Here is a 52595-nt window from a genome sequence, read left to right on the forward strand (position 1 = left end):
TCAAGCTGAGTGATGTTATGTTTTGCATTCCAAAATGCGTATAAGAAATAAACTTGAGTCAACGTCCAAGTCTTGGTGCCTTTCTCCGTCATTCTGGTTCCCAGCGGGGCTGCAAAAAATATTCTGTCCACCTGCATCACGCAGTTTGGGCACTCCAGCATAGTCATGGTCTAGATCAGGGGTCCTCAAACTACGGCCCACGGGCCACATGCGGGTGCCGAGTACATTTATCCGGCCCGCCGGGGGTTTTTGCCCCGTTTTGTTTTTTTTTTTCACTTCAAAATAAGATATGTGCAGTGTGCCTAGGAATTTGTTCATAGTTTTCTTTTTGTTTTTAAATATAGCCCGGCCCTCAACGGGTCTGACGGACAGTGAACTGGCTCTGTTTAAAAAGTTTGTGGATCCCTGGTCTAGATTGTGTTACCCTGCACGGCCAGTGGGACATTGCAGATGCGATTCACGGGCTTGTGATGAGGCAAGTAAGCGATACTGTTCAGGTGGATGCACTAACCTATATTCTTCAGGTGGATCCAAGTTAATCAAGGGACCGTATCAAGGTGAGAGTGGGGCAAGCTGCTCAGGTACCAATCCTGGCCTTCCGAACTCCAGATCGCTAAGATCAAACGCCTGTACTGCCAAACGCAGAAACATGTGGTAAGTTCTGACAGCAGCCAGGGGATTCGAATACGCCTCCCTCCAAGAGACGTGTCTAGGGACCCTCCCCTTAACTCTTTGCAGGCCTGACAACGTTGCTCAGTTTGGTATGGTGAAAAGCAGGCTCTGTTCCTTCGGAACTACTGAGAGCCAAAGAGACCATGCTGCTTCCTCTTGTTCAGTAGGAGGGAATGGAAAAGACTTTGTGCCCCAATGAACAGTTTTACATTTGTATGGTGCCATGGGTGGGTGGGAGAGTGTGGTTGTGAGTGTGTGTGTGCGTGTTCGTGTGTGTGTGTGTTCGTGTGTGTGTGTGCGTGCGTGCGGGAGTGCGCGTGCACTTAGCAGAGGGGGCTGTGCTTCCTTCACTGTTGGCTGAAAGGTCATTTAATCTGACTAGTGACACTAAACTCTTCCTAGTGCACGAATCTCGTCCATGTATTTCTCTGGAGGACCGTTCAGAGGCCACTTCCTGCAGGTTCTGCACCCCAGTGAGACAAAGAGCTCAGCCAGTGGACCTTTTAACCATTGCTGGCTACACAGGTTATGGAGAAACATACGAAAGTCTGGTTTTCATTCGGCTTCCTATCTTTGCCATAACTTCTCATTATCATGCTCTGAAACACATCTATCCATATAGATATGTTTAGTGCGATATGAAACTTACACATTCTCTTTGGGGGGAAAATCCAACTACGGAAGTCACAGTGGAAAGCACAAACGCTCCCCGTCTCCAGTCCCATCTTCACAGGAAGCCATGATGGGACTTGTGTTTTCTCCCAGGTATTGTATCATCACGTGTATTTTCCAGGTTTTACAGAAGTGGGGTTGTGCTGTATATCTTGTACTACAAGCTTGCTTTCTTGAGCTTTGCACGCCGACATACAGACATTCACCACATTATTATCAGTGGCTGCCATTCCTACAGGCCTTGGAATGGATTCCTCACTATTCGTCCCTCTAAACCCCTCCTCCTAAGAGACCTTTAGGATGCGCCCAACCTGTAAGCAATTGACGGGCGTGATAGTCAGGCCCATGTCCCAGACCAACGACCGTGATCTGAGGAAGACAGGGCCACCACAGGCAACCACACGTCCATTGACAAACAAGTAGTTGAACAGAATCCTGATATGCCTACCTGCACAACAGGGAAACAGGGAAATCGCTCCAATGATTAGGCATTTTGAATACTGAACGCCATGAATGCAAAGGCACGCATATCATCCCAATGCGTTGTGCAAAACTTTTGGGGGGGTTGGCCGCTGAGCTGGGGGTGGGGACTATCGTGCACTTAGATGTCAGGAAATCATTGTGGAACATCCAAGGGGCCAAAACCCAGTCCAGATGTAGGGGCTGATCTGGAGCAAGGAGGGGGCTAGCCTGAGATCCACTCCCCTAGTTGACCCAGGTAGACCTGAGGATTGTCTCGCTACAAGCCCCCTGAAGGCTATGCCTCCTAAGGAAAGCCCTTCATGGCCCACAGTGTGTGCTTACCATTTTACAGACAACAACGCATTTACTTATTCTTCACAGTCTCCCCTACATAGAGTTCACACATCACACCTTTCGCCAGTTCCATCACACCCGCAAGGGTTTGGGCAGCCATCGCTAAGGTCAATTCCAGGAGGTCTCTTCTTCCTTGTACTCGGGGTGGCTGCTCTCTGTTTCCCGTCCACCTCCCCTGCCATGGCCCTTTGACACAAAGCCCAGTGGCTCCCTCTATAGGCTTGCCTACCCTGGGCGTCAGATACGGGAAATCACACACAATGTGAGCAAAACACAAACTGCGGGTCTACCGGGACAGCTTGAAACCCAGAGAAACCTCTATCAAACACAAAGCGGAAAAAAGAGTAAAACCTGGAACAACCATACACTGGGACAAGAAGGAGCTCAAACGCCAAGGAGTCCCATGTTGACTGACCCTAGCACAGCGGCAGTAATCGGCCCTACAACGATCTCTGATCAGCCGCCTTCCCCGGCCCTGATCTCTGATCAGCCGCAAAGGGCAACCGCCAGAGCTTTACTGCCCATGGCGGACCCAGCAAATGGGTTGGGGCTTTCACCGTGATTCATAGACTTTGGCAAACTGTGTGCTCAGATTGTGGGCTCTCATACCCTTTCCTCGTCTGCGTTTGATTTAACAAAAAGGACAATTTTGGTTCACAAAAATGAGGGTGCCTCTTCCGTGCGTACTTTGCTGGCATCTCAGTTAGATGGCTGCTTCCTTCGAGAAAAGATTTCAAAGCAGAACGGGTACCAACTTAAGATTGCAGGCCACTCGGTCTTCTGGTGGGGGACCGGGCAGCCTGATAAAGAGCCAGACCAGTACCAACGAACCACACACCATCAGTTCCACGTAAGGATAGCGCAGGTCACTTGGCCGCAGGGTGCCTCGGTACAGCTGGGATCAAGTGGTCAGGGGTCAAGGGAGCAGATGCTGCCTGCTGAGTGGTAGCCCTGTGGATATGGGGTGAGGCCCCCTGGAGAGGGCGCTGGCCCCGTCAGACGGAGGAGGCTAGCTGGTGGGAGGGGCAGCACGGGAGAAGGGGGCCGGAAATGGACCATTTTGGAAGCGCAGAAGTGCATGTCTGTTGGGGGGAAGGGGAGGGAGGGCTGATAGGCAGGTGGGGGGAGGAGACATTGAACACGCTCTTGGGATCCTTCAGTGGGGCGGGTCTTTAGTGGCAGGCAGCAGGAGGGCAGACGTGACCTAGGGCATCTGGGGGTATCCCAGGGACCCAGGCTCGTTGCCAAGAAGACGGGGACACGGAATCCTGGATGACCGAGGTGCACGGCATGCTCCAGAGGCTGCATCAGTGGGTCCCCAAATGGGAGCTCCACGGGTAGAATTGGACTCTACCCCAGACACACGTGTGGCCTGAGGACCAAAGCCAGACAACACAGCATGTCTGGGGTAGAAGAGGACAGCTATACCAAGAGCGGTGTACCGCTAGCTGGGGACACAAACAAGGTCTCCTTGCATCAAAGCCCTGTTTGCTGTACTCAGGTAGGAATTGGCCTGGCAGTCCTGTGCTATAGTTTGGTCGTGCTCATTTATAATAGGGTGCGTCGACAGTGGCGTTCACCCTCTTGAAGCTGTGTGTCATTTGTTTCTTTAGTTTCTGGTTAAAGAAACGCTGGCATGTGGAGACTACAGCAAAAGAAGTTATGACAGGGGTCTGGGGGAAGGGGGAAAAGGTGGGGTGGGGGAGCCCAAAGAGAGATGATGTTGACACACCCAGGAAGGATAAGTGTGTTTTGGAAAGCCTGTACACTTATGAAAGAAATTGCACATTTATGTGGGACAGGATTGAACTCTGGAATGATATGACCCCAAATGATTGTCTCCCAAATTAGGGGGAAAATATACATGTATATGTGGAAAGAAATGCAAAAATCCAGGAAAGATTTGGGGGCTCACACTAAATTCCAGCTACCACTTAAGAAAAATCAATTCTTCATGTATGGTGAGGAGAGAAACCTCCGCGCTTATCTATGAACACCCAGTCTGTGGAGAGCTATGGGGGATGGTAGGAGGCCGAAACTCATCTGTGGGGTATCTGCTCAGACTCAGTCACTGGAAGATCCACTCCAGCCACAGGCAAGGGTCTCCATCAGCTGTAAGATCGTGCAGACACCATTGAGATCGTGAATATATGCCATTGAGCTCCAACCTTGGCCAGTTGTCCATCCTGGAGACGCATCCTGAATCAGTTCTAGGTGCAAGTATCTCTTACTGGTTCCAAGACAGAAATTTCTTCTCTGGCTTTAGAATAGTGTGTGTGTGTGTGTGTGTGTGTGTGTGTGTGTGTGTGTGTGTGTGCGCGTGTGTGTGTTTGGTCGGGGGTGGGGCTCGTCTTATCCTTCCTACACGTTATTGGTATCTTTATCTGTGTACCATTCTATTTTTATCCTTACCACTTCATCATGATTTTGTGTTTTCTGGTTTTCTGGTGGGCCTCAAGCTGTGAGGCACAGGAGGAGTGGATGCAGAGTGAGAATAAATGAAACAAGGGGACACAGGGGGCATTCAGGGCTGGGGGTGAGTGACAGGGGGCGGCAAGGGGATTTCAGGAGTAACTACTGAAGATGGGAGTGGGTTGGGAGCAGTAGAAGAGATTCTAATTGCATAACTCATCTTAAAGGCGATTTAACCATTGGGGCTCGGGAGGGAGATGCTCTAAATTCTAGTGGAGGTGATTGTGCAATTCTCCTGGATATGATTTAAAAAGTGAACGCATGCATTATATGATATGTATCTTGCATGCCAATATAACAGTAGGGGAGGGGGGAAGGAAAGGATTTAGACGCCAGTTTCTAGGCTTCCTGCTCGCTGGGCACCATCTACCTACTTGCTTCAGCCCACGTTGCTATAGCACCCACATCTTCTGTGAACACTTTCTGGGAGCAGGTATCCAGCAGGGCCATGTCCTAAGGACTAATTGTTTTTAGATGAGGGCAGAGATGACACATGCCCCCAATCCACCCTTATCTCTGCGGTTTAAATGTGTCTCTGGCTTCCCTCAAAGACACCATTCCACATTTGTCGAAGAACCTTGCACACTCTCCCCGTGGGCCAACTGGTACTTCTAGCCATGCTACCATTCATTTGTTGGATGGCGTATGATTTAAGACACTGTCGTGGCAAAGACCATTTTATTACTCTTTTCCCAAGACACCTGGATCCGTCGACATTTGAGAGTCTCCTCTCTGCAGTTTTGAGGGGTAAAGCTTCAAACGTCATCGTAAGGTTGCCATGCGGCAGCAGTTGTCTTCCTCTGCCTTCACAAGAGGAAGGAAACATCAAACTTGCCATTAGCCCAAGGCCCACATATCTAAGCAGGCGTGTCTCCAAACAAGCAGTCACCTAAGAGAGAACTCTTCAGTTGATCCGAACAGGCAGGTCACCTCAGTCTACATAGAAAAGTAGACCATCATCAGTCACCGAATTGTTTGGTTTGGATTGTGTTAGTTCACAGTAGAGTGTATCTCAGAGGGGTTATGTCAGTGGAGGGCACCCTCTTCGATCTGTGTTGTATACTTTTCCGTTTTCCGGTGTGTGAGACCCAGTGCTGATGAAACTATGGGGCAAGTGGGTACGGTATGGGGGGGGGGGGTCGAGGGGGGAAGATGATGTCTTTGAATCCATGTAGGAAGAGAATGGTTAGAGGCCCATTGTGGGAGTGATGGCACAGTTCTACTTGAGGTGATTGAAATATGGAGTGATGTGTTATAGGGATCAAATCCCAACTTTAAAAAAAAGTGTTGACCACGAGGATGTTCCTCGGAGGATTATGTTGTGACCCAGCCAAACCGTGGTGGTTGCAATCACCTCATACAAAGGTGACGGTGACCACTGCGTAAAGATCACAGAAGAATCACTGCGTTTCAATCCGGTGCGGGTGAAGAATATCGATCGCTCCACAGACTGCCAAAAGAACAAACAAATCTTGCTCAGAAGGATACCCGATATGCAACTTAGGATCACAAGACTCCATGCCCCGTCCTACACAATCTGCTACAGGTGCGTTTAAGTTCGCTTAATGGGGTTCCTAGTCAGAGGCTTCTGGCGTGCTGCGTGCTTCAAAAGGACCGAGTCTAATGTCCCAGTGGTCTCTAGCCTGTAGCCTGGGTCACCAAGGGCTGGAACAAAACTAGGTCAAAATCGCCCAGTTAGGAGGATACTGGGAGTAGTCTCCCATTGGGGGTCCACGTAAATAATATTAAGTGGTTTTCCCCCAAGTGGTATACCCAGCCCTAGGGGTGTACCCACCGTCTCTAGGACCGACTTGCCCACCATCTCTGGACTTGAATTTCCATTAAGTTACGCTGCACAACCTTGTAGGAGTGTCTGCTAATCTGTGATGACCATTGAACAGTGGCATATATGGCAGGAACGGATTGGTCGTTTTCTTCTCCACACACCATGAGAGACTGACCCCACTTGAGGCGAGGCTCCCTCGGTCAAAGTGGTTGCTCAGCTGTACAAAGGATGGGGTCATGTCGATAATGAGCAGGAGGCAGGCACACCACCACAGTGCTTGGGAGACTGGATGAGGCAATTTTATGACCTCAGAACAGATGGCTGCCTTTGCCTTGGTTTTTTTATCCTTATTGTACTGGTCTGATACAGCATGTACCCTCTTGGCATTGGCGAACATCATCCAGTATAATGGTTTCCACATCCAACCGTGTCATGAGGTATTTCATCGCTGGTGTTTAGGGGTGCCTCGTATCGCACTGAGCGTATGTACCAGAGTGCATCCATTGTTCTACTGATGGGTACTTGGGCTGCTTCTAGCTTCTTGCTACTGCGAACTGTGCTGCAATGAACATGGGAGGAGCACATGTCTGCTTGTGTCGTGTCTTTTACTGCTTGGAGGAACAGACCCGGCAGAGAGATTGTGGGTTTCTCTGGTATTTCTGTTCACGGTTGCATTAGGTAGAACCCTTTCACTTTCCACCATGACTGCACATGCTTGCAAACCCAGCAGCAGTGGTTGAGAGTTCCAGTCTCTCCACGTCCTCACCAGCGTTCGTTCTTCTCCGTTTCTTGGAACTGGGCTATCATTGTGGGTGTAAGGTGATGTCTCAGTATTCTTTCAGGTTGCATCAGCTGAATGGCTAGTGATCGTGCGCATATTTTCATGGTATTTGTTAGCCATTGGAGTGCCATCTGAGGTGAACTGTCTGTTTGTGCCTTCTGCCCACTTTTAAGTGTATTACTATTATTATTAATTATTATTATTTTACTGAGGTGCTACAGGATTCTAGGTTTTAATATGTGGTCCCTTGGCCATTGCGTCAACTTCGCTAATGATCCTGTCAATAGAATGACCATTAGCCCTAGGAGGGTGATTGTGTATCTTTAAATATATATATATATATATATGATTCTCTATCTCACGAAAGGATGACGTTGTATCAAAGGGGCCCAGAAGTGTATAAACCATAGATACATGCCCGACCGTTGGCAATCGGGGAGTGATTGCTGAATGTACAGGGCCGCCTTGGGAGGTGTGAAAGAATATTCTGGACGAAGGTAGTGGTGAATTTCATGTTAGTGAATTTTACACCAATTAGCACAAAAGATCTCAGGGATTTTCTCAGTTTTCTGGAATTAGGCATCCAAAAATCCCTTCTGGGAAAAGTTTTCTTTTCTAGCTGTTGACTCGTGTAGATGCACTGAGATTGAAGGCGAGCTGGTAGGGACATGGGCTGCCAAAAGAACAAACACATCTGTCTTGGAAGACATATGAACCGAATGCTCCTAAGGGGCAAGGAGGTCGTGACTTGGTCTCTCAGACTTTGGACTTGTCAGGAGAGACCAATCTCTGGAGAAGGACATCATGGTTGGTAGAGGAGGGGCCTTGAGAAAGAGAAAGGTTTTCAACAAGGTGCATTGACACAGTGGCTGCAACATTGTGCTCAAACATAAGAGCAATGATGAGGATGGCTCAGGTCAGAACAGTGTTTCATTCTGTTGTACAATGGCTCACCGTAAGTTGGCGCTTTCTCCATGGCAGCGGACAGCAACAAGATTAGGCACCTCTCTTTCACAGTACAAAAAGGTTGAGTAAGAATTTGCACTGGCTGATGGAGAAAGATCGCCCCCCAAACTGACAAGACGTCAGGCCTGGAGTACTCAATCCAATGTAAACTTTAAAAGTCACGAATCTCTATTTTGATCTGGAACATAATCTGTGAGAGGAATTTTATTTGTCAACTCTATAACCAATCCCCTCATGGAACGTCTCGCGCGACAGCCTTCCCTAAACCACTCTTTCAGGCGGGTGAAATGGGAGGGACCACCTGTTCTTTCAACCCCATCAAAACACAAAATGAAAACTAACAACAACAACAAAACCCCTGCAAAGATGCATTTCTTGCTTGGAAAAGCCCTGGCATATCTCATTCCCACACAACGAAGGTAATGTGTCCAACAATCTGTGTTCAGTGATTGCCTTTCTTAATATTTGGCCTCCCTCTTCCTGTCATTAGAAAGACTGTACCCTGGACCCGAAACCTATCCAAAATTTGCTCATCCAGCATGTCTGCAATGGAGCATCAAAAGTGTTTCTGTCTTTGTTCAACAGGGAAGGGTGATGACTTGGAAGCCAAGGAAGGAACACTCAAACGAACAAACGAGTCTCAAAGAGTAAAGACTTTTTCTTTTATTATGAATGAAAACAATTTCCCAACTTGAAGCCATTGTATAAAGACATCAATCCTCTCTATGAAATCATAAGCATCACATGCAGTAGATCAAACACTAGAATCCCTGGTGACACCAATGAACGACCCATAGAATACAAATAAGGAAGTTTGTGATTTGTATGGGAAATCATCAACACCAAGTCCCCGGTCAAGGCCAGCCACTCCTTCTCTGCAGATGTCCACCACCTATCATGAGACTACTGATTTTCCCTAATTTTCCTCGACTTACATTTGAAAGCAAATTCAGTTCTTGCCCAAAGTAGGTGAAATGTAACAAATCTGGAAACCAGTCTGATGGCCCCAAATGATGAGCCCTCAAAAAGGATGCTGCAATCTGGTTTGTGCCCCTGCCAAGCGTGACTGCACCATACCGTGGGGCAGTGCCATTGGCGCAGCTGCCGTGGGAGCAGAACCGATAGCTACAACTCAGGGAAAACGGTCACAAAGCTCATGAATACCTCCTGTCGCCCCTGGCTCCCTGGTCACAAACATAAACCAGTCTCCAAGAGACAAACGCTTACTTTACTGCACAGATTCCCATTCCCTGGCTGACTGTTGGGACTGGAAAAGTCTTACATGGGGTTTTACAGTGGTTCCTTGACTGTCTAGGGCCACAGCAGGGAAAAGACGTGAGGCTCAAAAAGCAAAGGTCCACTACTGTGTGAACGTAATTTCTCAGAAGGGTGCTGTGCCAAGAAGGGCAAGAAGCATCGCTCCTGCTGTAGATTACAACAAAGCCAAAAGAGCACCTCACTGTGACCCTTAGGCCTGACAGCAAATTCAAAGTGGAATTGTACATAGCAGCACAGAAAAGAGGTGGAACCGGTTACCAAAGCCAGACAAGGAAGGACACTGGTGCTCGGCATAGCAAGACATTAGGTCTTCTCCCATTTCAGGAGAATGCCTCCACCAAGCAGAGCTGCTGGAGTTTGCATGCCAATCATTCTGACCAATTGAAACGGGCCCGGATGACGTACTGGTAGGTGGAGAGGGGAGGACCATGAAAAGTCACCTTGAAATACAAACTCCATTGCGCAGAAAGCCGACCAATGCTTCTGCGACTTTCTCCTGAGCCCGCATGTGAAGTTAATCAGTGGACTCCAGCAACATTAATATATTAGCAGGTGACTCGGGAAAATGTCATGATATTAAAGTTAGTTGTAGAAGTGAACCAGAGAAGACAAACAGCCTCAAAGCAAAACTTCCGGATGCTAATCAGCTAGGGAACAGAGGCACCTCCAGGAGAATTCAGCACAATAGAAGGCATGTGATTCACGTGGAGGGCCTAGGATCTGGGCTTGACGGGAAAGAATGAAACGACATATTTTTCATTGGAAGTTTTCGGGTTTCCCATCCCAGGTGTAATGAGTACTCACAAGGGATGCTCACAGAGATGTTTTTGATGTGATTAATGGATGGCGGTGCACTAAGATGTTTCGTTATGGGGACCCCGTGCTGGGAACCATATTGTAACCGATTACAAGGCCAGAAGGGCCTGTACGTGTAAACCTGGACTCATCTGCTAAGCTAAAACTGGGAAGGGAGAAATTGATTACTTAATATTATGCTATTCAAAGTTGGGGCGTGTTACAGTACTTTCTCTCTACTTTGCCCTTTCGGAATCTTTGGCTGAAAATTCGCTTGGTTTATAACACTGGAAAATGTCTACAGCCGTAGAAAAGAAAATATCTAAACAGTAACATTGAAGGGACATCTAAACCTCGACTTTCCACACCTTCATGGCAAGAGGGGGGAAATGCTGATTGAAATCTTCTATCAGTTCTGGTGTCCTGGAAACAAGATGAAGGCAAGTCATGTATTTCCATCCCTGGAGCAGGTGGCATGAACTCAACTTCAATCTAACCCACGAGGCCTTGGAACAACCTGGAAGATCATAAGATAAATTATGTACATTTTTTGTTACAACTGGTTGAAATGGAATGCTATCATTTTCCCCTCAAAAAATTCTTTCTTTCTCTCTCTCTCTCTCTCTCTCTCTCTCTCTCTCTCTCTCTCTCTCTCTCTCTCTCTCTCTCTCTCTCTCTCTCCCCCCCCCTCTGTCTCCGCCACCCCCTTCTGAAAGTTCTTCTGTGTGGCTTAGTTTCCTTCGCTCCAAACATTCTCCCCTCCAAGAAGTGGCTTCGTTTGCTGTCAGCTAAGTGGCCCGAGAATTCTTGAGAAGAGATCTCAGGTCCAGGTTCCTTCTCTGGACCAACAGGAAAGATGATAAGCCTATCTGTCACTTGAATGATTTTTGTTGCACAAGACGGACAGCCAAGAACGTCGGTGGGTTTAGAGGCACAATTCTTTCTAGGCATCATAACCGGTCTTAGTTAACTAAAGGTACTGTAAGGAAACCATGCAAATGAGCAGCCTTAACAAACAAATTATTTTCTCACAGTTGAGGAAGTGACAAGACTTGGCTCATAGAGATCTCTAGGATGGAGTAGATCTGCCCCGTGGGATTCTGAGATGGGAACTTATTTGGGGAGTAGAGAGTCCCATCTTTCTCCTACACAGTGTGCGGCTGGTGGTTTTAAACTGCTGACCTTGCGGTAACAGCCCAACCCTCTATCTGCTAACCCACTAGGCCTCCTACCCGGCAGAGGAAAACTGCTCCATAGGGTTCTCGAGGCTGGATATCTTTAGGGAAGCCGATGGCTCCAGTTTTCTTAGATAGCAGACTTATGACTCACCTAGTGTGCCGGCAGGGTTCCTACTACTTACAAAGCTGTCACATATCAATTAGATCAAGTAAAATGCATCCCATTGGTTTTGTCTAAGTACTTAAACTGTTATGGGGTGGACTGCTAATTACACGGTCAGCAGTCTGAACCTATCAGCCGATCCGAGGGAGGTAGATGTGACTTTCTGGTCCCTCGAAGACTTGTGGCCTTGGAAACCCCCGAGGCAGTTCTATCTTGACCTGAAGGGCTGTTATGAGTAAGAATCGACTCGGTGGCAGTGAGATTCGTTTGTGCCTGTACCGACAGAGCTAAGGACTTCGTGAAGAATTGTTGTAGGAATTTTTAACGTTCCCTTGTTTTGCTGTAGCTGAGAAGCTGCCCAGCAAATCACACAGCAAATTCAAGTCTCCACACATTCCATTTTAGTGTCATTGTTTGCATCCTTTCGGTTGTCCTCCCGTTCTCATCCTCCTACTCTGAGTGGCGCCTCTTTCACGAACAGAAGCTCACTGCTCCCTACGGTTCCTAACGTTTCTGTCAATTTGCGGTTGCCAATTTGACCCAGGAGAAAGTAAAACCCATCTCAGGCCATCACTTTGACTCCCACTCACCGTGACCCTGCCGGACCGGGGAGAACTGCGCTGGCCTCTGCACTTCTGAGACTGCAACTCTTCACCCGAGGTGGAAGCCCCTTCTTTCTCCTGAGGAGAGCTGGCAGTTTCCACTTGCTGCCCTTGTGCTTAGCAGCCCAACCCCTGACCTGTCCGTCACCAGGGTTTCTCTGGATCCCATAGAACAACACAAACTCACTGCTCCCGACTGCATTCTAACTCTGAGCAACCCCGTGGGACTGGGTAGAACGAGCTCTGTGTGATTCTGAGACTGTAACCCTCTGCCGGAACAGGAAGCCCGGTCTTTCTCCAGAGGAGCAGGTTTCAAACAGGTGACCTTGGCGTTTGCAGCCCACGATGCAACCATTATGCTACCAGGGCTGGATCTTTGTCCCATATCGTTAGTCCTTGAAAGACCCCAATGCCCAAAGCAGAGCTTTTGCTATTTAAGCTACACTATCGTTTGAGGTTAGCATGACTTCACTGTGTGTGTTTGTGTGTGTGTGTGTGCGCGTGCGTGCACGCCCACACGCGTGTGCATGTGAGTTTGAAGGATTATCTCAGGATGATAATCTCAGGGGTTCTTTTACCCTCTGCGGCTTCAGAATGTCTGGACTCATGATTATTGTTTCAGATTCTGTGATGAGTTTTTCCCCTTCTGATCAGGAATCTTCGATGGACTCTTTCCCCAAAATGTTCGGTACTGAAAGGTGAGGGAGTTTTAAGTTTTGGCTGTGGGGATAGTATGCTGTCTTCATTTTAAAGCATTCCATTTAAAAGTATACCCATTAGCATGTTCTAACTATGTTTTCATCCATGATACTGGTTTCACGTAATGCTTTCCCACTAAAGGAATCAGGGATTCTAAGCGTTGTAATCCCTTGATCCCAAGTCTGGGGCAAGGAAGTACAAGAGGAGTTCACGGAAACATTTTGCCTCAGAAAACAAGTTGTCAGGTGTTGGGCTGCGATCTGCAAGGTCAGCAGTTCAAAACCACCAGGGGCTCCTTAGGAGACAGATGAGGCTTTCTAACCCTGTAAAGAGTCACAGTCTCAGAAACCCACACAGGCATTTCCACTTGTCCTATAGAGTCTCTATGAGTTGGCATTGACTTGATGATAGTGAATTTCATTTGGTACTATTCAACAGGGAGATGACTTTCAACAAATATATGATTCTGTATAGATATTGACTAGAAAGTGAGAGGTGTGTGTGAGAGAGAGACAGAGAGACAGAGAGACAGAGAGACAGAGAGAGAGAGAGAGAGAGAGAGAGAGAGAGAGAGAGAGAGAGAGAGAGAGAGAGAACACATGAAAGACAGAATCATAGTGTTCTGAAAAGAATACCCAAGGCGTCCACTACCAGCTAGTGGCTTCTGGCTTCCAAAAAGCCTGTAGGAGAGAAAAGAACTGCCCCCTTGGGTTTCTGAGACTGCAAATCTTCGTGGGAGCACACAGTCTCAGCTTTCATCTCTGCAGAAACGGGTGGGTTCAAAAAACGGACTTTCTAGTTACCAGCTGCACACATGACCCATGATGCCACCGGAACTCCATTAAAATCAGAATAGCCCGGGAACATGGGGTGGAATCCAACTCATACTTACCCTACCTGGGGTTTCTGAGGCTGTGAATCTCTATAGCAATGGATAGCCTCTTGTTCCTACTGTGAAGTGGCCATTGCGTGGGCACTAACAACCTTGTGGCTAGCAGTCCGATGCTTCCTCAACAGGGCCACCGCGCCTCTTTGAGAGGAATGAAGAACTCCAAGCTCACAGCCATGCAGGGGCTTCTGACTCAGAGCAATCCTATAGCAAGGCGTGCACCGGCCCCTGTGTGTCCCAGTGCTGCTCATTTTCACAGGGCAGAAAGCGTCACCTTTCCCCCAAAGAGCAGCTGCTGGTTTCAGCCAGCCCTCAGCCGCCAAAGGCACGATCCACTGCCACCAGGGCTCCTCGCCCAGCCCATGAACACAGGGCAGGAGACATCCCCCGGGAAGCACTGCGGCCCACATGACCCTAAGCCATAAGGATTTTATTCCTTTTTAGATAAACAGCGGCCAAGGGGACAGAAGAAATGATTTATAGAAAACAATCAGAGGGCTCTGCAGGGTGGGGCGATCTACAAAAGATCATTTACAAAATTCAGGGTCTGGGCAAGGAAAGGGTAGAGGGCAGAACTGTCCTAGCGTATGATAACCTGGAGAGACATATGGGCTAGAGCCTCACCATTTCAGCACGTAGAGCCGACTGCTGTCTCTAAAAGTCATTTGAGGCATGACGTAGAATTGAATATGGAATGGATACATGTGATATCATTCCATCCCCGTTACTTTTGGAGATGTGGTCCTATAGTGCGTTTCTGTAGACATTTTCCCTTCATTTTAGGATATGTGAATGGAAGCACTCAGGGCTGCAAGGATCACAATGTCTGCACTCGCTTTCATGTGGTTCACAAGGAACAGAGAAAGTGAGGCACAGTGGTGGAAAGGGAAGAGGGGAGGGAGAGATGGAGTTCAGAATAGACAAGGAAGACATGCCAGCCATTTCATTCATACCAAGGCTCTATGGTGGTGCCAGGCACACCATGGTGGTATGCCTTCAACTTTCCAGTCTACGGAGGCGGGGAGGCGGGTGGCACGGAGACAGTAAAAATCAATTGGGCATTTAATATAAAATACATGTACTTCCAGATGTGGTATGGGTTTCCTTTACATATAATGTCACACAAATGAGTAATGCCTTTCAAGAAGCACCATATTCGTTATTAGCTCATGATAATACAAAATTAATTATCATATTATAATTGGATATCAATACAATGATTTAAAATATGATTGCCGTGGTGTTAATATTATGATTGATTCATTACGATGAGTGCGTTCTGGTGGAAGCACCAAAGGGACTGTGTCTGAGGACATTGTGGATATACTCACAAATTGTAGCAGGGGGAGGTGGAATCGGCAAAATGCTTATAAGGGTTTTCGCCAGAGAGAGGATTCAGGCAAATCCAGCAGAAGTACTGCATGCAGTTAGTACATGTCATCTTGTTACACCCATCAAGTTTCTGGAGGAGGGAGAAAAAGAAAAACTCCCAGGCTCTAAAATCAGAGAGAAAGGCACAGCCCCAACCCCTGCTCCACGCCAGGGTCACCGCTCGCTCTGCCCGGACTGGCAGATGCACAGGAAATAGGTCAAACACTCTTTATTTGATGCTTACTATTTTGTGCGCTTAAGAACACAAACAAAATATTTAGCAGGCAACCCTACCAGGTAATGCAGACGTTTTCTGCCCAGCAGGAGGTACAAACCAAGCATATAGGCTCAAAGTGGCCGATGTGGTTCTTGGCTTCGGGTTGAAGAAGAAATCACTTATATTTGACGCATGGCTTTACAATCACTTTAGCATGGTAAGTGGTTACGAAATCGCGTGGACACCTGGCTCCAAATCCACTGTTCGGATCACGCCTCTGGTATCTTTAGGCTAATGGCAGCTGCCTCAGTTTAATGATAAGAGAAGGCAAAACAAAAGACAAGCCCCATTACGTTTGGATTGAAGAGTTAAGATTCTTCTTTTAAGCAGCACGGATTTACCTGCTGGGGTTCACAGGAAATTTTCCGCATTTCCAGACCCTCAGGGGTGCTATGTCTTAAAATGAAAAAGGTCTAAAGGAAAATGAAAAACAAACAAACCAACCAACAGTTGTGTGTGTGCGCGCACACGTGTGCGTACGCATGCACCCTCCTGCCTGCACTTAAATAGCCATTGAGCTGAGTTAAGAAGGGACCAGGGTTACCATTCGGCCTCCCTTTAAGACAATGACGTTCCAAATCAGGGGTGTGGGAAACACCTGGCCCTTGGGCAGTAGAAGGCCCGGGAGATCGGCAATATCTGCCAACATCGCAGGCCCTACTCAAAAGAAGAAGTTCCTGCCATCCCATTTGGAGTGATTGGGTTAAATGTCTGACCAAATATAAAACCAAACCAAACATGCTGCCATCCACACCATGCTGACTCATGGCGACCCCCTCTGGGTTTCTGAGAGGTCCCGCTTTATGGCAGTCGAAAGCTCAGTCTTTCTCCAGTGGAGCTGCTGGTGGTTTGCAAGTGACATGCTTGGGGATAGCAGCCCAATACGTAACCACTCCACCAAATATAACAGGCTAATTATTGCATTGTTACATTTGTATGGGCCACGAATGGCCTTACAACTATCGAATGGGTTGGGCAGAAACCGTTTCCCTACCACCCCGGTTCTCAATATCCAATAGCATATTACACGACGATGACAATGCTACCGCTGTTGCGGCTGCAGATTTTGAGCACCTTGATCAGGTGAGGCCACAGACCCGTGGGGTAGGAAAATATGCTGCAGTGGGGAATTTCCATCTTCGAGGAAATAAGTCTCAGTAAAACACTGACCCACTGTCCTCAAGTTAATCCCAACTCGTCGCGGCCCCACATAGGGTTTGTCCAAGACCGAAGTCTTTACAGGAGCACAGAGCCTCATCTTTCTCACAAAATGCCTTCTCAATAAGGCCCACCCGTTGTAGCCCCGCTTAGCATAAAGGACTCCATTTTGTTCAAAACGGCCTTCTTAATCCCTGCTCAGGCCGGCCAGCAGCTGGCTGCCCCAACCCCGCTCCTGATATCCTGAGGGACCTGACTCTCTGGGCATGTCTCTGGGCCCTCCTGACAACCTGCTTGCCCAATGGAATCTGTCCTGCCAGAGCCTGATGTTCCTGCTGGTACCCCCCCGCTCCTGTCTACCCTCTGAGCAAAGAATGCCACTGCATAGTCCCCCTTCAGCCAGCCCTTTGCTTGAACTACAGAGATCCAGTGCTTCCTTTGTTCAGGCTCCGGAGTGAATTAGACCTTCGTTGACTCTCGTCCAGCTATAATAAAGAGGGCTGGCACCTTTCCTGAAGTAGTGTGTGCGTGTGCCGTGTGTTCGTGTAGGCGTGCGTGTGTGTATAGGCGTGCGTGCGTGTGCGTGAGTGTATATGCGTGCGTGCTTGTGCGGGTGGTAATCTGTGGTGCGTTAGAACAGTAACACTGACGAAAGGGCTCCTACGGGTCAAGGACAGGGAAACAGGCTTGTGCATCTAGGCACGAGCTCCTTCCAAAAGCCTGACTTACTTCTATGTGAGTTCCACAACATGGGCAGCGCTTCGAGTTCCTTTCCAGCCACGTCCTGCTTTGCATCTCTTCCATTGCCATCTGAATGATCCTCTTCCCATACTTCCTCTCCATAAGCAGTCTTCCATTGGTATCGGCACACTGATACTCCTTTTGTATCTGCATTAGCTTCTCTAGAACATCACGTACAAAATGAACTTTCATAAGGGTTTGCAAAGAGGACTAAAAGCCAATGAAAAGAACAGACCCTTTCCCTCGACGAGACCATCAGGCACTTTATCACAAAGGAAAAAAAAAAACCTCTCCATAATGAATGTTCATAGCTCTATGCGCCTCCACGCCTACGAATGGGACGAAAGCATCATTCCGTGGAGCTGAGTCATGCAGCAGGATAGTACTCATTCTCAGAACGCTTTTGATTTGGAATGCTATAGCCAAAGTATGATGAAAATGAGGAAAAAATTCTAACCAACACCCGCATTTGTATTTTAATCAGTGAAGAACAACGGGGGCACACGTGACAAAGGAAATCAGCGATGCCGCCAATTGGTAAACTTTGACTCTCCACCACAAACTCACTGCCAGCAAGTCAGGGGCGACTCCTACCCACCCCGGTATGGGTTTCTGAGACTGTGAGCGGTTTCTGAGAGTAGGAAGCCCCGTCGCTCTCCTCAGGAGGGGCTGGGGGCTGCAAACTGCCTGCCTTCGGGGGGATTGACTACACTGGATCCTCTAGGTAGCCCTCTTTGGGGCGGCTGGACTCCCCTGCCCCATTAGAAAAATGGAGAGTGTGGGTTTGTGCCTACCTGGTTTCAGAAAAGGGGTTGAGACAGACTCCTATGGAATAAGGCATCCCCCTTCCCCCACCCATGTCTTGCCGGTGAGGTGGCCTGGCCATGGAAATCTCAAGGTACATCAGGTGCCGAGAGCGGTAGGGCCCCTATCTGAGGTGCCTGTAGGCTGCCAACTCTTCCCTGGTGACAAACCTAGCCTGGTGCCCTTCCTCTGTGGTGCTAAAATTGACCAGAGCACAAGGCCACCTCCAGAAGACTCTTTTGTGATGTAGCCTAGGTACATCCAAAGGGGAAGGCGACATGGAGTCTTGAATCCAGAGCGGATACTTTCAAACAGCACAGCACACCTAAACTATCGTCTCATCTCTGAGATTCCAGGGGAACCAGAAGGACAACATCTTTTGCTTCAGCAGTCACCGCCAAGCCCTCGTCTACCCCTGAGGCTCAGCTGCTCTTTTTCGTCCGGAGTTAAACTCTCGCCCTCACCAAAATACGTCCTCACCACCTAAAATGAAGACATTCTCAGAGGAGGCCTGAACCCGGTTGGACGCCTTCTAGCTCAGGAACTAGAGAATCTTTTACTAGAGCATCTCGGCAGAAAAGAGACGGGCCTATCTCGGCCCATCAGCCTGGACTGCCCAGAAAAAATGAGCCTAGGGCCAGCACCCGGGGACTCAGAAGGGATCCGCAGGAGAGCCCAATCTGCTGCTGTCTGCCCATTAGGGATCCAATAGGGGAAGAAATCTTCCCAGGGATCCAGCCACAAGATGGGAGAGCACTCTCAGAGCAGGTTAGATGGGTGGGACGAGCCATTCTCCAGGTGCCCGACCTTTTCCTGTGGGGCACGTTCCCTGACTTAGGGTGAACCGGTCCCTTTACAGAGGGGGCAGGGATGGGAGTCTGCAATGACTAAGGAAGTGGGGCTTTGGTTTGCGCTCTCGTGTATGTTTCCCTTCTTTCCCTACAGACCTTGCAACCCTGGGACAGATTCAGTCTCACACGCAGCCCCCAGCGATCCCGTTGCATGACACCCTGAAGAACTGCACTGCGTTGTGCCTCCCGCCAGACTCCCTGAGGGGAAACACTGGCATTTTCCTGTAACCCCCATGCAGAATGCAGAGTCCAGGCTGCCAGGTGCCTCTGTAGAATACAATACCATCTGGTGGTTAGTTCTCTTCGGCTGTTCTGAAGGGAAGTGGCCCAAGGTCCCAGAAAGGCAGGCTTTTTCTGGTTCTGTGGGATCACTTGGACATTGGCTGGGCTTGTTCCCTGACTGTCCTACCCGAGCCCATGCAAATCTTCCCAGCCACGCCGATGGTGAAAAAGTTGACCCAGAAAAACCGGAAGGGACCCCCGAACCTCCACCCTAAGTGTGACCCAGTTCAGAAGTTGGCCAAAGCCCTCCCGTCCCCCCAGAGCCTGACCCCTTGTCTATAGAGGAGACTTGCCAGGTGCCCACGCCTGGAAAGGTCCCTCTACCCTGCCCTGTGTCCTGTATAGGACAAGACCAGAGGCAACAGCCAAGAGGCCCGAGTTCACGTCCCCTTTAGCATGGGAGACCTAAAACTGTGAAAACAGAAGTGATCGCCCCTTCACAGGAGACCCTGATAGGCATACGGCGTGTGGCAGGGCTTGCTGACCATCTCGGACATGACCTGGAAGGACTTGCCAGCTACCCTGGCATACACTTGGTCTCCTGTTGAAAGAGGCCGAATACTTGACGGGGCGGGTCGCCCGGCTGGCAATAGGAGGGTCACTAACCGCCGATTATCTCACGGCCCGGTAAATATCCACGATGGAATTTCCAATTAGATCAGGCTGGTAATGCTGGTTCGAGCAGGCGGGGTTCTATGCCTTATGGAGGGAATAAGGCAAATTGAGATTAAGCCACGGCACTTTCTAAACCAGCAGAAATACTCCAGACCCACGGAGAAAACCCAGTTGTTTTCCAAAACTGGCTTGTCCCGAACAGGGCCAGGGTCACATACCTAGACCCCAAATCACCTTAGGGCAAGATAGCTTTTCTTTCCTATATTCATTTTATGGAGACCTCAAACAAGTCTTATCACAATGGGCTAAGACATTTTTAAATACTCATCTCATCAACCAAACTCCGCAAGATATTAGGCCAAAACTCCTGGGAAAAAGCCTGGGAGTGCAGCCAGAGTGATTGATGCCGGAGCCCCTATTGAATCGGAGCCCTGTCTCTCGGAGTAGGGACAGATAAGGACAGGGAAAACCACATGGCCGGTCTAGCAATGAGTCTCACCCCATCGGGACCCACTGCTTGAGTCCCCGCCAGCCAGGAACAACCAGCTTTGGATGAACGCCCCCACGCCTGAGCTCAATGGCCCTCACCAGACTTAAAAAAAAAAAAAGGGCCCTAGCATCTCTGGGCAGGGTTTCACTTCCCTCACCCTTTCGGCAGGTCAGACCGGCTGGAGACCTCTCCCCAGTGGATCCTGACTTCACTGCTTAATAAACCTGCAGAGCTGCCACCTCCTAAAAACAAAGAAACCAATCAGAGAGGCACTGCACGTATGGTGTCCATGGGATAGCTGTGCATCTCTTGGGACCAGGCGCAGGCTTTATCAGAGAGGCCCCGGGCTGACCCCCACATGCACACCCTTTACAGTTGGATGACTTGAGTGTTGGTGGGACCTGTGACTTGCTCACAACGTACAGAATATGGAAAAGGAGGCGGGGTATCACTCCCGCCTTTGCGTGATTTGGCGAAAGTGCTGGGAGCACACTCCTATGATCATTTTGCCGATAAAAGATTCTGTCCTAGCAGACTGAGACACAGACTCTCCTTGCAGAGTTTGCAGACAACGCTGCCATCCTATGTGAATACCCCTGAATCCTGAAATCTCAGAAAGGGTCTCTCCCTGCCATGGAGTTGATGCCAATGCATAGCGACCCTAGAAGGGAGGGTTCGGGTTGCTCCACGTCTTTCAGAGACTACGGGGGCAGAAAGCTTTGTCTGTCTCCCGAGGAACACCTGGTGGTTTTGACCCAATGACCTTGCAGTCAGCAGCCCAGCCTGTAATCCCTATGCCACCAGGGTTAGGCATACAAGTATCTTCCAAACTAAAATGAACACTGAACGAAAAGGCTTCTTATTTTCAGAGCTCGAGGTCACACTTCCCAACGTACCCGTTGTTATCTTGCACGAAGAAATGCCGTGGTAGGTGTGGCGGCACACGGTACAGAAGGCGTAAGTGCAGCTGCCACATACTCCCAACCTGGATTCTTCGTCCTCGACCACAGGCCGCTGACAGAACGACCGGGGGCAAGTCACCACATCCCCCATCAGGTCCAAGGTGGACTGGAGGAGAAGGTGGTCATACCGTTCAAATAGCTCCTTTTCCACGAGTTCTCTCACCTGGAGGGAAACAGAAACGGTCTGACTCTAATTCTATACCACCAGGAAATGCTGAGGCTTCTTGCCCAATTCAGCTGCACAGACATTTCACACTCCGACTTCCAGCCAAGGATGGCAGTCCTTTGCTTCCAACCAGGTAGCAAAACAGCCAGGTGAACTCTTGGAAGGGGTGTGGGCCACAGACACCAAACTCAGATAAGAAAGGTTAGAGCAGGGGTTCTCAATCGGTGTGTCTCACCCCCTTTAGGGATTGGACGACCTTTTCTCAGGGGCCGTCCAATTTATAACAGCAGCATAATGACAGGGACGAAGTTGCAACAAAAAGAATTTTATGGTTGGTGGGTCACCACCACATGAGGAACTGTATGAAAGGGTCGCGGCGCGAGGAAGGTTGAGAACGACTGGGTTACAGCGTCCTCAAGTAGGACGGTGTGTTAGCAGGCTTACAAAGTTTCTAAGTCCCAGCATTTAAAACAACCCTTGTTCCTCCTACAGCCTCCTTCCTCCTTCCCAGGACAGCGGAGGGGAGCTGAGATTTTCCTACATCCCAATGTGAGCAAAAGCCACATTCTCCATGGCAGTGAGAGCCAGCAAACACTGACTGCTGGCCTGGGAAGGTCCTGCGGAGCTCCCAGCAAAGGAAGTGCTTGAGCAGCAGGCTCCCAGTAGAAACAGAATTGGGATGGAAGATGGCCATGGGGTAAGCAGTTACCTGATTGGGGATGGCCTCTGAAGAGCACTTTGGTTCTGGACAGGTGAGGCAATGGACCCGTCCCTCCTTGATCTGGATCTCAAAGTACTCCTTCATACAGCCCTTGCAGTATACATGCTTGCAGTTCAAGAAGTACATGCAGTCGCTGCCCAGCTTGGTACTGAAGCATATCGTGCAGGAGTATACTTTTTTGTTAAAGACTCTTTTCTGCTGAATTTCATCGAACTCCAAGACTTCCCAGAGCAGGCTCAACGATTCCACATCCTGCTGAGCTCGCTCATCCACAGGCTCCTCTGGGTCTGCCTCAAAGCCAGCTGCTCCTGTGAGACAGAACTCTCCTTCGTGGGTAGCTGGGTCGGCTCGATCCATGCTCCCCTGAAAGCCACATTTGAGCTCAAAGGGAGAGGCGATGTTCAGGCAGGAGAGAGCCTCTTCCTTAAGAAATTGGATCCATGTAAACAGGATTGCACTGCCACGGTGTTCTTCCCAGACATTGCCCAAGCACTTGCAGAGAGCGGTTAGCTAGGAGAAACAAAGAAGACAGCGGAGAGTTTGCAAAAGGAATCGTATTTGGACCTCAAGATGGGCTTACTGCAGCATCTCTCTTTCCCCTCTGTTTCTCATAACCTGCTCACTGAAAGCCTGAAACACATAAAACACAGGCTGTCACTTCAGCGACATACTGTGCTTTTGACAACATGCAGTCATTTTATTCCTAATCCAGGGGTATTGAACAGAGCAGAAAGTCAGGAGCGATGAGCAAGAAGCACCATAAAAACCAGTGCAATTACAGAAAGCCTCTGCAGGTGCAAATGTAGAACTATTCCAATAACAAGACTGCCAATGAGCAAGAAAATGGAAGCACCCTAATGTCCCACCGGAAACAAAAAAGAAATGCTGGTCTCCTACAGTGGAATACTATGCATGCCTAGAAAACAGTGACGACCCCATGAAGCACCGCATTACACGGGTAGACTTGAGGAATGTTATGCCGCATCACGGTAGTCATCAAAGGACAAGTAATATATGAGACCAGTAGTATAAGCGAAAAAAATCACCTAACAGAAAGACACTCATACCGAAGGAAAAAAGACTTAGGAGACTGTCCAAGGCGGACGGGAAGGTAGGGAAGAGAAAGCAGCGGGCTTGACAGGGGATGGGTGTGAGCTACCTCCAGGGTAATGATACAGAAAAGTCACCAAGGACCAGGTTAAGGGTAAAATGTTGGGACACTGAGTACAAAGTTAAGGATCTGGATTGTAACATTCCTCCTGGTTTACAACAGCAGCAGCACAGGAATACTGCTACTTGGGTTTCCGTCTTCATTTCCTTGTTTATTTCAACATCTGCATGCGCCTGAAGTAGATCCAGAAATAAAATGATTTTACGATGGAGTGCTTCGGCTCGTGGGCTGTCTAGGGCCTTGGGACTAACGATCTGAAATAGAATTGTTTGAAAGTATTGCTCTCATCTTTTGACCCATTACAGGGGCCCAAAGAGTGGGATTGTCTTAAGGCAAAGCTGTCAGGTTTCTGTTACCCACATCTCCAACACATTTATCATTGTTTTAGAAACAAGGCATTGTGAAGGAGGGGGGACGTGAGGCAGGGTAAAGTGTGGAAGAGAAGAGTAACACAAACATCAGCTGTTTGCCACATGCTTTAGAACCATAACAAACGGGTAGCGTGGAGGTCCTCTACCAAACACCACACAAAGGTCAAAGATGCAGGTGTTCAAAGTCTTTGCAAGCCTGAAATGTCCAGTCTCTGGGATTAGGAACTGAGGTGGTGGGCCTTGGCTCTGGATGGAACACTGGGTGTTGGACATCATCCATGCTTTCACCAGGTATGAACAGAGGCTGGCCGCTTGGCCCAGGAAGACGTAGGTAAAGTGTTTGCTCTCGTGTGCCACATTACGCACAAAGCTTCTGTCCATGGTGCAGTGCCTGGTGGGGCTGCACTTCTTGTCAAACGCCTTCGTGATATGGGCTGCAATGCTGCTCCCTATGCTGTGTTTCTCCAGTGCCCGAGCCGCTCCCCGCACGGAGCCCTGTTGCATCTACTCTGACATATGGGCATTTCTGATCACGGACTTTCAGGCACAGGAGCAGCAACGAGGCCCCTGACGTGGTCTCCTGGGGAAGAGCTTAGAGCAGCTCTATGCCAGGCACAGGAGCCGCTGCTGAAGTCTCGGCACAACTCACAGAGCTCCCGTTGCTAACGCTAACGAAGCAGAGGGGGAAGGCATTTGGCCGTCGCTACTGAAGAGCCTGCCCTAGGCCATGGCATTTTCCACCACCTCACATGCATGGCAAAGTTGGACATTTGTCTAGGAAGACCAAAGATGAACCATGCTTATGAATTACGCAGCTGGCAAAGGATATGGCCATGCACTGCCCAACGAACTAACAAACCTGTCTTGGAAGAAGTACAGTCAGAATGCTCCCTGAAGATAAGTAGGCTGAGACCCGTTCTCTTGTCCTTTGGGACATGTTGTCAGGAGAGACCAGTCCCTGGAGAAGGTCATCATGTTTGGTAAAGTGGACACGTGGCAAAAAAGAGGACTGCCTTCAAGGAGATGGGTGACCCATGGCTGCTCCCATGGGCTCAAGCATGGGAGCCATTGCAAGGATGGCACAGGACTGAGAAGTGTTTCCATTGCTAGGAGTCACAACCCACTCAACGACACCTACCAGCAACGACAACACAACAGGGTTCAAAAATAGGAGGAATAGTGGATTCTAACCTGGATTGGTGATAGCCACTTTCCACATAGCGTGAACGCAGGTGGGGAGTTAGATGGATAATCTGGTGGCAGTTCAAAGGTCAGCACGAGAGGAGGCAGAAACTGAATCACATATTCATTGCCATTTTTCTGGCGACCATCTGCTGGATTTCCTGAGACAAACATAAAAGGCCTTGTTCAACGGGTGCGTGTCGGGCAGTGCTCAGGAATGGCTGGCCTCTGCTAGTAGGTTCTAAAGACGTTCCATGAAAATGTAATCCACCCTCCCATTTCCAGCGCACTGCCAACCCCTTAGCGGGGAAAGCTGTTTTCTTGGAAGCACTGGAAAATAAGCTAAGGCATCTAAAGCACATACTATAGATACATCACATTTCCTTTGTTTTGACACCGAGCTCTATTCCACAGAGGCTCTAAAGCATAGCGTGTCCTTGTAAAGTGTATATTTCACTGAGTTTTAGCCTCTTCACAGAATTGTGCACCACGAATTTGAGGATATTTTCTCATGACCCTGTTCCTTCGTCCGAAGCCTCTCCCCGAGCCCCCGCCCCCTACAAATCTAAATGCATTAGCACAAAAAACAACTTCCTCTTCTCAACACTCAGTAAACCTCGTCTGGATGGTTCATTGAAACGGAATCACAGTTCTGCCAATGTTCATAATCGCTGCAGCACACCTTCCATTCCTTTCCATGGCTGAAGAATACTTCATTGTATGAATGAACCACATTTTAGTTATCCATTAATCAACTGAGGTACCTTTAAATTGTGTCCATATGTTTTGGCTATTATGAATAGCACTGATGGGATCATTTGCATGGGAATTTCTGTTATTGGTGCAAACTTTCATTATGTCTTGAGTATATACGAAGGGACTTCAAACTTTTGGTATACAATTTCCGTTTTCCCTTGGGTCCATTTTTCCCCTACAAACTCTCTGAAGTCCACTTTTATGTAAGTGTAGAATTATAGGGCCCTATGGCAACTCCACATTAAAGTGCTGAATTTGGGGGCACCGGCTACACATGTCTGTCAATTTATTAAAAATCTGTGAATTATATAAGTCAAGAGGTGAATTGTATGCTCTGTTAATTATATCTCTATAAAGCTATTATAGATAAATACATATATATCTATAATTGACTCACTGTTCACGAAGACCTTGAAATCTTCTGGCAAATCCAAATAGATTCTAGCTTCTCCACCCTGGGAACTTTCTGATTTTCTAAATTCATCTTCATTGTAAATACTTGACAATGCCAGGAATTCATCCTCCTGCGCCTCTAGGTCTTCAGATGACATTATTTAAATATCTATGCGCTGAAACAGTAAAAAGAGTCCTTCAAAAATATAGCTTATACAACAGACACATGGTAAAAGGTATCAAAGAAAGATGCACCAGCTAATGGTCATTAAATAAGCAAAGATGATTTTATTCATGGTTACCACATAGAGGAACGAAAACAAAATTAAGTCAGAACTCAGCTCTTCCAAGGCAGAAGGCAGGAGGATTTTAAAGATTCGATTGAACTAAAGGAGAAGTACTGGGGGACATTAATATTGGGCTAAGCAACCATGTGCATTGATCACATGGAATTATGCTTGGCTTTACTATTCAGATCAGAAGGTATAGGCTCCTGGGATTCTGTAAAAATCAGAAGGAGGGGGGAGATAAGCAGTCTAGAGTCTGCCTAAAATTTAGTAAAGTTGATGGGAGCATAAGGTACTCAAAAAGAAAAAGAAAAGAAAAATGAAGAAAGGAAGAAAAAGAAAGAAAGGAAAACAATGGCTACCAAGAGGTGAAAGTAATCCAGTTGAAGCAAAAGGATGTGAGTAATGGTCACAGTATTTTGGCCTCAAGGTACCTTGCTTATGAACTTTCTGGAGAGCAAACGAATGGTAACATCTGTTTATTATACAAGTGCTGGGAGAAAGCTAGCCAAACCTCAAAATGCCCTGGAAAGGTTTTCTATAGAGTCCTTCATGACCATGTTTCTCCTCTTTCCTCTCATCAAAAATGAGGAGTTGAAAAAAATTGGTGATAATTCCTATTTAAAAATATTAGGAATTCACCTTAAAGCCCTTACTGACTTCTGATTTCTTTTTGCTTCCTAATCTTAATTAATCTCTAAAGGGCACATACTTTTCTTCAGTTACTAATATAAAAGAATGCATTGACGTGGTTACATTCTTTGAAACCTCAGTTCTTTGGTAATGCACTAAACAACTGCTTACAAAAATGTCTTAAACCTGGTGGAGATTATGTTGAGAAATGGAGCTTTTATTTTTGCATTTTTCTCCATTAAATGAGTTCGTATTTTTTTAATTCCATTTTCCTACAAAATGTTTGATGTTCAACTCACGCATACTTCTCCATTTCACATGGAACAGTCTCCAGGCAAACCATAGTTTAGGCCACAAAACAAACCTCAATGCATTTAAAAAAACATTGATGTAACACAAAACATATTCTTAGATCACAACACTATAAACCAGATACCGACAATAACAATATCAAATAATAGCAATAAAATATATAGAAACTGAATAACACTCTGCCTAAAAATTAATGGATAATAGGACAAATTTTAAAAGATTTAAAAGTTTCTTGTATCAAATGAGAATAAAATTACCAAATACCCAAAATTTTGGACACAGACCAAATATTTGGACAATTTATATATATAAAATAAAAAACCCAAATGAATACTTTAACCCAACAGGTCCAACAATAAGAAAAACAACTGCCAAATAAGCCTGTTGTGATCAGAAGAAAATAAAAATTATAACAGAAATAAATGAAAGAGTAAAGGAGGAAACAACTGAAAGACTCAACAATATTACAAGTTGATTCTTTAAAAGGACTAATAAAATTTACAAACTAATGGCAACTGTCATAAAGGGAAAGGAGAATATGAAAATAATTTGAATAAGAAATTAAATGGGTGATTCCATTGAAAAACCATTTGAAATTAAAAGGATATCAGTTCACTATGAGGAACTATGCTCTGACAAATTTGAAAAGCCTAGAAAATATGGAAAGAGTTTTTAGAAACATCTACGTACCTAAAGTAAGAGAAACTGAAGTGGAAGTTTTGAACAGACCTATAAATAAAGGAAACATAGGATATGTCATCCAAAAAATCCCAAGAGAAGATCTGCAACCAATTCTACTCCAATGATCCCACAGTGTAGAAAAGGACAAAATACTTCTGAAAGCATTTTGTGAAGGAGTATAAACCTGACTAGGCAAAGATAGCACAAAAAATACAGACAGACCAATATCCCTCATTAACGAAGATGCAAAAATTGCCAACAAAATTTAGCTAACAGAATCCAAAATCATGTCAAAAAATGATGCGTCCCATCCAAGTAAGATTCATACCAAGCAAGACAACGAAGGATGGCTCAACATTAGAAAAACAATCAATATAATCCACCCCACAAATATAATGAGAAAGAATCTCATTAACACATTAATAGATGCAGAAATGTATTTGACAAAGGCCAACACCCATTCCTAATGAAAACACTCAAAAACATAAGAATAGACGGGAAATGCAACGACATAATTAAGTGCGTATACATAAAACCAACAGCCAAGATTAACCTCAGTGAAGAGAAACTGAAAGCTCTCTCTCCGTGAATGGGAGTCAGACAAGAAGACCCTTTATCACCACTCCTTTTCAATAGTGTACTGTCACTATAATAACTCAAAAGTCTTCCAAATAGGTACGGAAGAAATAATACTATTTGTACTTGCAGATGATAAGATCCTATACATATAAAATCCCAGTGACTCATGAAACGATACAGGCGCTTAGCGAGGAGATAACAAAAAACAATAGCAGAATCATGTTCCTTGAGAATCGATTGGAGGAATCAGAGAACTGCATCAGTGTCTTGGAGGACAGCCAAGCAGACTTTAATAAACGTGAACATAAATCTAATAAGAGCATCAGAGAAGCCGAAGAAAACCTAAAAGCTATGTCTGATGCTATGAAGCGGAACAACATTAGAATTATTGGCTTACCGGAGGAAGACACAACAAAGAAGTCATCTGCAACAATAGCGAGAGAATTCTTGGAGGAAAACTTCCCCAGCCTAATTAATGAAAACCAGGAAACCATCCAGGAGACTGAAAGAACACCAGCACGACAGGACCCCAAGAAGAAATCACCAAGGCACATAATAGTTAAACTATCCAACTTTGAGGTAAAGGAGAAAATCATGAAAGCAGCTAAGGAAAAACAAGCAATCACATATAAAGGTTTCCACATAAGGATATGCTCAGACCTATCAGCAGAAAATATGACAAAAAGGAGAGAATGGAGTAACATATTCCAAAAATTGAAGGAAAACAACGCAAATCCAAGAATACTCTACCCAGCCAAATTATCGATCAAGATCGATGGAGAAGTAAAAGTCTTCCCAGACAAGGAAAAACTCAAAAAATCCGTTACAACAAACCCAGCCTTAAAAAAGATCCTCGCCAACTCAGTATGGGCAGAAGAACAACACTCACCAAGCACAATAAGAGACCAACACATAGAACAACCTCACCCAGAGAACAACAAAGAGAAAACAGACCCCAAGATAGCAATGGCTTAAGGATAGAAAGAAGTCAAGAATGATACACAAAACACACACTAATGAGAAAGGAAAGTAGGAAAACTCCCAACACAAAAGGTATAAAATGGCATCACAGAGTCTGCACATGGAGATAATAACCCTAAAAATCAATGGCCTGAACTCAGGCATTAAAAGACTGAGACTAGCAGAATGGCTTTGAAAACACAACCCATCAATTTGTTGCCTACAAGAGACACATCTCAAGGCTACAGACAAAAATAGGCTGAGAATCAAAGGCTGGAGAAGGACCTACCAAGCAAACAGCAATACAAAAAAAAGCAGGGGTTGCAATCCTAATCTCAGATAAAATGGACCTCAAAGTGCAAACCATAAAAAGAGCTAAGGAGGGACACTATATAATGCTCAAGGCAATCATAGACAATGAACCACTAAGCATTGTAAACATATATTCCCCGAATGAGAGACCAGCTCAATATGTCAACCAAGCACTCCAAAAGAATAAGAAAGAAATCACAGACTCAACAATTATATTGGGTGACTTCAACACACCACTCACTGAGAAAGATAGATCACAGGGAAAGAAACTCAACAAGGAGACTAGAGAGCTAAACTCCACAATGTGACAGTTTGCCCTAATAGATATTTACAGAGCTTTTCATCCAAATGTAAAAAATTTCACATTCTTTTCAAGTCCCCATGGCACATATTCTAAGATAGACCACATGCTGGGGCATAAGGCAAATCTACATAAATTTAAGCACATTGAAATAATACAGACCTCTCTCTCTGACCACTGTGCCATAAGACTGGAAATCAACAAAAGGAAGACAGAGAAAATAAGAGCAAATAATTGGAGGATGAATAACTCTCTACTGCAAACGGAGTGCATACTGGTGCAGATCAGAGATGAAATCAGGAAATTTCTAGAAACCAACGAAAATGAGTACATGACGTACCAAAACTTATGGGACACAGCAAAGGCAGTCATCAGAGGAAGGTTCATAGTAATACCTGCACACCTGAGAAAGGAAGAGAGACTCATGATGGATACGCTGACACAAATTTTACCAAAAACTAGAGCAGAGTCAGCAGGACAACCCTACTAATAGCAAAAGAAAAGAAATTATAAAAAAATCAGGGCTGAGATTCAGGAGAGGGAAAATAAGAAAACTATGGAAAAAATTAATATCGCTAAAAGTTGGTTCTTTGAAAGGATAAACAGGATCGATAGACCATTGGCAAACCTAACCAAAGAAAGGAGGGAACAAATCTCAATAGAAAGAATAAGGGATGAAAGAGGGGTCATTACTACAGACCCTAATGAAATCAAAAGGATAGTTACACAGTACTATGAAGGATTGTACTCCAATGAATTCAACAATTTGGAAGACATGGACAAATTCCTGGAAAAACAATCCCTCCCTAGACTATCCTCGGTGGACATCAAGAATCTCAACAGACCCATAGCAATAGAAGAAATCGAAAAGATTATCAAGGGATTACCAACAAAAAAATCCCCTGGACCAGATGGCTACACTGGAGAATTCTACAAAGCATTCAGGGAAGAACTAATACCAATCCTACACAAACTTTTCCAGAACATAGAAAAAGATGGCAAACTCCCAAACTCCTTCTATGAAGCTAGTATAACTCTGATACCCAAACCGGCCAAGGATCCCACAAGAATCAAGAACTACAGACCAATATCCCTAATGAACATTGATGCAAAAATCCTTAGCTAAATACTAGCCAACAGAATACAAAAGTATATAAAGCAAATAATTCACCATGACCAAGTGGGATTCATATCAGGGATGCAGGGATGGTTCAACATATTCGTCACATTGACATGAAAAAGTATAAGAATCACATGATAATATCAATAGACGCAGAAAAAGCATTCAACAACATCCATCACCAACTCCTGTTTAAGATACTAGCGCAGATAGGAATGGAAGAAAGTTCCTCAAGACAATACAAGCTATATATGAAAAACCAACAGCCAAAGTGGTAGTCAATGGAGAAAATACTAACACAATCCCACTGAAAAAAGGGACCAGACAAGGATGCCCCTTGTCCCCACTCCTTTTTAATATCATGCTGGAGGTTTTAGCTAACAGCATAAGGCAAAGAAGTGACATCAAAGTTATTCGGCTGGGGAAGGAAGAGGTGAAATCATCGTTATTTTCAGATGATATGATTTTATATATGGAAAATTCCAAAAGTTCCACAAGGGGAGTACTGGAAGCAATAGAAGAGTTTGGCAGAGTGGCAGGATACAAGATCAACAAATAGAAGTCCATCTGACTGTTATACACATCAGATAAGACCACAGAAGAAGAGATCAAAAAGGTGGTACCCTTCACAATAGCCAAACACAAATTGAAATATCTAGGGATACACCTGACTGAAAAAACAAAAGATCTATATACGGAAAACTATAGAACACTATTACAAGAAACCAAGAGCGACCTCAACAAATGGAAGAATATCCCATGCTCTTGGATTGGAAGACTTAATATAGTTAAGATGTCAGTTCTGCCAAAAGCACTATGTAAGTTTAATGCCATACCGATACAATTACCATCATCTTTCTTCAAAGAAACGGAAAAACCTATTACCAACTTCATATGGAGAGGGAGTAAGCCCAGAAATAGCAGAGAACTCCACAAGAAGAAGGACACCGTGGGAGGGCTTGCTTTTACCTGACTTTGGTACATACTATGCAGCCACAGTTCTCAAAACGGCATGGTATTGGTACAATGACAGATACTCAGACCAATTGAAAAGAACTGAAACCCCAGAAATAAAAGCATCAGCATACAGACAGCTGATCTTTGATAGGGGCCCCAAAAATATCAAATGGGAAGCCGATGCCCTCTTTAGCAAGTAGTGCTGGAAAAAATGGATATCAACATGCAGAAAAATGAAGCAAGACCCTTATCTCACTCCATGCACAAGAATAAACTCAAGGTGGATCACAGACCTTGAAGTTAAACCCCAAATTATTAGGACCAAAAATGAGAGAATTGGGACCAATTTGAGAACTTTGGCATAGGGAATACACAGGCTCTCAGAAATAGGGAAGGAAACAAACACAGAGGAAGCACAAATTGACAAACGGGATTTACTGAAGATAAAACACTTGTGTACATCTAAAGAATTCATCAAGAGCGTAATAAGAGAGTCCACAGACTGGGAAAACATCTTTAGCAATGACACATCAGACAACGGCCTTATTATTAAAATCTACAAGACTCTGCTAGCTTCCAAAAAGAAAAAAAACCAATAGCCCACTTGAAAGGTGGGCAAAGGACTTGAACAGAAATTTCAAAGGGGCAGAAATCCGAATGGTCAACAAACATATGAGAAAATGTTCCCGATCTTTAGCCATAAGAGAAATGCAAATTAAAACAACAATGAGGTAACACCTGACACCCTCAAAGATAGTCCAATTCAAAAAATCAGAAAGCAACAAGTGTTGGAGGGGCTGTGGGGAGACAGGAACTCTCATTCACTGCTGGTGGGTCTGTAAGTATGTACAGCCACTATGGAAATCAATCTGGCGATACCTAAAACAGATGGAAATAGAGTTACCATATGACCCAGCAATCCCCCTACTGGGCATATACCCAGAAGAGGCAAGAAACAAACCAAGACCAGACATCTGTGCTCCAATGTTCATTGCGGCACAGTTCACAATTGCAAGGAGCTGGAAGCAACCCAAATTTCCATCAACTGATGATTGGATTAAAAAACTGTGGTATATACATACAATGGAGTACTACGCATCACTAAAAAGCAGTGATGAATGTATGAGGCACATAGCGGCATGGGAAGAACTGGAGGAAATCATGCTAAGCGAAGTAAGTCAGGCACAAAAGGACAAGTACAACATGAGCCCGCTGAGGTAAGTATTAAAAAAAATGCAAAAGTGACATAGGGGAAAAAGCTACTGTATACAAACATTTTTGGGGTGAAGACTGTGTAGTATGGCAGAGACCAGACCAAAACCAGGGATGCACATGGTAGACAATGGTGGAGGAAGTGGGGAAAGGAAAATAAAAGGATGGATATAAGGAAGAAAAGGGGCGTGGGGGCATGGGGCACTAACCCACCCAAGGGGAGGGTATTGTTTATATCTCCACAGGGGAAGTGGGACCAAACTTCAACCCAGTGCCGCAAGGTGTGAATGCAATATCCCGGCGTGGAGTAGGGAACCAGTGGAGAGGTCAGGGAGGCTGGCCCCAGCACCAAAAATTAAGTGGATTCCTGCCCCTCCCCCGAAAAGAATTTGTTTCAAAGGACGACATTGATTCTGCAGCTCCGGGAGATGGACATATCTGATCAGAGCACATGGGAGCAGGTGAAGGGGGAGGAGGAGAGAGTGGAACACAGCCTGACCCACAGGGCCATGAGGATGATGTTCCTGAGTAGAGCAGCCAGTCCAGAGAGAACAACATGGCTGGCCCCACTAGGAGAAAAGATGCCCCTCAGTGACTAAGGGCAATACAGGGGACAGCACCGGAGACACAGTGTGGGAATTGCACCAAACCTGATCCCACCACACCGAGGCAAAGCACTGGGGGAGTGCAGTGGAGCAGCAAGGGAATGGAGTGGCAAGGTCCCCAGGGAATGCTGAAAGTGGACTTTGGGGCCAGGGCCTAGTGCCCCAAGAGACTGGACTGGAAAACACTCCTAAGAGCCAACAAATGATCCTTGAACTAACTACAAGCTTATCTTTCATGAATTGTTTTGTTTTGTTCTTTGTCAATGGTTTGATTTTGTTGTTTTGTTGTCTGGCTGTATACTGTTGGTTTGTTTTCCTCTGTTTGTTTTCGTGCATGTTAGTGTCTCCACAGGTCTGTCTGAATAGGACAGGCTGGATGAACTATCTGGAGGAAAAACAATGGGACTGACAGTTCCGGGGGGACTTGGGGTGGGGGGAAGTAGGGGGGGGTAAGGAAGTGGTGTTAACAAACACACGGACAAGGGAACATCAGGGGACCCAAAATGGTAGTGAGGGGGGAGAGGCAGGCCTGGTGGGGAATGATCAAGGATAAGGTTGCGTAGAGAAGAGGTATAGCTGTAGCCCAGGTGGTGACGGAGCATGGTAGTAGGGCAGGAGGAAAGTCAAGGGAGATGGAGGAAAGAGCTAGGAGTCAAGGGGCATTTATGGAGGTCTAGACAAAGACATGTACATACAAATATATATATATATGAGGATGGGGAAATAGATCTATGTGTCTATATTTATAGGTTTAGTATTTAGGTGGCGGAAGGACCTTGGGCCTCTACTCAAGCACTCCCTCAATGCATGAATACTTTCTTTTATTAAATTGGCACTCTACGATGCTCACCCTCCCAACACAACTGCTGAAGCCAAAGCGGGTGAACAAGTAAATGTGGTGAAGAAAGCAGATGGTGCCCGGCTATCAAAAGAGATAGTGACTGGGGTCTTAAAGGCTTGAAGATAAACAAGTGGCCATCTAGCTCCGAAGCAACAAAGCCCACATGGAAGAACACACCAGCCTGTGTGATCGCGTGGTCCTGAAGGGATCAGTTATCAGGCATCAAAGAACAAAATTTCATAGCATTGGCTGCACACCTCCATGATATGATCGCCAAAGATAAACGAGTACATAAGCAAATGTGGCGAAGAAAACTGATGGTGCCCGGCTATCGAAAGAGATAGTGTCTGGGGTCTTAAAGGCTTGAAGGAGAACAAGCGGCCATCTAGCTCAGAAGCAATAAAGCCCACATGGAAGAAGCACACCAGCCTGTGCGATCACGAGGTGCCAAAGGGACCAGGTATAAGGCATCATGCCAAAAAAAAATTATTTATATATATATATATATATATATATATATATATGTGTGTGTGTGTGTGTGTGTGTGTGTGTGTGTGTGTGTAGATAGATAGATAGATAGATAGATAGATAGATAGATAGATAGATAGATAGATAGATAGATATACATACCATAGTGAATGAAGGGGGAAGTGCAGAGTGGAGACCCAATGCCCATTTGTTGGCCACTGTAGATCCCCTCATAGAGGGTTTAGGAGAGGAGACGGGTCAGTCAGGGTGCGAGGTAGTACTGATGAAGAACACAGCTTTCCCCCAGATCCTGGATGCTTCCTCCCCCCAACTACCATGATCTGAATTCTACCTTGCAGGACTGGATAGGGCAGAGGTTGTACACTGGTGCATATAGGAGCTGGAGGCACAGGGAATCCAGGGTGGATGATATCTTCAGGACCAGGGGTGTGAGGGGCGATGCTGGGAGAGTGGAGGGTGAGTGGGTTGGAAAGGGGAAACTGATTACAAGGATCCACATGTGACCTCCTCCCTGGAAGATGGACGGCAGAGAAGGGGGGGAAGGGAGACTCCAGATAGGGCAAGATATGACAAAATAACAATCTATAAATTATGAAGGGCTCATGAGGGAGGGGGGATCGGGGAGGGAGGGGGGGAAAAGAGGACCTGATGCAAAGGGCTTAAGTGGAGAGCAAATGCTTTGAAAATGATTAGGGCAAAATATGTACGGATGTGCTTTATACAACTGATGTATGTATATGTATGGATTGTGATAAGAGTTGTATGAGTCCCTAATAAAATGTTTTTAAAAAATCCCAGTGACTCAGCCAGAAAGCTATTGGGACTAATATATGGAATTCTGCAAAGTGGAAGAGAGAAAATTAACATGCAAGAGTCAGTCAAATTCCTCTACACTATGGAAGAGAACTGTGGAAGGGCAATCTGGAAAACAATACAATTTATAATAGTTAATGAATAGATTAATAACATAGTAATAAATTTAACCAAAGATACAAAGACTTATACAAAGAAAACCACAAAACACTGCTGCAAGAAACCGAAAGAGAGCTACATGAGTGGAAAATGCATGCTGAGCTTATAATTGTTGCTAGGTGTCCTCAAGTCCCATAAAACACATAGCAACTCTATGAACAACAGAGCAAAACACTACCAATCCTTCATTGTGCTCGCAATTGGTACAAAGTTTGGGCCCATCATTGGGTCAGTATTTATCATTAGTTAGGTTGTATGATACTTAATGGTAGGTCCCATCAAGTCTGCTCTGACCCATAGCGACCCTAGGCACAACAGAAAAAAAACACTGCCCAGTGCTCGGCCATTCCCACAGCTGTTCCTATGCCTAAACCCACTGCGGGTGCCACTTTATCAATTCATCTTGTGCAGTCCATCTCTTTTTTTTTTTAACAATTTATTGGGGCTGATACAATTCTTTTCACAGTTCATACATATACATACATCAATTGTATAAAGCACATCTGTACAGTCTTTGCCCTAATCATTTTTTTCTCTTTTCTTCTTTTACATTTTATTAGGGACTCCAACAACTCTTACCACAATCCATGCATATACATACATCAATTGTATAAAGCACATCCATACATTCCCTGTCCCAATCATTCTCAAGGCATTTGCTCTCCACTTAAGCCCCTTGCATCAGGTCCTCTTTTTTTGCCCCCCCTCCCTCCCTTTTCCCCCCTCCCTCATATGCCCTTGGTAATTTATACCTCGTTATTTTGTCATATCTTGCCCTATTCGGGGTCTCCCTTCCCCCCTTCTCTGCTGTCCCTCTCCCAGGGAAGAGGTCACATGTGGCTCCTTGTAATCAGTTCCCCCTTTCCAACCCACTCACCCTCCACTCTCCCAGCATCGTCCCTCACGCCCTTGGTCCTGAAGGTATCATCCACCCTGGATTCCCTGTATCTCCAACCCTCATATGTACCAGTGTACAGCCTCTGTCCTATCCAGCTCTGCAAGGTAGAATTCGGATCATGGTAGTTGGGGGGAGGAAGCATCCAGGATCTGGGGGAAAGCTGTGTTCTTCATCGATACTACCTCACACCCTAATTAACCCATCTCCTCTCCTAAGCCCCTCTATGAGGGGATCTCCATTGGCCGACACTTGGGCCTTGGGTCTCCACTCTGCACTTCCCCCTTCATTTAATATAATATATATATACACATACATATATACATATACACATATATACACATACATACACACACTTATATCTTTTTTTTTTGCATGATGCCTTATATCTGGTCCCTTGGGCACCTCGTGACCGCCATCTCTTATAATTAAGATGTCTTAATATTGTGAAAATGTCAATACTACACCAAGTGATCTACAGATGTAATACAAACGTAATCTAGATGCTATCATCAATCTTAAAGAGATGAAAAAACTTAATCTAAGCTCAAAGATGAAATGTTCTTAGCTTAGGGAAAAACACAGCAAAACAAAATGAACCAAAAAGCTTGCAGGCACTTTAAATGCATAGCATGGCTTTCTTAACATATTGACTAATGGATGCATCCAAAAGTCCGAAAATGAAAAGGGTACATCTTAGAATCTATGAAGAGAAGATTCTTAGAATCTGCAAAGAAAAATAAAATCCATAAATTCCCACTCAGTTAGTTGTTTGGAAAACTGCTATGTTGCTACCCATGCAATTAACTTCTTTAAAAAACTGATATCAAAATAGTCCTCACATAACTAAGTTTAGTAAGTTCATTTTAAGTGATCCTGTTTACAATTTCCACTCAAATATGGGAGGATGCTGCTCATGCTTCATCTCTATCGGATACAGTTTGATGGGTCAGTGAATGGTAATTCTGTACCTTTCAACTATACCACAAATAATGACTACATCAGGAAGGATTTGAAATCCTGGATAATCCTATTAACTCTTGCCTAAATAGAGGTGAACTCGCTAAACCTGGCCTAAAAATTGGAATGGGGACTTTAGTATGTAGACCATGGAAATGATGACATGTTCAGAATGTAAATTCCAAATTTAAAGTCTGAACTGGCACTTTTTCGGATTTAATTGAAACAACTACAGATTCACATCTCATCCTAACCCACAGCTCCAAAATACCCTCTTCAGAGTCTGAGCACCTCCAGGTGTTAAAGGGGCATTTGTTTGTCACTAGCAATAATCAAGGCCACTTTGTACAAAACGGAAATACACATGACCCTCTTTAACATGCTCTTAAAACTTTTATTAATTAAAAACAGCCAACTGTCATGGAGTCAATTCTAATTCACTTGTGCCAGAGAAGATTTCAGAAGCAGATCACCAGGAATTTCTTCCTAGGCACCTGTGAACCTGTTCTAACGACCAACCTTTTGGTTAGTAGTCAAGAACCTACGTGTTTGTGACAGCCAGAGACTCTGTTTTACTACTAGGGTGCTAAATTGTATCAAAGAGGCAGTAGACACGGTCTCTATCATCAGGAGTTTTTCATGTGTGACAAGATGTGTTTTGTAATTCAAGGCAGTTTGTGGTAAGCACGGAGGGGGTTATAAGCCAACCTTCAAATAAAGAACCTTCACACAAAGGTACGTAATCTCTTTGGTGCACACAGGAGATTAAAAAAAAACAGACTAACACAAACCTCTGCCATTCAGTTGCTGCTGACTCCTAGCACACAAAGTAGATCTAGAACTGGCCCTTCAGAGTTTCTGACACTGTAATTCTTTATAGCCTAAGGGAAATCATCGAATTTGGATGCTTGATCAAATTCCTTATGCAAAAAACAAATAACAAAAAAATAACAAAGGATTCGAATAGTCTCTATATCGAATGGAATGTTGACATAGTAAGCATCAAGATGGCTAAAATTTACCATTATGAATCAGAATCAACTGGACAGTAAGGGGTTTCATTTTTTTCTCTCTAAATACACATAAACGTTGCCACACCAAGAGCGCTGCTTAAATGCATTTCTCTGGAGCAAAAGAGCCAAAGTTATTCATTAAAAGTCAGAACACAGAGCTCCAGGTAAAGAGAATCCCACACTTAACTGCCCTGAGAGTTTTGGTTTGGTTTTGATTTTATAAAGCACCGATGATCCCACCAAAGTCTGACATCCCAATGTTGAGATAATTTCCGACCTTGCTACAAGGGCTGCTCATAGTGCCAAGTGTTTTTCAATAAGCTTTTCCAGCAAACCCACTGAAATACTTTAGACTACACACAAGTTTGGTACTTGTGGAGAAGTGGGGGTCCTCTGGAAAGTTATGCAGAAAACACTGAAACCTAGAACAACCAGTTCATTCCCTCGCCTCCCAACATTCACCACCAGGAACCCTTGTACCTCTTCAGCCGCCATTAACTCGGGAACACTGCTCTAGGGGCAGGGTCCTGAGGGTGGAGCCGTCCCACAGCTCCACCTACTGCAGCCCGAAGGTTCTGCCTCCCACAGTGTGGAGCCGGGAGAAAAGGAAGTGACCAGACCCTGCTTTTTATCTTCCATTGACTTTTGCCCATGGCAGGAAAGATGGTACAGCCAAGGTAACTGGGTGATTGTCCTAGTTCCACCACTTGCTTTGTGACCTTGAACATTTCTAATATTATGTTGTGCATATTTCAGATCCAGCTCTGACGTGCAGCTGAAATGATGTCTTCAGTAAACATGTGCAGAAAAAAGTCATAGGGAGAAAATATTAATTTCTCCAAATTTAAACTCTGAATTCTCAACATTAATATGTACAAATGCAGTTCCATGTTACTCTCGGCAGATATTTAGAGCACTTCCATATGTTGAATCAGTGCCTGAGAGTCAGTTTTAAGATGCCTGTTCTTAGGAAGGAGCAGATTATCATTTTAGAGTGCGCCCTGAGGAAAGAGGGGTAAAAAAATCATGACTCCCTGAACCAGTAAGTGGCCAGCTGTTGTGATCCAGCAGTCCTCTCATACATTAATCGTTAATAGGTAGACCACAGAGATAGGCCTGTTGATTCTAGATCAGTTAAAATGTTTTTGTTGTATTTATTTTCCTTTCAAGAGAGGTCTTGACTGATCTCAGAAAAGCCATGTGTACCCAGTTCCACATACCGGAGACTGAGTCAATGTTGCAATTCTGATCCATGCGACTGGATAGTAAAAGTGATAGGGAGTGGAGGCAGTGCCTTCTGCACAAAGATACTTTATTCCTAAGAGGGACCTTGTGCAAAAGAGGCTGAACTTTCTTCAGACACTGCCTGGTGTGTTTTGAAGTCTGGGAAGCTGAATGGAGGTCAAAGCTCACTCTTGAGGGGGGAAAAGAAGGACATAAAGAAACTAGAACATTAACTGTGTGACTAAGTCCCTGAACCAACCAGCCCAGCAGTTTGCTCTACTGCACAGTAGCACAACATATATATATGAACAAATTACTGCTTGGATTTGAAAGTTCTTCTTAAAATGGTGTGATTGCAGGAGATTAACATAGGTTGCTGGATATTTAGGAGTTTGAGTCAATCCCACATTTAGTAAACTTAAATGCTGGATTTGATGTGTTTTGTAATATAAATTTTATTAACAAGACACTTGCCTAATCAGAACCTGTTCACATATTTTACTATTCATGCTTAATATATGGTTGAGACAATGTCAGTATCAAATAACAGAAATACAGTTAGACTAGAGGAGAGATTTCATTCAGAAGAATGACTATTGGCTGCAATAGGGAGATATTGCTTAAAGGAATCTTTTCGTTTCTCCTTCTAGAACAGCTTTATTGAAATATAAGTGGCAAAACAAAACTCTTCCTTTAAAAGTGTACACTGGGTTGTTTGTTTCTTTCCAGGGAAGTCTAGTGAATTATTTTACAGGGCTCATAGCTATGGTCTTGGGACTCCCACAAAATGATTGCGTAAGACTGCCCATCTAGTGCTTGTGGCCCACCAAAGGGACTAGAGAGTTTTGCAAGGTGACCAGAGCCCTTGCAAAGATATTGCTGCTAGCTGTGGTTAAGTAGGTTCTGATTCACAGTAACCCTAGATACAAGCGAAGGAAACACTGCTCAGTCCTACACCATCCTGACACGTGTTGCCATGCTGGAGTCCAGTGCTGCATTCCCTGTGGCAGCCCACCTTGTCACTGACCCTCCACTTCACCAAGCATCTCGTCATGCTCACTCCTAAGGAGCATCCTGGCAGTACTTCTGTGGTCGTCACATGATCTCGTGTCAACCTGAAGGTATTAAGAGTGAAGGGGTGGAGTCTAGCCCACCAATCGGATCACAACGTGACAATGCCTGCTTGTGGGCATGGCTTTTTCATAAGGATTTGGGAACTTTCTCTCTCTCTCTCTCTCTCTCTCTCTCTCTCTCTCTCTCTCTCTCTCTCTCTCTCTCTCTCTCTCTTTCTGCCTTGATCTTTCTGTTGAATATTCAAGAGGAGACTAGCTTCAAGAACTCTCTCTTGGTCTTCCTGTTGAAAAGCCAGGTGGAGCCTGATCAAGCCATGCAGATGAGACCTGCTCCAGCCCTGTGATGCTTCCACTGCCATTGGCTCCACAAACTGATTTACCCTCTGATCTGGTGATCTTCCTGAATTCTGCATCATTGCCTGTGGCTGTAAGAGTCTGAGGAGAGACTTATGGACTCGTGTGAGACATATGGACTTGATCTGAACTGGGATGTTTTCTTAATATACATTTACTCTGCTATAAAGTTCTTTCTTATACGTATATGAGGATCTCTGGGTTCTATTCTCTAGTCAACTTGGACTAATACAGCATCCTTCATATATGTCTGCTCTTGTGCCAGCTCACAGAGATTTCAAATTTTTTGTCAACACTGTAACTCAAACTCATTGATTCTTGTCTGCTCTTCTTCATTCACTGTCCAGCTTTCACATGTACATGAGGTTATTGAATTTACCATGGCTTGAGTCAGGCTCAGGTTAGTCTTCAAAATGACATCTTTGCCCTTGAACACTTCAAAAGGTATCTTGTGAAGCAGATTTGCTCAATGCAATGCCTCAGCTGATACCTTGGTTGCAACTTCCATGAGCATTGATTGGGAACCAAGTAAAATGCAATCAATCCTGTACAATTTCAATCTTCTCTCCTGTTTATCAGCATTTGGCAACTTGTCTGTGTCAAGCAGATTCAGGAGTAAGCAGGACAGATGGACTAGGAGATAGAGCTGTTAAAAACACTTTAAGGATGCTATGAGAGGCCACACCCACACTCTTACTTCTCCCTCTTCCTCCTCCCCTTCAGTGGCCTTCAGGCCCAGGTGTAGAAGACTAACCATTACAGATAACTTTGAACACTGTTGCTTAGCTCCTGAATTGCAGACAACAAACTTACAGTGGAAAAGTCCCCAGGTACTACACACACACACACACACACACACACACACAGGCCAGGGCTATAAAATTCTCCACCTCTCACCTGGACAGTGTGACTTTGCGGGGCCGCAACTGGGGGCCTCCGTGAACTTCATCTGGGAGCTTAAGATGCTCCTGTCCTTTTCTCTGCTCTCCCTTCCCTCCAGGAACTCTAAAATAAATACTTGAAACTGTTTTCTACCTTTGCTTTCTTTCTTTCTGTCCCCAAATCAACCTCACAATCTGATTATGAGGATTTTTATTTTCATTATATTGAATTGGAATCCAGACTGAAGGCTGTGTTCTTGGATCATCAGAGAGCGCTTCTTGGCAGTCATTGGACCTTTGGCGGAACCAAAGGCTTGGTTTGTGTCCAATGGATAGAGACTCAGAATCTCCATATATTTAGCACCCTGATGCCCACCTCTCAGGGACATGACAGCTTTCAATCTGCTGGTCAGAGTTCTGCACTTGGAAGAATTGATCCAGGAAGGTCCCCCTGGCACCCATCCCCATCCAAAGGGTAAACAGAACACAATCAAAGGAGAGATCAAACTGTGTAGAGCAACCACTGAGGACTGTGGCTCAAGGTGGAAATGTACTCGCATAGACTTATACTGATGGTGCCCAGAGTGCTGTGCCATTGGGAAAATTGATGATATTATCAGTGCAACGGGCTAGTACCCCATTGGGATGATTGGCAATGTACTCTTGTTTCTATGGGTTTTTCTTTTCCTGGCTTTAGTTTGTTTTCTTTCCTTTCCTTTTGGTTTGCTGGTTGGCTTGTTGCTGGTATTGATGTCATTGGTATTATGGGGTCTTGATTTGTTATATTCTGGCTCCCAAAGTAAACAGGAATCGTGCATATCCTATGGACAAGCAAATGGATTTGGGGCTCCTACTGAATTCTAACCAAAAGCCAAGAACTGTTTTGAGTGCAGGTTTTTAAAAGAATGAATGAAGTAGGAAACAAAGGGGCAAATTCACATCTTGAAATCAATAAAAGTGATTTTGACTTTGAGAACTACACTGTAAGGAGGAGTTTGATAAGAGGAAGGGGTCAATTATGGACACACGAAAGCCATAGATTCCTGGATTTTTGTAGTCCATTAATGAAGAAGTCAATCTTATGAGACATGGGGAAAGGTTTCCTGCTGGATTGATATCAATGAAGACGATGTAAAGTCATAAACCACTCCCGGGTGAGGACATCGGCAAGCTGCAAGCATTCCCCACTAATCACTTTGGTTGTGTTCCCAAGACCTAGTCCTTATACACAAAAGCAGCATTTGGTGAAAATTGAGAATCGACACAACAGATCACAAAATGTAGGATGGCCACATCAGTACATGACTGCCAAATAACATGCTTAAATAACTGCCAAACCATGGAGATGCATGGTCCAGCATGTTACCACTTCACGTTAGCCATTGTGGCCAGGGTTACTTGCTCCTTGCACCTCTGTGTTTGTAGCTAGCAGACACATATCGCCAATGTAGTCAATTTTCTACTATTGTTATATAAAGGTGGTGTGGGTCAATGAGATGATTGCTAAGTAAGGAATGGGTGTAACTAATGAGGGTGATGATCAGCTATTGTTCAAAAAAGGGGGAGGGAGACTCTGTCTGTGGCAAATATTCATAGCTGCTGATATATGAGGGTGCTGCCCCAAAGATAGAAAGACTATCATAACAGTTGCTTCTTTTGTATTTTGGTCTACTTGTAGTACTTTTCAGTGTTTAAAGAGGATATAAATTCCTGTGATCTCTTTTATTATCCTAATTAAATATTATTGACCAGATTTTTTATTTGTAACTTTGTATATTTTTTTCTTGACCAGTGTCCCTAACTCTTGATTGATAAGATTCGTTCTCCATATAATGTGTTCCTGGATAGAAGGTGGAAATATTCCTACTTCGTCTTTTAGAATGGTCAGGAGAGGGATTGTTCTCCCTCTCTCTGTTCCTCCTTTATTTTATTTTTTTAGTTTTAAGTTTTATTCACCTAATTCATATACCATTCAATTCAATGATTTGAACATTTTAAAGTTGTCCAATTATTACCACTATCTTAGAATGATTTCTTCATTTTTTTAATCATTGTATTGGGGGCTCATACAACTCATCACAATCCATATATGCATCAATTGTGTCAAGCACATTTGTACACTTGTTGCCATCATCATTCTCAAAACATTTGTTTTCTACTTGAGCACTTGGTATCAGCGCCTCATTTTCCCCTCTCTCCCCACTCCACCCTCCCTCATGAACCCTTCATAACTTATAAATTATTATTTTGTCATATCTTACATTCTTCTGCTTATTATTATCAGCTCCTGACTTCTCTCCAACCTCCCTGGCCATAACCTTAACAAACTATTAATCCAGTTACTGGCTCTATAGATTTGACTAACCAGTTCATATACAGGAAAACATACAACAAACCAACCAACCTAACAACAACAACGGAAGAAAAAAAAAACCAGAAAAACCTCATTTTAAAGAACACAGTAAATAGTAAGAATCAAAATGAATTTAAAATGGCTCCACAGGGAGAACGAAGGAGGTGTATAATTTTCACGTAACCACCTCTGCAAGAGCCACCTTCCAAGGCACGCTGTCTGATAGGAAGGCCATGCAAATGCCTGCTCTATGGTCAGTGGGGATCCTCTGGAGACCGAGTCCACGTGGGGAGCCTGCAAGTGGATGTGGGGCATAGAGTGATGTATTTTGACCCCATTGATGAAGTCAGCCTAATGATCCCTCAAATTCCAAACTTCTTATTTTGATATCTGGACAGAAACTCGGGGACTTTCGATGCTGGTGCCAAAAGGAATCCTGATTTCTTTCTGATCTTCGGGTTTGAGAGGAAACTCACCGTGTTTTTCTGCACGCTGTGGAACTAGAACACGGGTGGAATTCCCAACCTCACTGATTGGTTAACAAACTTTCAAGAGCATTTCCTGTGAGTCAGGTGTTTCTCAGGAGGGGCTGTGCATCTGTCCATGAGGAAGGACCTGTCAAGAAGGTTCTAGGAGACACAGGGAAGCTCTGACCATGCAGTCAAGCCCCATGGAACCCGTGGACTTCTCCTCTGTGCTGCCTCTCCACCGTTCCTTGAAGAACTGCTTCTCCAGAGGCTGCCCAGTAGAGATGGGAGTTTGTCACCGCCTCCGCCTCCAGCCCTGTGGTCTTCAGGCCAGGCTTGCCCTGGCAGCAGGGTGCAGTCCAGGGACCTGAAGTCTGAGGTCTGCAGGGCTGTGGTCTACACCTCGGAGTCCACCACCAGGGAGCGCCCTCGGCAGGCCCAGGACAGACGCAAAGGAGAAGAGGTGAGTGTGCAAGAGGAAGGGCCCCTGGGTCTGTCCTGACAGGGTCCCATTGCCCAGCCAGAGATTATTCAGAGGAAACGCGGAAGTGGCCACCAGCTTGCTGCTGCCGGTAGGATTCAGCGAAATTACCCCCAAAGTCATCCAGTGCGGATGGGAGACATGAAGACCCACGGCAAGGCGGGCCCCTGACCACACGGTGGTGAAGACAATAATCCAGGTACAGAAGGTCTGACACTGTCCTTCCACACCTGTGGAGCATGCAGAGCTGGCAAAGGCCTCCAGACAGATTGGAGGTTATGGGGCAGGCGGGGGAGGGAGCAGCGGGTGAGAAGAGTACAAAACTGACACAGAAACGTGGGCTGGAAAACGTTGTTGGGCAAAGGGAATGTGGCTACCCCCATCAGAAGCACCTTCCTCATAGACGATGTGGGGCTGGCCAGCTACAGGAGCCTCAGGGGAAACTTGCCGAACATGCAGATTCTTACATACAGCCCCCCACCCCCCTGGACCTCACCCCCGCCTGCCCTGGAGCTGCAGCGGACTGGCTGTGTGTGTGAGTGCACACACTGACAGGAGAGGAAAACAGGGAGAGAATCTGGGTGGGGGCCCCACCCACTCACTCAGATAACCCAGAGGAAGTGACAGGGTGACTGCCATGGGAGAAGCTTGTTGTGGGTAGGCTTTTCGTCTGTCCTTGGTGGAGTGGGGATCCAACGCCCTTTCTCAGAGATCCTGAACCACCTTGGCGGAGCTGCTCGGAATTCGAGTCCACATTCCTTTCTCCTTAGAGGGCAGGCATCCCTTCCTCTTGTTTCACAGAATCCATGGGTGCGTGCACACCTGAGGCAGTCCAGCTGGACTCTCCCTCCCAGGAATGGAATCTTGATCAGAGGAATGCAGGAGAAGAGTAACCCTTGGGCTCACTGACCTGTGACCAAGCCCCATCTTTTTTCAGACTGGGGCTCTGGACACCAGGCAACCCAGCAGCTTCCTAACCTGCTCCGAAGCAACCCCTGTTTCCTTGTGTTTTCCTTCTGTCTCACAATGTGGTTGATACTATAATCCCAAAGAACCCAAATTTGTTTGTTTGTTTGTTTTTAATACTTTTATTGGGGGCTCTTACATCTCTTATCACATTCCTCCAATGTGTCAACCACATTTGCACCTATTCCACCATCATCATTTTCAAAGCATTCTCTTCCCACTTGAGTCCCTGATAGCAGCTCCCCATTTCTTCCCCCTCCCTGCCCCCACCCGCCCTCCCTCACCAACCCCTGATAAGTTATAGATTATTTTTTCCATATCTTGCATCGTCCTCCTTTGTCCCTCACCCACTTTTTGTTACTCATCTCCCTGGGAGTGGGTTCTAATTTGATCCTTGTAATTGATTCTCCCTTCCCCCTAACACCATCCCCCGATCCTGCTGGTATCTCTACTCTCCTTGTTGGCCCCAAGGTGTGTATCTATCCCAGAGTCCCCCTGTTGCAGCCTCTTAGCTGTAACAGTGTGCATGCTCTGGTCGCATCCGACATGTAAGATACAATTGAGGTCATGATAGTGGGGTGAAGGAAGCACCAAAGAGCTAGAGGAAAATTGCGTGTTTCATGGGTACGCTATTGCACCCTGACTGGTTCGTCTCTTCCCTGTGAGGACATGTCCAATTGTCTATAGATGGGCATTGGGTCTCCACTGCATTCACATTGGGTATGGTTTTATTCTGGGTCTTAGATCTTTGATACCTGATCCCATGGGCACATCATGATCACACAGGCTGGTGTGCTTCTTCCATGTGGGCTTTGTTGCTTCTGAGCTAGATGATCGCTTGTTTATCTTCAAGCCTTTAAGACTCCAGAGGCTATATCTTTTGATAGCCGGGCACCATCAGCTTTCTTCACCATATTTGCTTATGCACCCATTTAGTCTTCAACGCTGGTGTCGGGAAGGTGAGCATCACAGAATGCTGGAATGTTATAACAAAGTGTTCTTGTGCTAAGGAAGTAATTGATTTAAGGCACAATGTCCATCTGCAACCTTACTTCTTAACATATAGATATGAGTGCATAGTCCCCTCTCACTATATAAATATATTTACATATGTACATGGTTATATTTAGACCTCTATAAATTTCCTTTGCCTCCTGGTTATTTCCTCTATCTCCTTCTGACTTCCATCTTGTGCCACCATCATTTTTGGCCTTCATTTGGGTTCAGTAATTCCTCACAGTTATAATGCCAATGGTCGCGTCAAACAAACCTTGATCAAAATATAGGCATTTCCATTTTTGCCAGTGTCATTCTTTTCGTTATTATTTTGTTCTTGCTTTCTGCCATTGTTGTGGTTTTGTTGGTTTTCACTTCCTTTGTTGTTTTATTTGGCTTTGCCTGATTTTTGCACTTATTAATGAATGTGCATGTCTACCTAGCTAAGATAGGCAGGATAAATAATTCAGAGATGAAAAGAACTGGACTAATGGTTCTTGGAAGGTTGGGGGAATACAGGAGAAGGAGAGGTCGGAGAAAGCAAATGTGGTGGTGGGGGGCGGGCGGTGATCAACCCAGGCACAAGGGAACAACAAGTGAACTAAAATCAATGGAAGGAAAGTCGTAGGATGCCTAATGCGGTTCAATCAAAAAAATTGTATGTATGTGTACAGTTTTAGGACATTTATTAGATAACCAGCCATTAGTTTTCATCCACATTGACTGTCGATAGGTTTTTGGAAGTGGTGTCGGGCATGTAGATAAGCAACGTAGAGAGCTTGTTTGGGGAATGTTAATCCTCCTTTCATTTCCTGGACAACTGTGCACAGAGACCGTACAGGACCTTCCTGAGTCCTTTGGCCCAGAGAGTTTTGTTGAGCCTGATGTACCCTTGTCCTTCATAGGAAACTTCTGAATCTCCTCCCGGGCCCAAGGGGCATACTTCTTAAAGGCCAGGTCATGGGTGTATTTCTGAAAAATGATGGTGACTCTCTGGTCACAACTTCATTGATAGCCTTCTCCCCGCCCTTCTCTGTGGGAGCCATAATGCTGGGACCCAGCTGGGAAGGAGGAGCACCAGGAATTGTGGGAGAAGGAAAGCCTCTCGCAGAACTCCAACTTTGGTAACTTGTCACACCTTCTGTACCATTGCCTAAGTCAATGGTCCAGGAGAAAGGCTGGACCGACGTGAAGGGGCATTATTTACTGGATCTTGAAACTTACAAAAATTACAATAATGAGTGTACCTTCAGGTGTAGCTGCACTTCAGGAGTAGGAGTACTATCTATCAACTATCTGACATCTGCCATGAACTTTGTTCTCTGATAGATTCCCACACTTGCTAGCATAATGTGCTCTCCTCCCTTAACCTGCCCATTTACCTCCCAGCACATTCCACTCCCACAGAGAGAGGGTGGTGCTCTTCCCCATAGAATCCAGCTTCTTGGGTGATTTGCTCAACATACAGACTGAGTAAGTGTGAGGAGAAGATACAACCCTGAAGCGCCCTTTTCCTGGGTTTCAAGCACCTAGTAGCCCCTTGAGGTCCGGCGTCGTGGTGATGCACTGGGCTGCTAACTGCAAGGTCACCAGTTTGAAACCACCAGCCCACTCCTCCGGAGACAAGATTTCTACTCTCATGAAGAGTTGTCTCGGGAAACCACAGAGGCAGTTCTACCCTGTCCTCCAGGGTTTCCCTGAGTCAGCACCGACTGGATGGCAGTGAGCTCGGTTTGGGGTAGCATTCACCTGTTTTCTCCCAACAATCTCCTCTTGGCTTGTGTATACATTCTGCATGAGAACATTGATGTGTTCTTTAATTTCCTCAGGGTTATCCATAGCTTGTCAGGATCCACACAGTTGAATGTCTTTGTAAAGCCAATAAAACACCAGCAAACGTTTCCCTAGCATTTTCTGCTGACCACCAACTTCCGTCTGATGTCAGCAATGATATCCCGTGAATCCAACCTGAAGAATTTCTGGCAGGTGTCGCCTGGTGGAGTGCAGCAACCACTTTAAACTCTCTCCAGCAACATGGCAATTGCATATGATGGCAACGCTATTGCTGGGTTATTTCTGCTCACTGTTGGAGGACCTTTCTTTGGAATGGGCACAAATCAGGATTGCGTGTAGTCTTCCAAATAACTTGGTATAGTTGAATGAGCATCCATCATTTGTGGATACCTTTCAATTGGTATTCCATCTATTCCTGGAGCCTTGCCTTTCAGCAGGGACCTCGACCTGCAAGAAGATTGGCTCTTGATCACGTGCTACGTATTGAAAAGATTGGGCATCGACCACACCGTTGTTGCCATAAGTGACCCTGTGTGTTCTTTTCACCTTCTTTGTTCTTGCCTGTGTCATTCAGTATTTTGCCCACAGGATCAATCCTGCAGTCTTTGAAACTCCAGGCTTGTTATCGTTCCTGGCTTTGTTATCAGGGCATTTTATGGGGGAAGCCCCTTGCTGGCTCCCCACACAACCAGAATTAGACTCTGTGGAGACCACTCCACTCAGCAAAACCACCACGTGTGCTGAGAAGAACTGCTCTCTGTAGCGCTTTCAAGGCTGGGACCCTTCAGAAAGCCACGTCCAGGCCTTATGTCCAACGCCCCTATGGGCGTATTTGAACTGGTAACCTTTGAACTAGTAGTCCCGGGCTACACACTGGGGTCCTCAAACTCTAGCAAGCTGTAGTATCAGGCCCATGCCTGAGTGTTTGACTCAGCATGCCTGGGAGAAACTGGCTTTTCTAAGAATTCTTCTAAAGCACACCCCGCAGGGCAGCAACGTCCATGCTGTCAGCTCAAGACACTGACCAGGCCTGCACAGAGAATGCAAGCTCCACCCCGGGGGCGGGACCCGAGGCATCCCTGTCCAAGACACGATATCTCCGTCTTCACTAGCTTGGCACTATGGGGTACCCTTAAGCCACACAGCTGGTGCCCAGCCTATCCAAGCTCCTGAGGGCAGCGCCACACCTGCTCCTGAGGTCTGCTCAGAAGCGGAGGCAGGATGGAGGACCTCTGGGTGGAATTGGAGCCCCTTTTGGGCCCAGTCCGCTGTAGGCAGCAAATGGGCCTGCTAAGTGGCGAGCGTGCTGGGCACATTGGGGCAGTATGGGCTGTGGGAACTTGCCTGGACGGTTGCCTCAACCACATGTCCCAGTGTCACACGCCCATCGCCTGACCTGCGTCGGGTTGTGACAGCATGTGCGTGTCTCTGAGTGCTGTGAGGGTGTGAGTGGGGGCGTGTGTGCAAGGGACAGGCTTACAAGGGCTCATGGTGAGGGTGTAAGTGTGTGAGGGTGCACATTTGTGACGGTGTACGTGTGTGAGGCTACTGTGTGTGCACACATGTGAGGGTGTACATGTGTGTGCACATATGTGAGAGCCCAGGTAGAGTAGAGAAACAAATTTATAGACACATATGTGTGTGAGAAAGAACTTTATATACAAGAGCAATTGAATATTGAGACAACATCCCAACCCAGTCCAGATCAAGTCCATGAGTCTGATATTAGCCCGTATGTCTGGTACCAATCTATAAAGGCCTCTTCAGATTCACGAAACTCATGCAATGATGCCGATGCAGTGAGATCACAGGCCAGTGGGTGGGAAGTCTTCTGGATCCATTGGCAGTATAAGCATCTGAGCGCTGGCAGGGCTCTCCAAGTGGCTCCTCCAGTTCCCAGGGCCCTGGCTGCATCAGCATATCTCCATCAGGCTCTTTGTCAGTAATATCTGGCAGAGAGTATGTGTGTGTCCAGCCTCCAGTGAGTTATTTATCTCCTTAGGACCTGCAAATGAGATCATTAAACTGTCACCTGATTGACAGGCTAAACTGCATCCCTTCACTCTTAAGTCTCATAATGAGAACAGATTATGTAAGTACCACAACACGTGTAAGGACAATCTGAGGGAGGCGGTGAGATCGGCATATGTGTGTGTCGCATGGGCCTGCGTCCGCACACCATGTCACCCACCCTTCGCATCAAGCAACACATGCATACCAGCAAGATGTGGTTCTACAGGTGGTGTTACTCCAGGTACTGTCAGCAGTGGGGAGGTGGGACAGGGGGCTGTCCCCTGGGCTAGGGAAATGCCTACCCCAGGCTCTAGCTCTCTGCCTCCCTCCCGTCCCCTTAATCACTCCCCTCTACACAGAATGAGGGCTTCCCTGGTGGTGAGGGTTTTTCCAGAATGTTCTGAGCGCCAAGGGAGCACACTCAATTTTTTTATTGAGGTGAAATTCATAGGACGTGATAGTCCGTGTTTTAATGGGGCATTTGGTGCCTTGGGTGACCACCACCTCTTGCTAGCCCTGAACATCAGTCATCCCCAAAGGAGACCTGTACCCCACGAACAGAAATTCCTGACCCCAGGCCTCCCTGCGCTGTTCCCCCCACATGCTGTCCCCTTGGGTTGGACAGACGGGCTGAGCAGGCCTGGGGCAAGTTTGGGTTCACGGGGTTTTCACTAGTGTCTCCCTCCTGCAGGATCCTGAGCTTCTCCATCTTCCTGGTCCTAGCATTGGCCTTTGTGCAGACCCTGCCCCCACTCACCAGTTCCTTGCATGCCTGCTTCTGCTC

At 45.9% G+C, this 52595-nt stretch overlaps 1 protein-coding gene across 1 annotated transcript; it reads right to left on the minus strand.

The window, feature by feature from the left end:
- Positions 1-15096: 15096 nt before the first annotated feature.
- On the minus strand, positions 15097-26238 carry LOC142433793 (E3 ubiquitin-protein ligase RNF14-like). Its single transcript, XM_075538481.1, has 6 exons — positions 26085-26238; positions 24941-25092; positions 22196-22717; positions 21255-21483; positions 17305-17477; positions 15097-15231 (listed from the first exon to the last, which is right to left on the minus strand). Exons 1-6 carry the CDS (start codon positions 26236-26238, stop codon positions 15097-15099), a joined length of 1365 nt encoding a protein of 454 aa, XP_075394596.1.
- Between the last annotated feature and the right edge of the window lie 26357 nt (positions 26239-52595).

Source organism: Tenrec ecaudatus, chromosome X (assembly GCF_050624435.1).
Source record: "Tenrec ecaudatus isolate mTenEca1 chromosome X, mTenEca1.hap1, whole genome shotgun sequence".
Taxonomy (NCBI): Eukaryota; Metazoa; Chordata; class Mammalia; order Afrosoricida; family Tenrecidae; genus Tenrec; species Tenrec ecaudatus.

Coding starts and splice junctions, on each gene's coding strand:
- LOC142433793 (XM_075538481.1), bottom strand. CDS start 26,238: ATGTCATCTGAAGACCTAGAGGCGCAGGAGGATGAATTCCTGGCATTG. Junction 22,718..24,940: donor AGTGGCTATCACCAATCCAG/GTTAGAATCCAC, acceptor TGTTTCTCCTAG/CTAACCGCTCTCTGCAAGTG. Junction 21,484..22,195: donor CAGAGGCCATCCCCAATCAG/GTAACTGCTTAC, acceptor GTTTCCCTCCAG/GTGAGAGAACTCGTGGAAAA.